Here is a 71,770-nt window from a genome sequence, read left to right on the forward strand (position 1 = left end):
GAATGGAACAACAACACCAGCGCAGATGAGCACAGAGGATCATTTATTCAAACGGGACGATAAATCATGGAGCAGCAAGACCACCATAGTAAGTACCCTCTAATGCTTGGATAGTTACATAGTTAAAGCGGAGGTCCGCCTAAAAAAAAAATATATTAAAAGCCGGCAGCTACAAATACTGCAGCTGCTGATTTTGAATATATGGACACTTAACCTGTCCTGGGTGCCCGCGATGCCGGCAGCCGAAGCCGATCTGTCGCTCGGCTCTCGCCGGCTGCCGCCGCCATCCTCGGTGAGGGAATCAGGAGTTGAAGCCCTGCGGCTTCACTTCCTGGTTCCCTACTGCGCATGCGCGAGTCGCGCTGCGCGTCCTCACTGGTCTCTGCTGTCTTCTGGGGGAGGGCAGTGTAGGTGCCGGACATGGCGTAGGTCACCTCGATCTATGCCCGGAAGTGGGAGCAAATACCTGTATTACACAGATATCTGCTCCCTCCTCCCCCTTAAAGATGCCAAATGTGACACTGGAGGGGGGGGGGTTACAAAAAGTGTAAGTTCCATTTTTGGATGGAACTCCACTTTAAAGGCAGGGATACTCACCTTTCTAATGGTCCCTCCGGCTCCGTCTTCTTAACCTGTGTGCCACTTTTCACGCCTCTTCATGTCTGGTGCAGGATGACGTTACTCATGTGCATGCGCAGGAACTAGTCATCCCGGCACAAAGAATTGCGAAGGCAGATGAAAGCCAAGCTGCGCATGCATGATCAGGCAGGTAGGTGTAGCTTATTGCAGAAGAGACGTTGCATATCTCTTCTGCAATCAAACGTATGCCTGCTCACAGTGGGGTTGATTCACTAAAGGCAAACAGACTGTGCACTTTGCAAAGTTGCAGTTGCGTCAAGAGCAGTGGCGGCTCGAGCATTGTGGGCGCACGGGCACCGACTCCCCTGACACCTCCGCCGCCCTCCCTATCCATGTGACCGACCCCTTTCAGGACGCCGGGCACATGAATTCCTATTGGCTCCCTCTGCTGTCAATCACAACCAGTGAGCCAATCGGGATACAGAGCGGGCGTGGCTTCGCGTGTAAATGGACACACAAAGCCGTGGCTTGGGGAGCGCACCTGCTTGGGTGCCCCCACAGCAAGCAGCTTGGCAGGAGGGAGGGGCCAGGAGTGCCGGTGATCTGCCGATATGGTTCCGGCTAACGTGAAAGTTCCTGCGCAGGCGCAATCTGATCTGCCGATATGGTTCCGGCTAACAAAAAAGTTCCTTTAAGGACTGCGCAGGCGCAAACTTGCCGACAGAAATCTCCGAACCTCGGCCGGCATCCAGGGCGACGCGGATTTTGAGGAAAGTGGCCAGTCGGCCTCACGTCCTCGCTTCGTTCGGACAGCTCGCTCGGCCTCCTGGCTCTTTTTTTAACATCCTCCAATCCACGGGGATGTTAAAGAATGAGCCTGGATGCTAGGCGAGGTTCGGAGATTTCCGTCGGCAAGTTTGCGCCTGCGCAGTCCTTGAAGGATCTTTCACGTTAGGGGAACTTTAAGGACAAGTCACCGGCGTGGGGCCTGAGAAGAGGAGGATCTGGGCTGCTCAGGTAAGTAGAACATGTTTGATATTTTAGAAAAAATCAAGACTTTAATATCGCTTTAATTTATCTTTAAGGTAAAAATCATGTTATGTTTTCTAATATATTTTCCTTTTCTTTTCCACAGAAGGGCAACAACAGAAACTAAATAACAGAACGGGAAACTTTATGGTGCGGAGCAGAGGGTGGTGTGGGGATCGGCATTGTCGGACGGGGGGGTGAGGACCCGGGGAACAGCAAAATCAGATGGGGGGGGGGGCAAGGGGGACCAGGGGACAGCGGGTGGAGTGGGAAGAAAGCATTGTGACCAGGGGGTGAGGTGCCGTGCCTGAGCACCTACTGCCCCCCCATGTGAATGAGCATAACACAGTGCCTCTCATCTCACTGACATGAGCTCATACCCGCTAAGGAAGCGAGCTGGATGTCAGAGAGGCACTGCGCCATACTTATTTGCTTGGGGGGGATGGGGGCAGTAGGTTCCCAGACACGGCACCTCTCCTTGGTCACAATGCCTCCTTCCTACTCCACCAACTGTCCCCGGCTCCTCTTGTCCTCCCCCCCCCCCCATCTGATGATGCTGTACCTTACCCCCCCAATCAGAAAAAAACGATCCCCACACTACACTCTACTCTGTGTTATAAAGTTTCCTGTTGTGTCATTTTGCAGCCAGCTCGCCGGACGACATCGTGCTCCAACGTCCTTTTGCCTTTTTTTTCCCCAAGTGTCCAGCTGATAATTTTTTATCTGGTCTGGCACCTACAGCTTTTTTTTAACCTCAATGGAAGTATTTAAATGAATCCCGAAGCATTAGGAGTGTTGGGTGGCCAGTGGGTGGCAGTGGCGGGTGGTGTTGGACGGGCCGCCACTGGTGGGTGGTAGTTCCTATGCTTCAGCATATACTTTCTTCACTTTTTTCTGGCCAAGATTTCTTCATCCACAGTAATTAATGTGAATTGAGGAATGTGTTCTGTGCACAGACTGCACAAACAAAGAAAAAGAACATTACATCTATGCCCAACATTAGAAGAGTGGGTGGATGTGTGGCGGAAACTTCTAATGTTGGGCATAAATTGCCAGGATAGTTATAAACAAAACAAATGACCACTTTTTGGAGAGTAGGCACCCCAACGCATTTACCAAAAAGGCATGTTAAGTCCATGGAACATTCAATTTTTTTGCCGCAAGTTTTTGGAAAATGACAATCCATAGTCCTAATTGACTGGGTGCCACTGGTGGGTAGTAGTTCCTATGCTTCAGTATATCTCGTTTCTGTTTCTCTATATGTCTCCCCTGCCATCCCTCCTTTCAAGGTGTACAGGGGAACCGCAATGGCAGACAGCGCTTGTAGTCTATTCAATCACAAAAAACTGTAAATGAATGACATGGCCATGTGGGCAGGACCTGCACAGCCACGCTGTTTTTGAATTGTGACAGCGGCTGTGGGGAGAGAAACCCTGTCAGCTGTCACAGAGAGGAGCATATACGTTCTTCACTTTTTTCTGACCAAGACTTCTTCATCCACATTCATCAATGTGGATTGAGGAATCTGTTAGGTTCTTTTTTTTTCGTGCAGCCCACAGACTGCACAAAAAAAAAAAAAAAAAAAAGAACATTACATCTATGCCCAACATTAGAAGAGTGGGTGGATGGGCGGCGGAAAACTTCTAATGTTGGGCATAAATTTCCAGGAAAGTTATAAAAAAAACAAATGACCGCTTTTTGGAAAGTAGGCACCTCAACGCATTTACCGAGAGGCATATTAAGTCCATGGAACATTCCATTTTTTTTTCACAAGTTTTTGTAAAAATTACAAAAACACATTCTTTTGACACAGCGGGGCCAGAAGAGCACACAGGGGGCAGCAGGTCTTGGATAGGTGGGGCATCGGGGGTGGGTGGGGCATCGGGGGTGACATATAAATGGAGGGGATCGGTTTCTCTATATTAGAGATACCGGATGAACACTCTGCACACTGCTATACCCTTTCTAGCAAGCTTTGGAATAAAAAGTAGGGATATTTAATTCACACATACATCTTTAGGCTGGCCAACTACGTCAGAGTAATCCCTCTTTAGCCAGTCCTACTTTGCTCGGCCACTGCAAACGCTACTGTGGACACAAAGCCAATATTGGGCAAACAGACACAAAATCGGGGGGTTAGTGTCTGTTTGCCCCATGTTGGCATTGTGTCCACAGTAGTATTTGTAGTGGCAAAGCAGAGATAGGACTGGCTGTCAGAGGGATTACTTTGACGCAGTCGGCCAGCTTAAACTTGTATTTCGATATGTGTAAATTAAAGATCCCTATTTTTTATTGCAAAGTTTGTTAGAAAGGGTATAGCAGTGTGCAGAGTGTTCATTTGGTATCTTTAGTGTTAACGTGTGCTCACGCCCCTTTAGTCCTACACCTGCCACCGGTGGGTGGTAGTACCTATGCTTCAGCATAGACTTAATTCACTTTTTTTCTGGCCAAGATTTCTTCATCCACATTGATCAATGTGGATTGAGGAATCTGTTAGGTTCTTTTTTTTTCGTGTAGCCCACAGACTGCACAAACAAAAAAAAAGAACATTCATCTATGCCCAACAATAGACGAGTGGGTGGATGTGTGGTGGAAAACTTCTAATGTTGGGCATAAATTGCCAGGAAAGTTATAAAAAAAAAAAAAATGACCACTTTTTGGAAACGCATTTACCGAGAGGCAAGTTAAGTCCATGGAACATTCAATTTTTTTGAAAATGGCAAAAACACATTCTGTTACTTCTCCTGAGTATGGGGATACCACAGATGTGAGACTTTTTGAGAGCCTAGCCACCTTCGGGGGCCCAAAATCCAATGACCACCTTCAGACAACGCTGTATCTTGGCCCAGGCGTAGGGCAGAACTTTGCAGGGGGGGCAGCATGAAAAGAGTCCCCGTCGGCTTATTAGGTGGACTGGGCCACAAGACAAATCGGCCTGGTGCCCCCATAAAGCGGCCACACTACTGCTGGTATGATGGTGCAGACACAAGGGACACTGACATGGTCACCTATATCTGGCAGGTAGGGAGTAAGACTCTCCTGCAATCCTTTGCTTGTGTCAGTTGTACATATTAAGGAATCTTCATTTTATTTTTTTCTGTGGATTACTGATGAACGTTTATTTACTGACACACACTGGACTGTCAAGCACTGACCTACACTAACAGAGGACGTCCAGATGTACATAAACTGACCGCTCCATGCTTTAGAGAGATGCACACACACACACACACAAATTAGGAGTTAGTAGATCGCACACACAGATTATAGGTCAACTACAAACATACACCCAACATTAGAAAAAGGATGACTAGCATCCAGTAGGGTAGCTTAGTGTAGTTAGTGTAGGACCTGCCCTAGAAGAGTCTACCTTGCCGTGGTGGGCAGGCTTGGAATCTCTTGGTCAAAAGTGTGTCAGCGAATGGGCGAGAGGATCACTAGATCTTCACTTCTGGCCAATTGATTTTTACTAAAGGACTCTTGGTTTATTCAGAGTATATATAGTTGGAAAAGGAAAACATTTTCACCCGATCCGATCCGCCAGACGGATGGAAAAGTAGGTTTTTCCTCCGTCACACTTTGGCGGATCGGATGTCAGCGGGCATGTCACCGCTGACATCCGCGGCTCCATAGAGGAGCACGGAGCGCCCGTTCAGGTCCACCTAAAAAACTGGCAGGGCTCCGTGTGAAAGAGCCCTTAGCCTCCATGCCTGTGAGAGATAAGAGAGCATCTTCACACAGGGCTGTAGTCATAGGGAGGGGGTGAGCACCTTCTGCTTTCCACCATGCAAAACGGCTCAGATGCTGGTGGAAAGCAAGAAGAGGAGAGACAGGAAATGGCATTTTCAAACCTGGATTACTGTATTTTGGAGGTCAAAAGTAAAAACGAGGTAAGTGATATTTAAATGCTCTAGCTTACAGCAATCAATTGATCTAATAAAAACGAACCTTTAGTGTTCCTTTGCCATTAGGTAGCTAAAGGACCTGGCCCCTTTTTGCAATTCGGCACTGCGTCAATTTAACTGACAATTGCACGGTCGTGCGACGTGACTCCCAAACAAAATTGGCGTCCTTTTTTCCCCACAAATAGAGCTTTCTTTTGGTGGTATTTGATCACCTCTGCGGTTTTAATTTTTTGCGCTATAAACAAAAATAGAGCGACAATTTTGAAAAAAAATCTGTGGGGCTGATCCACAAAGAGAGTACGCCGGCGTATCTACTGATACGCCGGCGTACTTTCAAATTTCCCGCGTCGTATCTTTGTTTTGAATCCTTAAAACAAGATAAAGACGGCATCTGGGTTAGATCCGACAGGCGTACGGCTTCGTACGCCTTCGGATCTAAGATGCAATTCTTCGGCGTCCGCTGGGTGGTGTTCCCGTCGTTTTCCGCGTCGAGTATGCAAATTACCTATTTCCGTCGATCCACGAACGTACGAGCGGCCGTCGCATTTTTTTACGTCGTCTCTAGTCGGCTTTTTTCGGCGTTTAGTTAAAGCTGCTGTTTGGTGGCGTACTTAAGTATGGCCGTCGTTCCCGCGTATAATTAAAAAAAAAAAATTTGTTTGCGTAAGTCGTCCGTGAATCGGGCTGGACGTAATTTACATCCACGTCAAAACAATGACGTCCTTGCGACGTCATTTAGCACAATGCACGGCGGAAAATTTAGGGACGGCGCATGCGCAGTTCGTTCGGCGCGGGGACGCGCTTCATTTAAATGAAACACGCCCCCCTACTCGCCGATTTGAATTAGGCGACGTTACGCCGCGAGAGATACACTACGCCGCCGTAACTTACGGCGCAAATTCTTTCAGGATTCAAACCAACAAAAGTAAGTTACGGCGGCGTAGCGTATCTCAGATACGCTGCGCCGGGGCAGATCTTTGTGGATCTGCCCTTATATTTTTTACTTTTTGCGATAATAAATATCCCCCAAAAATATATATATATAAAAAAATGTTTTTTTCTTTTAGGGTCGCTCGTGTGTATGCTTTTCCGAGGGAGAAAAAAACCTGCATGCTCAGAATCAAGTCTGAGACGGGAGCGCAAACTTGGGTTTGTAATGGAGATGGCACATTCGTCACGCTGTAACGGACTGAAAAGCACGAAGGCTGAAAAGCGCGAATCGTCTCCCACCAAACCTCTACTAACACGAGATTAGCAGAAGGAGCCCAAAGGGTGGCGCCATTCGAATGGAACGTCCTCTTTATAGTGCCGTCGTACGTGATGTACGTCACCGCGTTCGAACGTTTTTTTTTTTTTTTTCTTGAACGTGTGTATGCAAGGCAGGCTTGAGAGGAATCACGACGAATCAGGTTGATAAAAACTTCGGGCCAGATTCACAGAAGAAATACGCCGGATTATCTACTGATACTCCGGCGTATTTTCAAATTTGCCGCGTCGTATCTTAATTTGTGATTCACAAACAAGATACGACGGCATTTGGCTAAGATCCGACAGGCTTACGGCTTCGTACGCCTTCGGATCTTAGGATGCAATACTTCGGCCGCCGCTGGGTGGAGTTTGCGTCGTTTTCCAGTGTCGGGTATGCAAATTAGCTTTTACGGCGATCCACGAAGCTACTCGCGTGCGTTACGTCGTTTTTTCCCATCGCAAAGTTAAGCCATCTTTTTCATGGCTTAACTTTACACCAGCCATGTTAAAGTATGGCCGTCGTTCCCGCGTCGAATTTTACATTTTTTTTTTCGGCGTAAGTACGTTACGCACGTCGCCATTCACAAACACGTCGGGGCGCCGTAATTTCGCGCAAAGCACGTCGGGAAATTTACTAACGGAGCATGCGCAGAACGTTCCGCACGGGAGCGCGCCTAATTTAAATGGTACACGCCCCATTTGAATTAGGCGGGCTTGTGCCGGACGTCTTTACGTTACTCCGCCGCAAGTTTATATTCAAGTGCTTTGTGAATCAAGCACTTACGAGGAAAACTTGCGGCGGTGTAATGTAAAGACGATACGTTACGCCGCCGCATTTGTACCTGAATCTGGCCCTTCGTTTTTTTGCATGACAGGAAAAACGGTCGTGTGTACGCGGCATTAGACGTGTTTTTCTCTGGTAACCTTCCCCCCCACCCTTCCCCCCCTTTGGTCCCGTTGTGTTTTTGCTACCCCACTGTTTTTATTATACAAGTATTCTCTCTCCTGCTGAATGGCGTGCTTCTATGTATGTCAATTGGATTGATCCGCACGTTTAGTGCCTGATGCCGTTTTCACCCGTGTGTTTTATATGTATTTTATATGCTCAATAAACGTTGTTTTGATTCAAAATAAATAAAAAATTGTCGCTCTTTCTTTGTTTATAGCGCACAAAATTTTAAACCGCAGAGGTGATAAAATACCACCAAAAGAAAGCTCTAATTGTGGGGGAAAAAAGGTCGTCAATTTTGTTTTTGTGGGTTTTAAAATTAGGCAGCTATGTTAACCACTTCCCGCCCGGTCATTAGTATATTGACGTCCGGGAAGTGGTTCTGAAATCCTGACTGGACGTCTATTGACGTCCTGCAGGATAATAGCCGCCGCGTGCCCGTGGGGGCGCGCAACGCGGCGATCGGTGATGCGGGGTGTCAGTCTGACACCCTGCATCTCCGATCTCGGTAAAGAGCCTCCGGCGGAGGCTCTTTACCAAGTGATCAGCCGTGTCCAATCACGGCTGATCACAATGTAAACAGGAAGAGCCGTTGATCGGCTCTTCCTCACTCGCGTCTGACAGACACGAGTAGAGGAGAGCCGATCGGCGGCTCTCCTGACAGGGGGGGGTTTGCGCTGATTTTTTATCAGCGCAGTCCCCCCCTCGGATCCCCACACTGGACCACCAGGGAAGCCACCATGGCATAAAAACAAAAAAAAAAAACAATAAAAAAAAAGAGCACAATAAATGCCAATCAGTGCCTACAATTTTGTCTGAATTTTGTTTTTAAATGTCCTTATTTCTTCTGAGAAATCCTCACTTCCTGTTCTTCTGTCTGTAACTCCACACAGTAATGCGAAGGCTTTCTCCCTGGTGTGGAGTGTCGTGCTCGCCCCCCTCCCTTGGACTACAGGAGAGTCAGGACGCCTACTAACACACAGCTCCTTTCTCTATCTGCAACGTAGAGAGCGTCCTGACTCTCCTGTAGTCCAAGGGAGGGGGCGAGCACGACACTCCACACCAGGGAGAAAGCCTTGCATTACTGTGTGGAGTTACAGACAGAAGAACAGGAAGTGAGGATTTCTCAGAAGAAATAAGGACATATAAAAGCAAAATGGAAGGATGAGGTAAGTGAAGGAGGACGGCACTGAGGTAAAGGAAGCTATTTGGGGGGAGGGGGGGATTGTACCTTTTACAACCCCTTTAAAGCGCAGGACAAGGAACCTTCCCATAATTCTGCCTTCCCTGGTTCCTCCTTTCCCTTCTTTCAACACGCCAATACATTTTTACGAAACATACCTTATTCTAGGCCAGTGGTGTCCATATAGCGGCCCGGGGGGGGGGGGGGGGGGGGGGCTGGATGTAGTCCTTTGCTTGCTTTTATACTGTCCTTGGGGCAATATTCCCCCCACCATTAGCAACAGAGCGGCATAGTTCCTGCTATTGACACCAATGATAGGGGACTATCCCGCCCACTGATATCAACGATGGGGCCCTATCCCTCCCACTGATACCAATGATGGGGGCCTATCTCTCCTACTATTACCAATGATGGGGCCCTATCCCTCCCACCGATATGAATGATGGGGGCCTATCCCTCCCACTGATACCAATGATGGGGGCCTATCCCTCCCACTGATACCAATGATGGGGGCCTATCCCTCCCACTGATACCAATGATGGGGGCCTATCCCTCCCACTGATACCAATGATGGGGGCCTATCCCTCCCACTGATACCAATGATGGGGGCCTATCCCTCCCACTGATACCAATGATGGGGGCCTATCCCTCCCACTGATACCAATGATGGGGGCCTATCCCTCCCACTGATACCAATGATGGGGCACTATTCCTCCCACTGATACCAATGATGGGGTCCTATCTCTCCTACTATTACCAATGACGGGGGAATTTTCCTTCCACTATTATCAATGATGGGGCACTATTCCTCTCTCAGACACCAATGATGGGGCACTATTCATATTCCTCTCACAGACACCAATGAGGGGGCACTATTCCTCCCACTGATACCAATAATGAGGCACTATTCCTCTCACAGACACCAATGAGGGGGCACTATTCCTATTCCTCCCACTGATACCAATAACGGGGCTCTATTCTCCCCACTGACATCAATGGCGGGGCACTATTCCTATCCCTCCCACTGATACCAATGATGGGGCCCTATCCCTCCCGTGGATACCAATGATGGGGGCCTATCTCTCCTACTATTACCAATGACGGGGCAATTTTCCTCCCACTATTATCAATGATGGGGAACTATTCCTCTCACAGACACCAATGAGGGGACACTATTCCTATTCCTCCCACTGGTACCAATAATGAGGCACTATTCCTCTCACAGACACCAATGACGGGGCACTATTCCTATTCCTCCCACTGATACCAATAATGAGGCACTATTCCTCCCACTGATACCAATAACGGGGCTCTATTCCTCCCACTGACACCAATGGTGGGGCTCTATTCTCCCCACTGACACCAATGGCGGGGCACTATTCCTCCCACTGACACCAATGGCGGGGCACTATTCCTCCCACTGACACCAATGGCGGGGCTCTATTCTCCCCACTGACACCAATGGCGGGGCACTATTCCTCCCACTGACACCAATGGCGGGGCTCTATTCTCCCCACTGACACCAATGGCGGGGCACTATTCCTCCCACTAATACCAGTAACCATTTTCTTCTGCAGGCGCCCCCCCTAAAGTTTGTTTATAACGTTTGGCGACTCCCGTTCCGTCACCCAGGAAACAGAACAGGTAAGTAAGCAATCTGACCCTGCAGTACCTCCAGGCGCCGCTAAGGCCCATAGCGCTAAATCCCTCCCCCGGAAGTCGCCGGGCCCTTCATTAACCGGGCTGTCGGCTCTAGTTCTCTCTCTTCCTCGGGCCGTCTGCGAAGAAGGCGGACGTTCCGAATCGGTGAGTGAATCTGCTTCCATCCGTCGCTTCTCTCCCGGTAATCGGGCTGCTAGTCACCCCGGCCTGTGGAGGGGCTTATAGTGGACGACTGTGAGGAGGTATTTGGTGGGTGGATGAGATATAGGAACGTGTTTTGAGGTAGGCCGGGAGAAGTATGGCGGCCTGTGCGGGATTCGGGGCCCTCCTTCTCGTCTCTGTGTGTGAGACTGCAGAGTCCAGCATTGTCTATAGGGGAGCACTGTAGGGCTACAAAGCCCAGCATTTTATTATAGAGAGCATTGGTGGACTACAATACCCAGCATTTTATAATAGGAAGCATTGGTGGACTACAAGGCCCAGCATTTTATAATGTGAAGCATTGGTGGACTACAAGGCCCAGCATTTTATTATAGGAAGCATTAGTGGACTACAAGGCAGCATTTTATAATGGGAAGCATTGGTGGACTACAAGGCCCAGCATTTTATTATAGGAAGCATTGGTGGACTGCAAGGTCCAGCATTTTATAATGTGAAGCATTGGTGGACTACAAGGTCCAGCATTTTATAATGTGAAGCATTGGTGGACCACAAGGCCCAGCATTTTATTATAGGAAGCATTGGTGGACTACAAGGTCCAGCATGTTATAATGTGAAGCATTGGTGGACTACAAGGTCCAGCATGTTATAATGGGAAGCATTGGTGGACTACAAGGCCCAGCATTTTAGTATAGGAAGCATTGGTGGACTACAAGGCCCAGCATTTTAGTATAGGAAGCATTGGTGGACCACAAGGTCCAGCATTTTAGTATAGGAAGCATTGGTGGACCACAAGGTCCAGCATTTTATAATGGGAAGCATTGGTGGACCACAAGGCCCAGCATTTTATAATGGGATGCATTGGTGGACCACAAGGCCCAGCATTTTATAATGGGAAGCATTGGTGGACCACAAGGCACAGCATTTTATTATAGGAAGCATTGGTGGACTACAAGGTCCAGCATTGTATAATGTGAGTCATTGGTTCACTACAAGGCCCAGCATTTTATAATGGGAAGCATTGGTGCACTGCAAGGTCCAGCATTGGTCTGCAGCAGGGGTGTGGAACTACATTTCCCATGAGGCATTGCAAGGCTGGCAGTTCCAATCTCTCCCAGAGGCATGATGGGACTTGTAGTCCTGCGACAGCTGGAGGGACCTAGCTTGCCTACACCTAGCCTACAGAATGATGGTGTAATACAAGGGCCAGCATTGGGTCTACACGAGGGTGTAGGACTGCAAGGCCCAGCAGTGTGCTTAAAGAATGAGGGTGTAGGACTACAAGGCCCAGCATTTTATTATGGGGTGTATGGTTGGACTACAAGGCCCAGCATTGGTCTGCAGCAGGGGTAGGTGACCTAGGGCCCTGCAGCCCCTGTGGAACTAAAGTTCCATGCAGCATTGCAAGGCTGGCAGTTACAATTACTCCCAGAAGCATGATGGGACTTGTAGTTCTGCAACAGCTGGAGTGCCTTAGCTTGCCTACCCCTAGTCTACAGAATGGGGGTGTAGGACCACAAGGGCCAGCATTGGTCTACTAAGGGGGTGTAGGACCACAAGGGCCAGCATTGGTCTACACTACAGAATGGGGTTGTAGGACCACAAGGGCCAGCATTGGTCTACTATGGGGGTGTAGGACCACAAGGGCCAGCATTGGGCCTACAGAATGAGGGCGCAGGACTGCAAGGGCCAGCATTGGTCTACTAAGGGGGTGATGGAGGGCCGCAAGGGTGCACTACAGGGCCCAGCATGCTCTGGTTATGTTTTCCTCCATATTGAAGCTGTGACTGAAGACTTCCCTTCCTTGGGATTTAGGATCATTGCAGAGTAATGAGGATTGATAACCTGGCATGGTGTTGACAGGACAGGTTTTCCTGCGGTAGAACTACAACTCCCAGCATGGATGGGCTGCTCATGGCGCTCTGACCATACCCAGACTTCTCTTCCAGACTGAAGCCATGGGGGGAGATTTACTAAAATTGGAGAGTGGTTTCCATGCACAGCTGCACCTGATTTTGCAATCAGGTTTTGTCCAAGCTTCATTGAACAAGCTGAAGTTGGAAGCGTATTGGCTGCCACGCTCAGCTGCACCACTTTGCAGTGCCCTTGTTTTAGTAAATCTCCCCCAGTATCCCTTCATAGTTGTGGTAAAGCATGCCCTCCATTTGTGGTAATGCATGCGTTTCTGTAAGTCACATGGGAGTGCGTTGCCATTTATTCTGAATTTCACCCCAATGCGTCTGTGCGGCGCAAGGAAAAATGTGCTATGGTGATGACGCCATGGTTACCGCAACGGTTGGTGTGCTGCGGTGCCGTCCACTCTTTAACTTGTACCTACAGGTGAGCCTATAATAAGACTTGCCTGCAGGTACCGTGAATATCTTCTAAGCTTGCACCGTTGAGAGATATTCACCCAGGATGGAGTTGGTGATGTCACCGGCGCATGCGCTCTGGTACAGGTATGCCATCACTTCAGAGATTTGTGCAGGAGTGACGCCATCGCGGCCCCAGCCGTTCGTACCGCTGGAGACCACAAGCCTGGAGGCAAGACCGGGTGAAAATGGAAGCGGCGGGGAGCCATGACAGCGCTGCACTGGATGCCCCTGTGTTCAGGCAAGTCTGTCATAATGTGCTAGTATGTAGGGCTTACTAGCACATTATGGCATAAGGCTGAGAGGGGGGGGGGGGGGGCGGCAGTTTACTGCTTTAAGGCTTGTTTCACACCTATGCAAACTAAATGTGTGTTTCCACCCATCCAATTGGCATAGCAGGAGAATGTGACTGGCTCTCTATGGAGCGGGTTCACATATCTCTGCAGCGGGTGCGGTGTGACGGAAAGACGCACGCTTTTTTTTGGTGCGTTTCGGGTTCAATTTCAGCTCAAAATTCCGTCTGAGATCGGACCTGAATCGGTGAACCAGCACACACCGGGACCCCTGCTGTGAACCGAGCCTGAAAGCTCAACATCGGGAAAATCAAAGTCCACCAATTCTTAGATTTAACCCTCGATCGCCTCTGTTTAACTCCTTCCCAGCCCGTTTCAGTACAGTGACTGCATATTTTTTTGGCACTGATCACTGTACTGGTGTCAGTGTCTGAATGGCCACCACAATGTCATAGTCCCGCTATAAGTCACTGATCATCACCATTACTAATATAAAAATAAATCCGGTATATATCCCATATTTTGTAGATGCGGGAACATTTGAGTAAACCAATCAATATACACTTATATTTTTTAAACAAATATGTAGCAGAATACGTATCTGCCTAAATTGAAGAATTGTTTTTATTGGATGTGTTTTATAGCAGAAAGTAAATGTATATTTTTGTTTTATAGCACAAAAAATAAACGCATAGGTGACCAAATACCACCAAAAGAAATCTATTTGTGGGGGGGAAAGACATACATTTTATTTATGTAGAGCAGGGGTCTCCAAACTGCGGCCCGAGGGCCAGATATGGCCCTTTACTAGCCTTTATGCGGCCCTTGGGGCACTATTCCTCCAACTGACACCAACAAGGGGGCACTATTTCTTCTAATATCAATGATGGGATACTATTCCTCCTACTGATAGGGGCCCTACTTCCTTCCACTGACCACCAACCCTGAGGCCACATTTATTCTCACTGGGTCTGGGACATTCCTTCCCCCCCCGGCCACAATCTGGCCCTCCTAAAGTCTGAGGCTGGGTTCACACTACTACACTACTTTCATCCTACTTTGCTCTGTGTTCAATGTTTCCCTATGAGAGCGTCTTGTAGCGTCCTACACAAGTCGGTCCGACTTTGAAAATGCTCCCTGTACTACTTTTGGTCCTACATTGATCCTACTTGAAGTCGGACCAAAGTAGTATCCTGTTCATGAAAGTAGGATGGATGTAGGACCAATGTAGCAGAGCAAAGTAGGATGAAAGTAGCCACCACTGAGATACATGGTGATGGTTTTGGAGCTTTAGGTGTGAATGAGGCCCCCGAGTCTTCTTAGACCACCTCAGTTCTTGACACAGTTGCCACCTAGAGGTGCTTGCAGCCGGGAGATCCTTGCAGCCGGTAGTTTTCCCGTCCTCCAGAATCTGACCTGAGGGGCGCTTTGTGCTCTATCAGCTTGTATTATTGGAGGAAGAGTATTGCAGGGTTTTTGCTCATTCCGTGGCTGGCTTATGTTACTAGCTGCCGGAAGATACTCTGCTACAGTGTGGTCTGCTGACACTTTAGTGACAAGGAATTGCTGGTAATGGGGGGGGTTTGTGGGTTAAACAAAGTACCCGACCTTAACTGTTCTCCATGTTTAATGTACCTTTTTTTTTTTTTTTTTATAAATGGTTCACTCGGGCCAAGTTGGCTTAAACTATTTACTGCAGTGACCGTTTTTTGCTGGGTGTGCTGTATATAGCCTTGGCTGTGTTCTGGCATTGAGATGGTAGCTAACCGCCCCACTCCTGCAAAATAGGTGTAGCAGCCATTCACAAGAAGCTTTGGGTTCGTGACATCATCTGTTCACCTCTCCACTTTGGCAAATCGGATGAAGCCTTGTACTCGAATACAAAGCTTCCTGTGAATGGCTGAGCAACACTCAGCCCAACTCTATTGTTTCGGGAGTGGGAAGGTCCTATCCTACTGCCGGAACACAGTGCTGTTTACAGGTAATACAACGTGCCCAGCTAGGGCACCTGTTGGTCTAGTACAGGGATTTGCAATTAGCGGTCCTCCAGCTGTTGCAGAACTACAAGTCCCATGAGGTATAGCGAGATTGACAGGCAGAGGCACGGTGAAACTTGTAGTTTTGCTACAGCTGGAGGTCCGCTAATTGCATATCCCTGGTCTAGTACAGGGGTAGACAACCTGAGGTGCCCTCTAGCTAGTACAGGGATATGCAATTGGCGGTCCTCCAGCTGTTGCAGAACTACAAGTCCCATTGCAATGCGCCTTGAGGCGATCAAGTTCGCATTTGTTGCGCTATACAAGTTACTCACTAACTCATGAGGTATAGCAAGACTGACAGGCAGAGGGACGGTGAAACTTGTAGTTTTGCTACAGCTGGAGGTCCGCTAATTGCATATCCCTGGTCTACTAGTACAGGGGTAGACAACCTGAGGGTGCCCTCCAGCTGGCAGTTACAATTACTCCCAGAGGCATGGTGGGACTTGTAGTTCTGCAACAGGTGGAGGGCCCCAGGTTGCCTACCCCTGGTCTAGTAACTAGTTTATTTTAGCCATCTTGCCCCAAAACAACTATTTAAAGGGATGTTAAATGTGGAATCGGGCTCTAACCACTTGACCTCTGGAAGATTTTACCCCCTTTCATGACCAGGGCATTGTTTGCTGTTCAGCACTGTGCTACTTTGACAATTGCATGGTCATGCAACACAAATTAAATTTATATAATTTTTCTTTTGCACAAATAAAGCTTTCTTTTGGTGGTAGTTGGTCACCTGTTTTTATTATTTATATCAACGAAAGACCGTTTATTTTTGGAATGATTTTTTTTTTTTCTCTATAAAACGTATCCAATAAAATCACTTTCTTTAAGCTTGGGCCAAAATGTATTCATGTATTCTGCTATGTTGCCAGTGATCGGGACTGATCATGCCAACTCTTTTGTTTTTGGGGACACTAGTCTAGTTCTGACCAGGATACAGACCCAGGCACACTATAATAGTAATGGCATTGATCGGTGACTTATAGTGTGAAACATAGTATGGCAGGCCATCAGGGACTGGCGTCAACTGACACTGTTGATGGTGACACTACTACACTGTGCTGGGTGACTGGGGTGATCAAAAGGGCAATCAAAGGGTTTAACTGCCCAACAAGTGTGTGCGCTGACTTTACTCGGATCTGGCTTTCCTCCCTGATTTCAGCGATGGAACAATATGTGGAATCGGGGAGAGAGAAAAACGGCCAGATCTTTGTTTACTATCACGCACAAATCTGTGCTGTGACTGGCCACAGCAATACGCAGGTTTACAGCCAAAATCATTGGCGGTATCCTGCTGACAAAATTGTGCTGTGCCCAATCACAGCACAGAGCATTGCACCCTGAGGAACCAGTAAAATGGTACACTGCTGTGTATAAAATTCATATTAAATATTTCTGCTTGCCTATTTAGGGCAGTAATGGGATTGCCCAATGTGGACAATTGCAGGGCAGCCTACTGCCTCTTGTTTCGACCACTGCAAAAAAAAAAGTTTTGGCTGATGTCGGCTTACAGGAGGTCATTGCATGCTCCTCCATGGGCATGGGGTATTTTGCAGGGGCAGCAATGAAGAGGTATCGCTGTGAAGGTGAATGGGGGGCCTCTAACCATCAAGGGTGGTCAATGTATTCAATCTGGTTTGTTCACCATTTTTATCTTGAAGTGGATCCTCCTATCTTGGTGGAAGGGGTGAGACTTTTTGTAAATGCTTGAGTAACCCTTACAATCTGTAGGGAGAATTAGTAACTTCGTAAAATGGTTAATTTCTATTTGGGGAAACTCATTTTTTTTATTTTTTTTATTCAGGCACCATGGTGGCTCTTAGACCTCTGATAAAGCCCAGGATCGTCAAGAAGCGGACGAAGAAGTTCATTCGCCACCAGTCAGACCGTTATGTTAAGATTAAGGTTGGTACTTGGTCATTTTGCGTATTCTCTGGAGCGCCTTTGTAGAGGATTCCTTATTGGGTACCTAAGAAACATGACCACCTGTGACTGACGTTCTGCTTCCCTCCTACAGCCCAACTGGCGTAAGCCCAGAGGTATTGACAACAGAGCCCGCAGAAGGTTTAAGGGTCAGATCCTGATGCCCAACATCGGTTACGGTAGCAACAAGAAAACCAAACACATGCTGCCCACCGGCTTCAAGAAGTTCCTTGTACACAACATAAAGGAACTCGAAGTTCTAATGATGAGCAACAAGTGAGTAAACGCCAAGGTTTTCCTGATTTGCTTAGGCCCCTGTCACACTTGTACGACTTGTCCCACGATTTGTGAAGGCAAAGCGGCATGACAAGTTGTTTCCCATGATTTCCGATGGCCATCAACCAGCAGGTTGCATAAAAAGATGGCTACTCCAGAATGCACTAATTTACAGGAGAATGCAAAACAGCGGCGCTAGTTTAGGTATGCAGCTTTTGAGATGAAACTGAATATTTCCAGGTTGAGTTTAATCCCCTAATGCACAATTTGCTTCTATCCATATATTGAGATTTCCTGTTTCAGTTCCCAGTTAGCCATCTAGTAGTCCAACTCTGTTTACCTTTGGCAATAAAAGGTATTTGGATGGGCATAGTCAAAAAAACAGCTCCTTGCTTCTGAATGCACAGACCTAATACTGTGTCATGTTTGCTCAATGTTCAGCAATCTTGATATGATCCAGTCATAGGGACAGCAGGTATCCCGTTAACAAGGAACCCCCTTTGTCCCTGCCCCAAAAGGTGCCATCTCTTAGAGGAGCGGAGGAGGAGGCTTTAAAATTATTCTAAAGGTTTAGGGGTTTTCTTTGTCATTTACAATTTATTTTTATTTTTTTGTAATGGATTTGCACAGAGAAGCCTCAATTCTCCTCTCAGGTCCACCGCTGGCACTCTTGGCTCCTCAACACCCTGTGCCCCCATAGCAAGCCTCTTGTTGGCTCCCAAGCCATGCTCTATGCATCCATAAGATACAGAGCTGTGGCTCAGCCCCACCCCCTGCTCTCCCCTCATTTGGTTTCACTGGCTGTGATTGACGGCAGCAGGAGCCAGTGGTTCACGCTGCTGTCTCGGCCAATGATGGAGAGCCATGCACATTGCTGGATCAGGGGTGGGGGAAGCAGCACACAGGTTTTCTACTTGTGTGCAAATACATGAAGGGGGGAAAAAAACTACAGCCTTCACATTCACTTTAAAGCAGAACTTTCCCTTTTGGGTGAAGCTCCTCTTTTTAGATATCTACAGCTGAATAACTTGCTCAGGCAAGGATTTGGATCTGCTGAACTTGAGGACAGATCACCGGCATCCCAGTCAAAAACATCAACTTTATTAAGACATTGAGGTGTGCAGCACAGTCGATGCATTTCTGTCAAATTTGGGCTTGCATGAGTAAGCCTGGTATGGCTGAAACACGTTTACAGTTTGTGCTGCACTTGACCGGGATGCTGGCAATCGTCTTTCTTTAAAAAGATGCTGGATTTCCCTGCCAGGGCTCTGTCTGACTTGCTGCAGCTTCTAATGCACATTATGAGAAGCTCAGTCTGCAGTGAAACTGGAGTAAGCCATTTCAGTCCAGGAGAGGAGACGGTACAACTGAAGAAGGCTGTAGTTAATATTTTAATTTATTCTTGCACTGTTAATTCTTTAGTATTTATGCACCAGCACACTTCCTAATATTGAACAGGGATTTTTTTCCCTTGCATTTTAGTGTGTGTAGTCTTGTGGTTGCACGGTTCTTGTAGTTCCTTGTAGTTTTTACCTCTTTGGCTTCTGCTATAGTTTGAACTCTACGTGTCGAAGTCAGTTTCACACTTTTTTTAATTCACCCTGTTTGCCCTCCCCAGGTCATTCTGCGCTGAAATTGCTCATAACGTCTCCTCTAAGAACCGCAAGACTATTGTGGAAAGAGCAGCACAGCTCGCCATCAAAGTGACAAATCCCAACGCCAGACTGCGCAGCGAGGAAAACGAATAAACCTGTTTAACTTCAATAAAAAGAGAAATTTAACTTTCAGACTCTCTGGTGTTTGTGTGGTAGGGGGGGGGCAGGGGTTTGAATGATCTGGAAAGCTGTCTGTTGATTTTCTAAAACTGCAGAGTGCAAAAATGTGGTGCAGCTTGTGCATGGTAGCAATCTGCTTTCAAGTTTAATTGTCAAAGCTTAATTGAACAAGCTGATGTTAGAAGCTGATTGGCCACCATGTGCAACTATACCAGATTTTAGAGGTAAATATGTCTTTATTGCTTTTTAACAGAAGGATATAATACAATTAACCAATATCTACAATACAGAAAGGATCATAGCAGTATAACTTGTCAGACACTATATAACGAAAGCCCATTATGATTGTGATGAATTCGCCTCCTACATCAGGTGGCTATCAATGCATGAGTTGGAAGAACAAAGAGGGCTGATGAAACATAAATCAGTAAAACTACATCTGATTGTTAGGAAAGAGAGGAAAAGACGGATGGGGTAGGAGAAAAGGGAGAACCGAGCGGGCCACGACACTTCATCAGCGTAAAAATGTGTGGATTAAGCAGCAGGGCTATACTCGAGGCGTTGGTAACGCCTTTAAAGAGTAGAATAGTCGATCAACTATACCAGATTTTACAAGTTTTAGTAGATCAATATGTGTGAGAAACAACTGATTTCAGATCCTTGGACCACTGCAATGGCTGCATGTGCACTGACAGGTCCTCTCCAATGGAGGCAAGTATAGTGGTGGATAGGGAGGTTGTATAGCATTTCCCTTTTCACTTCGTTTTTCAGAAAAGAGAAAAAACAAATCCTTAATGTTCTGGTGTGTTTGGGTAGGTACATAATCTGGCGGTTATACCAGTTTTCAGCTGCACTGTAATTGGCATCGAGTGTCTGGAGTGAACACACTAGTGTTTCCATAATCGTGTTCTAGGACTGCATAAGAGTAGCTTGACCACAGAAAACGCAAGGCCCTATTTAAAATAAAAAAAAGCTGTATGCCTGTCAGCCATGGCGGCATGACTGGTGACAGGAAAAAAAACCTAGGAATCAATCGCTGCCTCCTTGAGATCCCTCCATTGGCTGGCCGTAAAGGGCCGAGTCATGTTTAAAACCCTCTGCCTGACGCACAAATGTGTACATGGAAGTGCCCCCCAATATTTAGTTGAGAAAATAAAATGCCAAAACCCCAATTGCGTCCTACGATCTACTAACCAAAAACTACTGCATATCCCAAAAGCCCGCTACAAGACCAAAGGAGAACAAAGATTTGCAGTCCAAGGACCTCGACTGTGGAACACGTTACCGACTAATGTCTGATTGGAAATTGATCACCAGGCCTTCAGAAAAACTTGGAGATCCACTTATTCTGAAGGTTAAACAGAATGAAAATGGATGCCAAGCGCCTTGAGGTGATACAGTTCGCAAATGTAGCGCTATACAAGTTTTTCACTCACTCAGCCACAATCCTTTGTGTCCATTCATCTGAAGAAACAAAACTTTGCAAGTAATACCTTGTATTATGATCATAGCACCAGTTTCCCCCCCCCCCCCACCTGATCAGTTATTCCAGGACTGTGAACCTGAATGCCTAAAGACAGCTTTTTTTTTTTTTTTTTTTTTTTTTTTTTTTCCCTCTTCAGAGGTGTGAGGGTGTGTTATTTATTTTTTTAAATTCTCCCCCCTATCCCCTTTGGATTTTGGGGTTGTATGGGTTTTTTTTCTTTGTTTTTGAATTAAGATTGTTCCACTGTTGCTGTTTTTTTTTTTTTTTCACTTGTATTCCCAGTGCATGCATTGGCACAGCTATTGTAAGAATTTGAGTACAGCAAAGGATTTGTAAGTAGGGAAACTGTTTGGCATTTAACAATGGCGGCTGCTCTATTAGGAGAACCCTGGACCGGAGAGGTCAGTCTAGTAGTTGGTGCACACTTGGATGGTCCCTGGGGCTCATTCGGCAGCTTGTTTTATTGTGGCTGACGAGGATGTTTCCATCCTCACAAATATGCTAGTTTTCCACATGACTGCAGTGGAAGCAGTGTGGCCTTTCAGGAGGCATTATAGTGGGCCGGCTCAGTCTGTCCCAAGCGTCACCTGGGTGTGGTCTGCACCCCCCCCCAAGCGACGCCACTGCCTGTATTACATTGGGTGTCAGTCCAGACTTGGAAGCGAGCAACTTGCACAATAACACTTTAATCTGTGGCCAAACTTCTACACTGTGGACACTAATGCAATACAGACACACCTTCTGTAAGAGAACCACTCTCCCTAGGCATGCAACATTTCTGAGTTGGTACCAAGGAGCGTGTGCCGGTCTCCACCAGCTAAGCCAGGGGTGCCCAACCTGCAGAGCCCTCTGATGTGGCCCACAACCTCTTGTTCTGGGAATGTCGGATGGGTAAGGCCAGAATGCAGGTTGCCTACCTGCCATGCAAGAGCATCAGTGTTGTGAATAAAGTCCGCAGTAGAGAAAGCAAGCGGCTGCGGAGCTTCCTGTATACCGCCAGCTCCTGTCATAGGTGGAGTGATACCAAATGCACTCTGCCTGGGACAGCATATATATTACTAAAGTCACAGTATATATGGTCATATCTGTTCTGCAGTGGTTACTGGGCTGCTTTCAAACTGATCCGCAGGTCACCTGCACTGAGCCATAGACTTCTGGTTTTACCTGGGTGGGGGGGTTGGTGCACTTTCAGAAAGGGCACCACGCCTGCAGGATATAACAGAATTCTATGGCAAAGTACAGCTAATCTGCAGGAAAGCCACAGGTGCACTGCATCCACGGTGTGGGTACACAGCAGACCATCAGTGTAAAAGTAGCCTTGGGCCCCTTTAACATGATCTGTCGGACCCTCCATTCACCTCTATGGAGCGGCAGATGGTAAACAGACTAAAAAAAATAAAAACCGTGGACCCGTCCCCTTCCGTTTGAGGGCCCGTAGAGTGGTCTGTGTCTGATTTGCATACGCAGAGTGGATGCGGACCTGTGATCTGCTCATTGTGGCCACCGGCTGGTTGCTAAGTTGCTTAAGTGGCCCTCGCTCTTCAAAAAGTTGGGCACCCCTGTCACCTACCACCCAGTGACTGATCTGCATGTTGCTATTGGATACAGAAAACACACTCGGTTGATCAGATGTTTTTAAGGGCAGAGGAGAGATCTGGGGCTCTATTAGACCCCAAAATGTCTCAGTAAAGGCCATACTATAACTGCCCATGTGTTGTCACTGCCCATGCTATCACAAGGGATGTTGTCCATTCCTCATGATAGCAAAAAAGTGTTTAAATAAATGTAGAGAGAAAATGTAAAAAAAAAAAGGTTAAGTAGAAATTAAAGCTCCACAAAAAGGCGAATGCATACATCGGTCCTGCATGCATATATAAACAGTTTCTTACCACATGTGCAGACTTCCCAACCTGCAAAAACTAATTTCAGGGAGGTGGTGCTGCACGACGTGCCGCTCCATGCAACCCCCCCCCCCCCACATCAGTATTAAGAGTTCCCCTTTACTGTAGAACCTCCTGCTTGCATGCTTTGTGTACCTATTGTAACGGTATGGCCCGTGATACCCAGAGACTTTTGAAGGATATGGGGTACTCCTGTGCCAGCTTCACCAATGACTCTTGGGTCTAGGGTCATCGGATGACAGAAATTATATCTTGGCTTACATGAGATGGGACAGTAATAATTCATGTATTGCAGGATATCTTGAAATTTTACAGGTGGTTAATTCTGACCCCAACAGGTCAATAGGAGAGTGACTCATTCATGTGGGGACACATACTGTTGAGGTGTGGAGTCTGGTTCCTAAGATATTTCATTGTGTGAAAGTCTATTGATGATAGATGTGTTGGGGGTTGGCAGTCTGAAAGGTCAGCCATTTCTTTTCAGCTGTAGTGGATTAGCATGTCAATTACGTCTACAAAGGAATGTGTATTGTGTATCAGGTGAGAATAGCTTATCGCGGAGTTAGAACGTCTGGGTAAATGACTAGTAATTAGTTCATGTAGATTATCTGAATGTCATTATCTAAACCGTGGTTCTCAACCTGGGGGTCGAATGACAATTTGCCAGGGGTCCCCGAATCCTGGGCTGTTCCTGAAACCCACACGCTCTCCCAGCCTTTTCGTGGCCACCCAGCTGGGCTGTTCCTGTAGCCCGAGGCCACCCACTTGACCTCTTTGCAGCCGCCCATTGAGTTCACGGCATGGCTGGGGGGCAGAGACTAGAGGTCAGCTGACTGGTGAGTAATGTAAAGTGGGAGGGGCTGGAGGAGACCCTATCTCCTGATTTCGGCATAGGTGTCACTGCTGAGGGACACTACAAAGTCGGAGACACAGTGAGTAACATTACCTGTGATTATAGTTGCCATTAAAAGTCCCCACTACAGTTCTCAGATCAGCAGATAACCTTGATCAAAAGCACCAAAGTTGGCCGATCGGAACCCCCCTTCACTGCCACTGATCCCACCCTACCTGCACTGTCACCCCCCCCCCCCCCACCAAGGAGTAAGAGAAGGAATAAAGAATACATGAAAAGAGGGGGAGGAACAAAGAAAAAGGGGGGAGAAAGAATAAGAGAACAAGAAAGATGGCTAGAGAGAGGGAAGGGGGTAAAAAGCAAGAAATTAGCATAGAGAGATAAAAAGGAGAACAAAGAGAGTGGTACAGTGGGGATCGAAAGTTTGGGCACCCCAGGTAAAAATTTGTATTAATGTGCATAATGAAGCCAAGGAAAAATCTCCAAAAGGCATCAAATTACAGATTAGACATTCTTATAATATGTAAAAAAAAGTTAGATTTTATTTCCATCATTTACACTTTCAAAATTACAGAAAACAAAAAAATGGTGTCTGCAAAAGTTTGGGCACCCTGCAGAGTTAATATCTTGTACTGCCCCCTTTGGCAAGTATCACGGCTTGTAAAACGCTTTTTGTAGCCAGCCAAGAGTCTTTCAATTCTTGTTTGAGGGATCTTTGCCCATTCTTCCTTACAAAAGTCTTCCAGTTCTTTGAGAATTCTGGGCTGTCTGTCACGCACTGCTCTTTTAAGGTCTATCCATAGATTTTCAATTATGTTGAGGTCAGGAGATTGTGAAGTCCATGGCAAAACCTTCAGTTTACGCCTCTTGATGTAATCCCCCGTGGATTTTGAGGTGTGTTTAGGATCATTATCCATTTGTAGAAGCCATCCTCCCCTTTAACTTCAGCTTTTTCACAGATGACATCAAGTTACCATCCAAAATTTGCTGAAATTTTATTGAATCCATTTTTCCTTCTACTCGTGAAATGTTCCCTGTGCCACTGGCTGCAATACAACCCCAAAGCATGATTGATCCACCCCCATGCTTCACAGTTGGACAGAGGTTCTTTTCATTAAATTCTGTGCCCTTTCTTCTCCAAACGTACCTTTGCTCATTCCGGCCAAAAAGTTCTATTTTAACCTCATCGGTCCACAGAACTTGTTTCCAAAATGCATCAGGCTTGTCTATATGTTCATTTGCAAAGTTCAAACGCTGATTTTTGTGGTGAGGACGTAGAAGAGGTTTTCTTCTAATGACTCTTCCATGAAGACCATATTTGTACAAGTATCTCTTTATAGTGGAATAGTGTACCACAACTCCAGTGTCTGCCAGATCTTTCTGGAGGGATCGGGCAGTCAAACGTGGGTTTTGAATTGCTTTTCTCACAATCCTGCGAGCTGTTCTGTCTGATATTTTTCTTGGTCTTCCAGATCTTGCTTTAACTTCCACTGTTCCTGATGACTGCCATTTATTAATTACATTCCGAACAGAGGATATTGACATCTGAAAACGCTTTGCTATCTTCTTATAGCTTCTCCAGCTTTGTGAGTGACAACTATTTTCACTTTCAGTTTTCTAGACAACTGCTTAGAAGAACCCATGGTGCTGATTGTTGGGGCAAGGTCAGATGAGTCTGGGCATTTAAAACCTTTGAGATGGACATCACCTGGTCTTCCCAGACGATGATTGAGAACAATCCATGACACTGGCAGGTCTCAGCTTTGCAAAGGGGGCGGGGCATGCTATAAATTCTGCAGGGTGCCCAAACGTTTTCAGACGCCATTTTTTTGTTTTCTGTAATTTTGAAAGTGTAAATGATGGAAATAAAATCTAACTTTTTTTGACATATTATAAGAATGTCTAATCTGTAATTTGATGCCTTTTGGAGATTTTTCCATCTTTCCTTGGCTTCGTTATGCACATTAATACAAATTTTTACCTGGGGTGCCCAAACTTTCGATCCCCACTGTAAGTGAACCAACAATGCACGAGCTTAAAGGAACAAATTTAGAGAATAAAAGACGAACCTTTACAACCCCTTTAAGGTACGAGGGTGTGAAGAAAAAAAAAAATGTTTATATATATATATATAAAAAAAATGGGGTGGCTTTAACTTTCTATGACTCCACTGGGGAGATTATCCCAGTCTTCCTGTCCAGGTGACACCCTGATAAGTTATGTTCCTTATCCACTCAACATGCAGGAGCGGCCTCAAAATACAGGGTGGAAATGATTATATAATTCTTCGTTCTGACCACAGAGACACTTGAAATAATGTATTCATATTTAAACAATATATTGAATTAATAATTTATTATGGGGCGTGTCCCTCACTCACTGGGAGATATGACTTTGTATCGCGTTAATGATGTATAATAAAGTTTAAACAAGAAAAAAAAAAATCTTCAGCCATGGGAGGAGCCGTCTGAGGACCGGTCACGCCCCCTCTAGCCCGCCTCGCCCTATCCGCGGCTTTACATCAGTGACGTCACCGCCGCCCGCGCGCGCCGAGCAAGAGGGAAGAGGAAACAGCGGAGGGGGGTGAAGAGGAGCGCGGGGTCACGACCTCTGACCTCTCACCGAAGAGCCGGAAAATTACCGAGAAGAGCCGACGGGAGCGGATGAGAGAGCGCGGCAGAGGAGAGCGGAGGCCGCCGGGAAGCTCAGAGGATGCGGCTGTGACTAGAACCTCCGCCGGGCAGAGGTGAGGCCGGGGGAGGGGGATCCGGGGCCTCCTCCTCATAGCCGGCGCCAGAGCCCTTCGGCGGCCCCTGCAGCATTGAGCCCGCCCGCGGTCACACACCCGCCGTCTCCCCCCTCCCACCCCCTTTCGCCGCTCTATCCCGCTTGGCAGCTCGCCAGCCGCCGCCATGTTCCTCCCTTGGAAACGAGCGGCTTTTATTTATTTATTTTGTGACGCGCCTATATAGACGTCCAATCGGCTTTTGGGGATTGGGGCAGCGGGCGGTGCAAGCTGTCAAGACTGAAGGGGCGGAGAGCCAATCGGCGCGGAGGGTGGGCGTGGCAGTCAGGAGGCGGCGCCGCTGCTTTGTCGCCAACTAGTGGCGGCGCCGTGTACTGCAGCCCAGTTCTGCTCTATGCTACTCACTAACCTCAGGTGACCTGCAGAGGGGGAGGAATGTGTGCAGCTGGGGGCGGGGCCTCCTCACTTCCAGACAAACTTGGCCAATTTAAGATTACGGTCACTAAAAAAAAAAATGCACATTTTTTTTGCAGGTAAAAAATGTGCAATTATATATTTTTAAGAGCATTGCACCCGTTATCAGCAGTTTGCAGGTGCAGCGTCTGGTTCCTGCAGACTCTCAGCATAACTGTCTGCTCCTACCTTCAACACGGGCAAGGCCGGTGCAGGGATTTTTGACACCGTAGGCGAAACCTAATTTTGCCGCCGCCTCCTTGCTCCACCCCCTTTGCCCAGCCCATGTATACCCCACCTTTTTAATGAAGTGCCCATCAATGCAGCCCTTACCAGGGCCCCCCTCCAATGGCAGCCCTCGCCAGCTCCCCCTCCAATGGCAGCCCTCGCCAGCTCCCCCCTCCAATGGCAGCCCTCACCAGCTCCCCCTCCAATGGCAGCCCTCGCCGCTCTGCAATGGCAGCCCTTACCAGTGCCCATCAATGCAGCCCTCGCCAGTTCCCCCTCCAATGGCAGCCCTCGCCAGCTCCCCCTCCAATGGCAGGCCTCGCCAGCTCCCCCTCCAATGGCAGCCTTCACTAGCTCCCCCTCCAATGGCAGCCCTCGCCCCCCTCCAATGGCAGCCCTTACCAGCGCCCATCAATGCAGCCCTCGCCAGCGCCCCCCCTCCAATGGCAGCCCTCGCCAGCGCCCCCTCCAATGCGCTCGTGGGACACACCGCTTTCTGGTGTCTGTACTACGGGGGGCAGGGGGGGTGTCTATACTGGAGGGAGAGGGGGTCTGACACCATATTTTTTTTGCACCAGTGCCACCTGCCAGTGCCAATTAGTGCCACTTGCCATCCAGTGCCAATACCAGTGCCACCATCCAGTGCCAATTATTGCCACCTTCCATCCAGTACCATCTGCCAATACCAGTGCCAATTAGTGCCACCTTCCATCCAGTGCCATCTGCCAGTGCCAATACCAGTGCCACCTTCCATCCAGTGCCACCTGCCAGTGCCAACCAAAGCCATCAGTGCCACCTGCCAATGCCAACCATTGCCATCTGCCAGTGCTAACTGTTGCCATCCAGTGCCACCTGCCAGTGCCAATTAGTGCCACCTGCCAGTCAGTGCCAACCAGTGCCAATTAGTGCCATCTGCCAGTGCCAACCAGTGCCATCTGCCAATCATTGCCACCTGCCAGTGTCAAGTGCCACCTGCCAATCAGTGCCATCTGCTAGTACCATCTTTCAGTGCCATCCAGTGCAGCCTGCCAGTGCCAATAAGTGCCACCTGTCAATCAGTGCCTTCTGCTAGTGCCATCTTCCAGTGCCAATTAGTGCCACCAAAAAAAAATCGGCCTAAAATATCGGCCGCAAAAATCGGCTTCATATATCGGCCGCCCCGATTTCTAAATATCGGCATCGGCCAGAGAAAAACCCATATCGGTCGACCTCTAATTACGCTTCTCGTGTGCCCCCCCTTGTGGTGTGCATCAGCAGTGATCAGTGTTTAAAGTTTTGAAAATATGTTGACATTTGCACTTTTTTTGTCAGCATTGATTAGCAGTTGGTTGCAGTTTTTAGATTTCCTTTGTAAATAAATCTTCGTATTGTAGTGACACATCCAGGATATAGATTGACATTAAATGGTCAGATGCAACACAGATCCGCTTTAAGCTGCTTTTGTTTTCCTCCCATTCCGTCATCAATGTACTAATGACATTGTTAAAGTGGAGTTCCACCCATAAATAAAACATTACATCAGTAGTTTTAAAAAAATGTCATTAGCCCTTTACGATTTTTTTTTTTTTTTTTAGATGCCTTCAAAGTGTTGTTGCTAGGCAGAATAGTTAATCTTCCCACTTCCTGCACCTAGGTGCTTAATGCTTCCTAACCTACACCGCACAGACTCCTGGGAATGTAGTGGGTGTAACTTTCCAGGAGTCTGTGCACTCCCCAGTCTCAAAGAATCATGTGACTTGGACAGCACAGGTGCTGAAACCTGATCTGACACTGCTTGTGCAGCACTGAGCATGTGCTAGATCTGCAAGGCTGAAATCCAGGAAGTCATACAGTCTGGCTTCATGATGCCCACACTTAAGATGGCCCCAGTCAATTTCTATTTTATAAAGTGTCTAAATGCTGTAACAACCTAACAAAACGGACCTTAGTTTACAGACTAACTTTACTAGAATACATTAAGCTTGTGTATTACAGGGGTATATATATTTAAAAAGTGAAATTGTGGCCGGAACTCCGCTTTAAATAAAACCTTTCTGTTTTCATTGCCTGTCCTATTTTTGGCCCAGTGACATCATTGCTGGGTCTCTGAGCTTCTCTACGCAATGCAGACAGATCACGGCTTGTTGGAGGGGCTGGCAGGGTGTTGTACACAGGCTCCTGAACACATCACAGAACCAGTATTCCTCCCAGGAGCCTTCAGCCCTGAAGCAAAGCAGTGGGCCGGCTCTTGGGAGGAGTTATGCAAATATTAAAATGCCTTGATGGGTGGAGTAGTGGGCGTTCCCAGGAATGATGCATTTGCATACAGGGAACACCCACATGTGCTGCTGATCCTTTATGATCAAAAGAACCTAAATCCAGTGAATCCAGGGACTGCAGAGGAAAGGACCAGATAGTTGGGGGTCAGTTGGAGGGAGTAGTACCTCATCACCGGTGTCAGCGGGAGGAGGAGTGCCCCCCCCCTTGCATCAGTGTCAGCGGGAGGAGGAGTGCCCCCCCCTGCGTCGGTGTCAGCGGGAGGAGGCGTGCCCCCCTTGCGTCTGTGTCAGCGGGAGGAGGCGTACCCCCCCTTGCGTCAGCGGGAGGAGGCGTGCCCCCCCTTGTGTCAGTGGGAGGAGGCGTGTCCCCCCCCCTTGCGTCTGTGTCAGCAGGAGAAGACGTGCCCCCCCTTGCGTCGGTGTCAGTGGGAGGAGGCGTGTCCCCCCCCCCCTTGCGTCTGTGTCAGCAGGAGAAGACGTGCCCCCCCTTGCGTCGGTGTCAGCGGGAGGAGGCGTGCCCCCCCCCCCCCCCTTGGGGTACTTTTCCTCTCACTGATCCTAGACAATATTCCTCCCGCTGGCACAGACACGAGGGGCAAACTTCCTCCCGCTGGGGCGCTCTTCCTCCCGCTGGCACCATCTGGGGGGGCACTCTTCCTCCCGCTGGCACCGCCTGGGGGGGCACTCTTCCTCCCGCTGGCACCGTCTGGGGGGGGGGGCACTCTTCCTCCCGCTGGCACCGTCTGGGGGGGGGCACTCTTCCTCCTGCTGGCACCGTCGGGGGTGACACACTTTCTCCCACTGGCACCAGTGATGAGGTACTATTCCTCTGACCCCAACAATGGAGCATAATCCAATCCAATTTACATTCGGAGATGAGATTCTAATTCCGATTTATTTTTATTTTTTTTACCCTTTGGAGTTTGAGCGTCACCCGGGTTGGGGGTTGGGGTGAGTGCGGGTGAAGAGTATGTGCAGTAATGAGGCGTCTCTTCTGGATGAGGGAGTTTGTTCCGCTCTCCTCCCTATAATTGGACTCGGTGGGAACGTCCCTCAGGTTTTATTAGGGGGACTCTGGTGGAGATTCGCGTCCCTCATTACATCGATGTTCATTTCCCCCCTAAGCGCTCCCGCTGATGACGCCCCACCTTGCCGGCCCCCCAGCCATACATTTGCATGTGCGTTGCACTCGCTTTGCATACAAAACCCTCAATGTGTTCAGCTCATTAAAGCCGAATACTGACAGCCGCAGCGTTTCATTATAACGCGAACTTCGTTAGCGGGGAGCGTCCGCCAAAAACTGAGATTTAAAGCTGGACCCCAGGCCCATAGATAAATGGAATACATACGCTATATTGTCAAAAGTATTGGGACGCCTGCCTTTACACGCACATGAACTTTAATGGCATCCCAGTCTTAAAGGGACACTAAAGGTTCCCGTTTTTTTTTTTTTTTTAACAAACATGTAATACTTACCTCCACCGTGTGGCTCGTTTTGCACAGAGTGGCCCCCGATCCACATCTTCTGGGGTCCCTCGGCGGCTGTTTAGGCATTTTCCCACAAGGTCTAACCCCCTTCAAGTTGAAAAAACATATACCTTTACAACTCCTTTTTAACCACTTAACCCCCGGACCATATTGCTGCCCAAAGACCAGAGTGTTCTAAGTAATTTTCTAGTAAAAAAAAATGCTTATTTTTACATGTAGGAGAGAAATGTCAGAATTGGGCTTGTAGTAGGGATGTCCCGATACTGGGCAGTCAGGTATCGGGTGGTGGGGGGAGTTACAAGTCTCCTCCATGCTGTCTTCTCCCCCTCCGTGCCGCTCTCCCCCCGCACTGTCTTGTCCACCCGTGATGTTTTGTCCCCCTCCGTGCCGTCTTCTCCCCCCTCCGTGCCGTCTTCTCCCCCCTCCTTGCCGTCTTCTCCCCCTCAGTGCCGTCTTCTCCCCCTCCGTGCCGCTCTCCCCCTCCGTGCCGTCTTCTCCCCCTCCGTGCCGTCTTCTCCCCCTCCGTGCCGCTCTCCCCTCCGTGCCGCTCTCCCCCCTCCGTGCCGACTTCTCCCCCCTCCGTGCCGACTTCTCCCCCCTCCGTGCCGACTTCTCCCCCCTCCGCGCCGACTTCTCCCCCCTCCGCGCTGACTTCTCCCCCCTCCGCGCCGACTTCTCCCCCCTCCGCGCCGACTTCTCCCCCTCCGCGCCGACTTCTCCCCCTCCGCGCCGACTTCTCCCCCTCCGTGCCGACTTCTCCCCCTCCGTGCAGACTTCTCCCCCTCCGTGCAGACTTCTCCCCCTCCGTGCAGACTTCTCCCCCTCCGTGCAGACTTCTCCCCCTCCGTGCAGACTTCTCCCCCTCCGTGCCGACTTCTCCCCCTCCGTGCAGACTTATCACTGACTCTGTCCATTCACATAGCTGAGCATCGTAACCTGTGTTTACGCTGCTTCAGTTTATGAATGGAGAGAAGCTTCTCTCTCCATTCATTTTAGCTGAGGCTGCAGAGAAAGGGACTGGGGAATCTGTGTCCTTAGTCCCTTTCTCTGTCTTAAAGGGGAGATGTCAGGGGCCTGTTAAGACCCCTGATATCTCACCAAAGCCCCCCCAACAGGGCTGATTAAAAAAAAAAAAAATTGCAATAAATAAATAAAAAATAAAATGTAAATAATAATAAAAAAAAACACACACTGACAATCCACTAGAAAAAAAAAACATACTAAAAAATAAAAATAATGTAAAAAAAAAAAAAATACTGCCACTGTCACATGACATTAAAAAAAAAAGTATCGGTATTCGGTATCAGCGAGTACTTGGAAAAAAAGTAACGGTACTTGTACTCGGTCTCAAAAAAGTGGTATCGGGACAACCCTACCTTGTAGGTTAGACAATAATGGGGGGGGGGGTGTCACCATTATAGGACATATAACAATGTCTAGTGTACTGGATCAGTTGCCCTTGTACCCATCACAGCACTGTGTTGGACCGCACTCCTTGGGCCACTGTATCCGATACAAATTGTGGCGTTTGCCGTGTTGAACCTTCACTGAGAGGGATATGGAGGCTGCTGGTTCTGTCCACTTCTGGCCATCGCCGGCTTCTGTTCTTTGAGTCTCGGCCCCGGAACAAGCATGCAGATCAAAGTCACAGCACCTAATTGGCGGTATACTTGGTCGGGGGCTCCTCAGGGGCAGCAATGGCCGCCTTCACACCTCTTCTATACAGTTGTCCTTTTTAATCTGCTGTTTTGCCCTCCAACGCTCATCAAAGGCCCGACCAAACCGAAGTGTGAACAGGCGCTTATTGTTCTCACTGCTGTAAAGTTCTGAAAGGGAAAATATGGTTGCTATGGTTACAGCCTCGTTAAATAACCCCGTAGGTGTAGAAAGCAATGCAATGAGGATCTGGTGATGGCCGAATGTAGCAGAAGCTTTTGTGTCTCGGCATTCAAGGCCTTCATTACTGATGTGCATAATAAACAAAAACATTTTTGTGTGTTGTAAATGAAAACACAATCACAGCAAGCATTGCAAACCCCAATACAGACCAATGCCAAAGGCACCCAAAAGACCCGTCCTTGCCCGAAACCACGGCACTTAAAGCGAAGTTCCACCCCCATTTTTCACTCTTCACCATGCAGCACTAATGTGCATCCTTAAAGCAGAGTCTCACCGAAAAAAAAAAAAAAAAAAAAAATTAAAAGTCAGCAGCTACAAATACTGCAGCTGCTGACTTTTAACCACTTAAGACCCGGACCTTTAGGCAGGTAAAGGACCTGGACAGTTTTTGCGATTCGGCACTGCGTCGCTTTAACTGACAATTGCGCGGTCGTGCGACGTGGCTCCCAAACAAAATTGGCATCCTTTTTTCCCCACAAATAGAGCTTTCTTTTGGTGGTATTTGATCACCTCTGCGGTTTTTATTTTTTGCGCTGTAAACAAAAATAGAGCGACAATTTTGAAAAAAACGCAATATTTTTAACTTTTTGCTATAATAAATATCCCCCAAAGACATATGAAAACAATTTTTTTTCCTCAGTTTAGGCCGATACGTATTCTTCTACCTATTTTTGGTAAAAAAAATCGCAATAAGCGTTTATCGATTGGTTTGCGCAAAATTTATAGCGTTTACAAAATAGGGGATAGTTTTATTGCATTTTTATTAATTATTTATTTTTTTACTACTAATGGCGGCGATCAGCGATTTTTTTTTTTTTTTTTTTTTTTTTTGACTGACATTATGGAGGACACATCGGACAATTTTGACACATTTTTGGGACCATTGTCATTTTCACAGCAAAAAATGCATTAAAAATGCATTGTTTACTGTGAAAATGACAATTGCAGTTTGGGAGTTAACCAGTAGGGGGCGCTGAAGGGGTTATGTGTGACCTCATCTGTGTTTCTAACTGTAGGGGGATGTGGCTGTAGGTGTGACGTCATTGATTGTGGTTCCCTATATTAGGGATCACATGATCGATGACAGCGCCACATTGAAGAATGGGGAAGGTGTGTTTACACACGGCTCTCCCCGTTCTTCAGCTCCGGGGACCGATCGCGGGACTCCAGCGGCGAAAGGGTCCAGCGGCCGCGGAGCTTCGGTCCGGGTCGCAGGCACTTAAAGAGGCCGTACAGGTACATGCTTGTGCCCAGCCGTGCCATTCTGCCGACGTATATGTGCAGGAGGCGGTCCTTAAGTGGTTAAAGCAGTGTCCCACCGGAAAAAAAAAAATATTAAAAGTCATCAGCTACAAATACTGCAGCGACACGAGGAGGAACCTGGGAGATTGAGACATTGTCCCTGCTGACGCTCCTCTCCTATTCATCCCATGTGATTGGCGCAGTACACATCCATGACCCACACAAGCAACAGCAGTAATAACATGCTCTGTTTCGGGGTTCTTCCTTAACCCCTGCAAAGGACATGAGTGGGGGGGCCTCATGTTTAAATGTTGCCCAAGGCCTCACAAAGCATAGAGCCGCCTCTACTTATAGACGTTGGGTCCCAATTGTGGTCATTTAGTTGTACCGGAGTTTGGGCTTTGAGGATATATCGAGTTTTGCTTTTATGTACAGCCTTCTGCTTTTTATGGCAAAACAAATGTTTTTATGACTTTTGTATTTCCTATTTTCAGGTTCAGGAATCTTCAGTGATGACCAGCTCCTCCCAGCGCATCCAGATAATCTCCACAGACTCCGCCGTGTCCACTCCTCAGCGTATCCAGGTATTTCAACACGCCAGTAATGGTCGACCGATATATCGGCCGATATTTGGCCGTTTTGGAGAAATCGGCATCGGGCGATTTTTATCCAAATTATGCCGATATTTAAACATGGCCACTAGCGGTGCCACGACTCCGGAGCTAGGCCGAAGCCACGGCCTTTTCTTGATGCTGCGACCGCGGCGGCAATCCGCGGAATGTGCGGATTACCGCCGCAGTCTCAGCATCAGGAAAGGCCGCGGCTTCGCGGTCGCACCAGATAGCCGGATATCAGAAATGTGGTCCATTGTCTTCACAGATTGTAACAGATCAGCAGACCGGACAGAAGATCCAGATTGTAACAGCTGTAGACTCCTCCGTGTCCTCCAAGCAGCAGTTCATCTTGGCCAGTCCGGATGGATCTGGAGCAGGGAAGGTGATATTGGCCACCCCAGAATCTCCCAATGCCAAGCAGCTTATCTTCACAACAGAAAACCTCGTCCCCGGGAGGATTCAGGTAGGAGGATGTCCTGTTCTGTTCTGTCCTCTTTCCCGAGTTTAACTGACCTATTTAAAGTCTAATTGAACCTTCAGTTTAAATTTGCTAAATGAATTCCAGCAAATAGCAAAAGGTGTTCACTTTCAAGGGCCCCTTTCACACGGGCGGACCTCCGTTCAGATCCACGTGTCAGTTTTTTTTCGGTATACCTGAACTGACGCTCCATACATCTCTATGGAGCGACAAATGTCAGCGGTGACATGTCCGCTGACTTCCGATCCGACCCGCTCTGCTAAATCCAGACGGATGGAAACCCTATTTTCCATCTGTTTGGCGGATCAGATGAAAACGATTCGATCGTCCGTCCCCTAGAGGAAAGCAGAGATTTGACCGGTCCGTTTCTGCACAGAGACAGACAGACCTGTCATCCGTTGGCTCAGCGGCGATCAACGGAGCGATCCGCCTATGTGAAAGGGCCCTTACGTTTTTTTTTAAGCAACCACAGCCTAAGAAGAAAAGCCTGCCCTCTGCCAGCATGCTGCAGAGTGAGACCCTTAGGCCCCATACACACTATAAGGCCCCGTACACACGAGAGGATTATCCGCTGGAAACGGTCCTCCGGACCGTTCCCGCGGATAAATCCTCTGGCGGATTTTGATCTGATGGTTGTACTAACCATCAGATCGAAATCCGCGCGGAATCCATCCGCGGTGACGTGTCGCGCCGTCGCCGTGATGATGACGCGGCGACGTGCGCGATGCTGGAAGGTAAAGACTTCCACGCATGCGTCGAATCATTACGACGCATGCGAGGGAGGGGATCGGACGGATTGATCCGGTGAGTCTGTACAGACCACCGGATCAATCCGCTGGACAGGATTCAAGCGGATAGATTTCTTAGCATGCTAAGAAATTTTTATCCGCTGGAAATCCATCGGCCCGAAAAATATCCGCGGATAAATATCCGCTGGCCCGTACACACCACAGGATCTATCCGCTGGAACTGATCTGCGGATAAATCCCAGCGGATAGATCCGGTGGTGTGTACGAGGCCTTAGATTTTCTCCAGATTTTTATCTTCAGAGTTATCAAAACCATATATTATTATTATTATTATACAGGATTTATATAGCGCCAACAGTTTACGCAGCGCTTTACAATATAAAAGGGAGACAATACAGTTACAATACAGTAAAATACAAGAGTATTAAGAGGGCCTTGCTCAGAAGAGCTAACAATCTAATAGGATGGGGCAGGTGGTACAAAGGGTTGTAACTGTGGGGAATGAGCTGATGGAAGTGGTAAAAGATTAGTTGGAGACGTGATAGGCTTCCCTAAAGAGATGAGTTTTCAGGGATCGCCTGAAGGTAGCAAGAGTAGGGGATAGCCGGACAGGTTGAGGTAGTGAGTTCCAGAGGATGGGAGAGGCTCTGGAGAAATCCTGGAGACGAGCATGGGAGGAAGAGACAAGAGAGCTTGACAGTAAGAGGTCTTGAGAAGAGCGGAGAGGACGGTTTGGGTGATATTTGGAGACAAGATTGGTGATGTAGCTCGGGGCAGAGTTGTGGATGGCTTTGTAGGTTGTGGTTAGTATTTTGAATTTAATTCGCTGGGTGATAGGAAGCCAGTGTAGGGATTGGAGGAGAGCGTTGGCAGATACTGAGCAGTTGGTAATATGAGGTCAAACCTTAAGAGCTTCAATTCAATCAGGCCGGCCCTTACACTACATGGTTTTGGTAAATCTGAAGACAGAAATATGCTGAAAATCTAATAGTGTGAATGGGGTCTAAATCTTTGTGTGAAAGCAGCAGTCTCATTGCAACACACCCTCTACGGAGTCCAAATTATAACTCTCCAATCAGCAAAGCTCATGCTTCCAATTGGAGAGCCCTGGCTCTGACTCAGCAGGAGGAAATGTCAGATCTCTGCCTAGAGACCACTGCTTCCACACAGAGAGTATTGGTTTGCAGCGAAGTGCATGCAGTTGATACTTTTCAGGCAATGTAGATGATCTGCTAATCTGTTCATTCACCGAATACAAAGTTTGCAGTAGCCGACGGAAGGATTCTTTCCCCAGTGCAGTGCTGTGATGTTGTCAGGTATTGCTGCATTGTTTCCTGGTCATGTTGCAGTTCAGTTTTGGGCACCAGTTCTCAAAAAGGATATCGGAGAACTGGAGAAAGTGCAGAGAAGAGCAACCAAACTGATAAGAGGCATGGAGGAGCTCAGCTATGAGGAAAGATTAGAGGAACTAAATCTATTCACTCTTGAGAAGAGGAGAATAAGGGGGGATATGATCAACATGTACAAATATATAAGAGGTCCATACAGTGTACTTGGTGTTGAGTTATTCACTTTACGGTCAACACTGAGGACAAGGGGGCACTCTTTACGCCGAGAGGAAAAGAGATTTCAACTCCAAATACGGAAAGGTTTTTTCACAGTAAGAGCTGTGAAAATGTGGAACAGACTCCCTCCAGAGGTGGTTCTGGCCAGCTCAGTAGATTGCTTTAAGAAGGGCCTGGATTCTTTCCTAAATGTACAGAATATAACTGAGTACTAAGATTTGTAGGTAAAGTTGATCCAGGGTAAATCCGATTGCCTCTCGGGGGATCAGGAGGGAATTTTTTCCCCTGCTGTAGCAAATTGGATCATGCTCTGCTGGGGTTTTTTGCCTTTCTCTGGATCAACTGTGGGTATGGAGTTGGGTGTATAGGATTTTACTGTGTTTTTTATTTTGTTTGTTTATTTTTTTGTGGTTGAACTGGATGGACTTGTGTCTTTTTTCAACCTGACTAACTATGTAACTATGTATGTAACACATCCCGTCTTTCCTGTAGATAGTAACGGATGCAGCGTCTGTGGAGAGACTTCTGGGAAAATCGGAAGTGCAGAGGCCTCAGATTATCGAATACTGTGTAGTTTGCGGGGACAAAGCGTCAGGTGCGTTGAAAACAATATTGTACATTGACCTTTTCTTCTAATACAGCACAACATTGGTACTAGAGTGTGTTTTCAATGGGTACAGAATTTAAAGTGGATATGAAGCCTGTAACGGTCACCACCGTTTACGATATTCCCATTCCATCAACCCAAAACAGCTTCTGACACTCCACAATCCAGCAGACACGATCCATAAGAATTCCCTCAGAGAGACGAGACATACGCTCTGTGTTCTGAGTCAAATGAATGAATACTTTTAATGGTATCTTGGCTCTCTTATATACAGTACAGGCATGTTTACAGTAATCAAAGGAACAAATAAACTCTCCACCCACACATCACACAATGGGGCTTCAATCACATTCTCTTAGACAATGACATTCCGTTGAGTTAATCATTAGTCACCCCCCAGACTTCCCGTCTCCGCAATTAGAGGAGGTAATTACTACAGCTTGACAAGTGCATTCCACACATAAAACAGTATTAGCATACATAATGAGAGATCTTAGGAGCCAGGCTGACTTAACACCTAAAAGCTAGACATCTGACCTTTACGGACTGAATTAGCATCTCACAATAGAATGTCTAGGAGCAGCCCCAATTAACATCTCAAAAGCATGTGTCCTCACATCGAATGAAAACACTCCACTGACCTGGTGGGGTCAGAATAACCACTTGTAATATCTCAAGATATCCTGCAATATGAATTATAAGTTATCAGTCACCCTATGCCCAAAAAGGGACTCCCGTTGCCATGCTTGCTCCGTCTTTGACAGGTTTCTCCACTTAGGCCCCGTACACACGACCAAACATGTATGCTGAAACTGGCCCGCGGGCCAGTTTCAGCATACATGTTTGGTCGTGTGTAGGCGCGAGCGGGCCGAATTCCAGCAAACATTTGCCCGCCGGGCCTTTTCCCAGCGGGCAAATATTCCTGGACATGTTTTAAAACCGTCCGCTGGAATCCTGCCCGCTCGGACATGTACGGTCGTCAGTACAGACCTACCGTACATGTCCGAGCGCCCGTCGTCCCTCGCATGCGTCGAATGACTTCGACGCATGCGTGGAAGCCTTTAAATGGCAGGCCCGCCCACGTCTCCGCGTCATCGTCGCGGCGACGACGCGGACACGCGCCGCGTATTGTTTACGCGTGGACTTCTGTACGATGGTTAGTACAACCATCGTACAGAAGCCCTCTGGCAGGCATGTACGGTGAAAACGGTCCGACGGACCGCTTTCACCGTACATGTTTGCTCGTGTGTACCGGGCCTTAAAGGGGTTGTAAAGGTACAATTTTTTTTTTTCCTAAATATCTTCCTTTACCTTAGTGCAGTCCTCCTTCACTTACCTCATCCTTCCATTTTACTTTTAAATGTCCTTATTTCTTCTGAGAAATCCTCACTTCCTGTTCTTCTGTCTGTAACTCCACACAGTAATGCGAGGCTTTCTCCGAGGTGTGGAGTGTCGTGCTCGCCCCCTCCCTTGGACTGCAGGAGAGTCAGGACGCTCTCTACGTTGCAGATAGAGAAAGGAGCTGTGTGTTAGTGGGCGTCCTGACTCTCCTGTGGTCCAAGGGAGGGGGCGAACACTCTACACCAGGGAGAAAGCCTTGCATTACTGTGTGGAGTTACAGACAGAAGAACAGGAAGTGAGGATTTCTCAGAAGAAATAAGGACATTTAAAAGCAAAATGGAAGGATGAGGTAAGTGAAGGAGGACTGCACTAAGGTAAAGGAAGATATTTAGGGAAAAAAAAATTGTACCTTTACAACCCCTTTAAAGTAGCGTGGTGCTGAATAGCAAAAACAATGGCCTGGTCATGAAGGGGGTAAAACTTTCCAGAGCTAAAATGGATATACGACACTGTAGGTTCAATTAAAAAAGCCAACAGAAATGCCTTTCTTTATTTTCATCCAGTGAGTCCAATGAAATTCTCAAACAAAGCATTTTTGTTAAGACTGCAGACCCTTTTTTTCACAGTGCACCGATTTGTATTTTCTTCTCAGGACGCCACTATGGGGCCGTCAGCTGCGAAGGATGCAAAGGCTTCTTTAAAAGAAGCGTCCGGAAAAGCCTGACGTACAGCTGTCGCAGCAGCCAGGACTGCGTCGTCAACAAGCACCACCGCAACCGATGCCAGTTTTGCCGCCTGAAGAAATGTCTGGAAATGGGCATGAAAATGGAATGTAAGTTTTTGAGAGTCTGAGTTCGCTTTTCTCTCATTGTCTACTCAGTAAAATATTTGCCGTGGTTTATAGTTTTCTAGTTTTATCTTTAACCACTTAACCCCCGGACCATATTGCTAGTCAAAGACCAGAGCACTTTTTGCGATTCGGGACTGTGCCGCTTTAACTGACAATTGCGCGGTCGTGCGACGTGGCTCCCAAACAAAATTGGCGTCCTTTTTTTACCACAAATAGAGCTTTCTTTTGGTGGTATTTGATCACCTCTGCGGTTTTTAGTTTTTGCGATATAAACAAAAATAGAGCGACAATTTGGAAAAAAATGAATATTTTTTACTTTTTGCTGTAATAAATATCCCCCAAAAATATATAAAAACATTTTTTTTCCTCAGTTTAGGCCGATAATTATTCTTCTACATATTTTTCGTAAAAAAAAATCGCAATAAGCGTTTGATTGGTTTGCGCAAAAGTTATAGCGTTTACAAAATAGGGGGCATTTTTATTAATATATTTTTTTTACTAGTAATGGCGGCGATCAGCGATTTTTTTCCGGTACTGCGACATTATGGCGGACACTTCGGACACTTTTGACACATTTTTGGGACCATTGGCATTTTCATAGCGATCAGTGCTATACAAATGCATTGGATTACTATAAAAATGCCACTGGCAGGGAAGGGGTTAACACTAGGGGGCGGGGAAGGGGTTAAGTATCTCACTGGGTGTGTTCTTACTGTGGGGGGGGGTGGCCTCACTAGGGGAAACACTAATCCTCTGTTCATACATTGTATGAACAGAAGATCAGCATTTCCCCCGCTGACAGGACCGAGAGCTGTGTGTTTACACACACAGCTCCCGGTCCCCGTTCTGTAACGAGCAATCGCGGGTGCCCGTCGGGCACACGCACGGGAGTCGGGGGCGCGCGCGCCCCTAGTGGCCGCTCAAAGAGCCGCCGTATAGCTACGGGCACTCGCCCAGGAGAGCCGACCTGCCGCCGTATAATGACGGTGCGCGGTCGGCAAGTAGTTAAAGACTTACCACTTATTTAAAGTAGGAACTGTCACTGATTACAATTTTCGTGTTCGATTAATCTTTTTTTTTTTTATCGATTAATCGACTAATTTCGATTAAAGCGGTAGTTCACCCTCCTTCACCCCATTATTCCATTACTTTCGGCATCGTAGCGCGAGCTACGGTATGCCGGTCTTAAATTTTTAATCCCCGTACTCACTGTGCTATTGTTGATTGAAGAATCCGACTCCCGCGGGGAATGGGCGTGCCTATGGAGAGGGAGGATGATTGACGGCCGGCTCTGGCACGTCACGCTCCCCGAAGACAGCTGGAGTAGGTCTCGGCTATTCACAGCGCCTGCGCACAGGCTATGCGCAGGCGCCGTGAATAGCCAAGCCTATTTCGGCTATTTCCGGAGAAGCGTGACGTGCCAGGGCCGGCCGTCAATCACCTTCTCTCACCATAGGAACGCCCATTCCCCGGATTCTTCAATCAACGATAGCACGGTGAGTACGGGCATAAAAAATGTAAGACCGGCATACCGTAGCTCACGCTACGATGCCGAATTTAATTGTCTAATAAAAAAAAACTTTTTTTTTTTTTTTAACAGGGCGAACCCCCGCTTTAATTATAACGCACATACAGATCCAACTACTTTTAGCTGATCTCCTTGCAGGCTGATTCCCAGTGCAGCTACCAACCACTGGAAAAATGGATAGCAGGATACAAAAAACGCACAAAGGCAGCGCTCGATGGGAATAGCATTAAAACTTTTATAGTCTTCGAGTAGGTAACCAAATAAATTGAGAACTTTGTGAATGAATGACACGGAGTGGGGGGAGAAGATCTCCCTGTCCCAATGGAGAGCGGGGTGGGGATATGGGTGGAACATTCTACAAAAGCTGAACTTATCCTTTAAAAGGGTTGTAAACCCTTGTCTTTTTTCACCTTAAAGCGGTTGTATACCCTCAGGGTATAATTGCACCTACAGGTTAGCCTACATTAAGGCTTACCTGTAGGTGCTTGCAATATCTCCTTAACCTACGTGGTTAAGGAGATATTTGCAGAAAATCGGGCGCCGAAGACAACGGCCCAGGTGTACTGAGCGCGGCGGCTCTTGAATGGGAGCCTGCCGGAAATGTGTGCATGCGCGGGGATCGTGCCGATCCACGCACATGCTCGGGAGTGACGTCATCGCCGCTCCAGCCAGTCACAGAGCCTGAGCGGCGATACCCGGAGGTCGGGTCCGAGGACCGCTGCGGGGGCTTCGATTGATAATGAGCTAGTATGCTAGTCATACTAGCTCATTATGCCTTTGCCTTGCAGTTTTTTTTCTTTTATTATTATTTTAAACGTTATACAACCGCTTTAATGCATTCTATGCATTAGGGTGAAAAAAACTTCAGACACTGACCAGCCCCCCCGTTTTACTCACCTGAGCCCGTTCCTTCCCACAGCGGAGATGCGCTCTACCCCTCTGTCAGTTGTCTCGGCTCTTGATTGGATAGATTGATGGCAGCGCAGCCATTGGCTCCCGCTGCTGTCAATCCAATCCAATGATGCTGGGACGGGGCCGAGTCCGGCATTCTGTGTCTATGGACGCAAAAGCCACACTCGGGAGCAACCCCCGCGTGGTAACCCCCAGGGAGAGCGTTTCTCCTAGGGGGTTTACCAATGCAGGGAGGAGCTGATAGCGCCACCTTGGGACCTCAGAAGAGGAGGATCGGGGCCACTCTGTGCAAAACGAACTGCACAGTGGAGGCAAGTAAGACATGTTTGTTATTTAAAAACAAAACAAGGCTATACAACCCCTTTAACTCCTTGCCGTCCGTCCACAGTAGTTGTACTGGGAGCGGGCGGCAGCTCCAGGCCGGGCAATATACCTGTAATATCGCGTTTTTTCTTCCAGGTTTGGAGCGCGGGTAAAGGATCAAGGAAAAAAAAATAAAAAATCCGAAGCCATTAGGAAGTAAAGCAAATGAATTTCTAGGCACATGGGATTCATTAATAATTTCTTGGAAGTAGACTTCTTGCAAAAGCGGAATGAGTGACGTGATTTTTTTTTTCCATGCCTGCTATGTGCGCTTTTTGCTCTGCGGTTTTCTCCTCCTGTACATTCTGAGCTCTGCGCCACTAATCTAATTAAGCTTTAAAGGGAATAACTTATTCCAGGCGGAAAATCAGAATATCGGAAACATCCGTCTTTTTAGCTAGTAAGTTGTATATCCACAATCAGAGCCAAGATTATTTCCACTGCAGTGAACTTGCATCTGGAAATGCGTAATAAATGCGCCATCTATTTGTCCTGGGGGTAGCCATACAATATTTGTGTTGCAAGTGACATAAAATAAAAAATGCTGTTATCTGGTGTGACTTGTATATTTATGATGTCAGATGTGTGGGCGATGAACAAGTTAGGGACTGTAGGATGAATTCTACGCTAGGGACCGGTTTGTAGCGCACACTTGTAGATGAGAACTGGGGCTACATGTGTGCCAGTTTCGGGTCCGGGGGACCTACGGCCGGCCGGTACCGGGTCCCCAAAGTTACCAGAGAAATGACTGTTTAACATGGGCTATGGAAGGGGTGCCCGATCTTTGAATAATCGGTGCTCCCCGGCTGTAGATCCCCCCCCAGACATCCCCCCTGGGGACTTATGGCCGGCAGGTACCGGGTCCCCAGATTTTGGGAGATCAGGCGCAAAAAGGTGACTCGAGTATAAGCCGAGGGGGGCATTTTCAGCACACAAAAATGTGCTGAAAAACTCAGCTTATACTCGAGTATATACGGTATATTATATATTTAATATATTTTTTAAATAACATACCATACTTGCCTCCACTGTGCAGCTCGTTTTGCACAGAGTGGCCCCGATCCTCATCTTCTGGGGTCCTTCGGCGGCTGTCTCGGCTCCTCCCCGCAAGAGCTAACCCCCCTCTTGGAGGAGCGCTTCCCAGGGGAGTTACTTTGCGGGCGCGCTCCCGTGTGATACATTCGGCAGCCATAGCCGCCAAATATATCAATCGGCCCCGCCCCCCAGCGCACCGCATCATTAATTTGATTGACAGCAGCGGGAGCCACAGAGATTGCAGTGACTCAGCAGCTCTGCCCTCCCAGCAGTGGCTCTAGATCAGCGCTCTCTCTGCTCCCTACTACCAGCTGTGACGCAGCAGCTCCGCTCCCACTGCTACCTCTCCCAGTGGTGAAGTTGATGAGTGCATCACTCCTGTTGCAGTTGTTTTATACAGGAAAGTGACATGTTAAGCAGAAATTGTAAACAGGAATGTTGTTCTTTTTGTAGCGGTGCAAAGTGAGCGGAAACCATTTGACATCCAGCGGGAGAAGCCATCCAACTGTGCGGCATCAACAGAAAAGATCTACATCCGGAAGGACCTGCGGAGTCCGCTTATAGCGACGCCAACATTCGTCTCCGACAAAGATGGTGGGAGGTTAGAAATAATGTGTACTGATTGTTTTATTTTATTTTTGTATGTAGTTGACAATATCTGTCAGTGAATTGTTCGGTCTTTGCTGTTTGGCTGCTTTGTTGAATGCGCACCTCCCTGTGTACCAAGACCATTAAAAAAATATATATTTTTTTGTGTTAAGACAATCAGGACTTCTCGATCCGGGTATGCTGGTCAATATTCAGCAGCCGCTTATAAGAGAAGACGGCACCGTGGTTCTGTCTGCGGACGCCAAGGTGAGTCCAGTGATGACAACTGTAACTGAGATGTAACTATTACTCTATACGTCCTAATATGTTCCTTACATTGGTGATCAGTGAGAAGAATGTTCCTTACATTGGTGATCAGTGAGAAGAATGTTCCTTACATTGGTGATCAGTGGGAAGAATGTTCTTTACATTGGTGATCAGTGGGAAGAATGTTCCTTACATTGGTGATCAGTGGGAAGAATGTTCTTTACATTGGTGATCAGTGGGAAGAATGTTCTTTACATTGGTGATCAGTGGGAAGAATGTCCCTTACATTGGTGATCAGTGTGAAGAATGTTCCTTACATTGGTGATCAGTGAGAAGAATGTTCCTTACATTGGTGATCAGTGGGAAGAATGTTCCTTACATTGGTGATCAGTGGGAAGAATGCTCCTTACATTGGTGATCAGTGAGAAGAATGTTCCTTACATTGGTGATCAGTGAGAAGAATGTCCCTTACATTGGTGATTAGTGGGAAGAATGTTCCTTACATTGGTGATCAGTGGGAAGAATGTTCCTTACATTGGTGATCAGTGAGAAGAATGTCCCTTACATTGGTGATCAGTGAGAAGAATGTCCCTTACATTGGTGATCAGTGAGAAGAATGTCCCTTACATTGGTGATCAGTGAGAAGAATGTCCCTTACATTGGTGATTAGTGGGAAGAATGTTCCTTACATTGGTGATCAGTGGGAAGAATGTTCCTTACATTGGTGATCAGTGAGAAGAATGTCCCTTACATTGGTGATCAGTGAGAAGAATGCTCCTTACATTGGTGATCAGTGGGAAGAATGTTCCTTACATTGGTGATGAGTGGAAAGAATGTTCCTTACATTGGTGATCAGTGAGAAGAATGTCCCTTACATTGGTGATCAGTGAGAAGAATGTCCCTTACATTGGTGATTAGTGGGAAGAATGTTCCTTACATTGGTGATCAGTGGGAAGAATGTTCCTTACATTGGTGATCAGTGGGAAGAATGTCCCTTACATTGGTGATCAGTGAGAAGAATGTTCCTTACATTGGTGATCAGTGAGAAGAATGCTCCTTACATTGGTGATCAGTGAGAAGAATGCTCCTTACATTGGTGATCAGTGGGAAGAATGTTCCTTACATTGGTGATCAGTGAGAAGAATGTTCCTTACATTGGTGATCAGTGAGAAGAATGCTCCTTACATTGGTGATCAGTGAGAAGAATGCTCCTTACATTGGTGATCAGTGGGAAGAATGTTCCTTACATTGGTGATTAGTGGGAAGAATGTTCCTTACATTGGTGGTCAGTGAGAAGAATGTTCCTTACATTGGTGATCAGTGAGAAGAATGTCCCTTACATTGGTGATCAGTGAGAAGAATGTTCCTTACATTGGTGATCAGTGAGAAGAATGTTCCTTACATTGGTGATCAGTGGGAAGAATGTTCCTTACATTGGTGATCAGTGGGAAGAATGTTCCTTACATTGGTGATCAGTGGGAAGAATGTTCCTTACATTGGTGATCAGTGAGAAGAATGCTCCTTACATTGGTGATCAGTGAGAAGAATGCTCCTTACATTGGTGATCAGTGAGAAGAATGTCCCTTACATTGGTGATCAGTGAGAAGAATGTTCCTTACATTGGTGATCAGTGAGAAGAATGTTCCTTACATTGGTGATCAGTGGGAAGAATGTTCCTTACATTGGTGATCAGTGGGAAGAATGTTCCTTACATTGGTGATCAGTGGGAAGAATGTTCCTTACATTGGTGATCAGTGAGAAGAATGCTCCTTACATTGGTGATCAGTGGGAAGAATGTCCCTTACATTGGTGATCAGTGGGAAGAATGTCCCTTACATTGGTGATCAGTGGGAAGAATGTTCCTTACATTGGTGATCAGTGAGAAGAATGTCCCTTACATTGGTGATCAGTGAGAAGAATGTCCCTTACATTGGTGATCAGTGGGAAGAATGTCCCTTACATTGGTGATCAGTGAGAAGAATGTTCCTTACATTGGTGATCAGTGAGAAGAATGTCCCTTACATTGGTGATCAGTGAGAAGAATGTTCCTTACATTGGTGATCAGTGGGAAGAATGTTCCTTACATTGGTGGTCAGTGAGAAGAATGTTCCTTACATTGGTGATCAGTGAGAAGAATGTTCCTTACATTGGTGATCAGTGAGAAGAATGTTCCTTACATTGGTGATCAGTGAGAAGAATGTCCCTTACATTGGTGATCAGTGGGAAGAATGTTCCTTACATTGGTGATTAGTGGGAAGAATGTTCCTTACATTGGTGGTCAGTGAGAAGAATGTTCCTTACATTGGTGATCAGTGAGAAGAATGTTCCTTACATTGGTGATCAGTGAGAAAAATGTCCCTTACATTGGTGATCAGTGAGAAGAATGTTCCTTACATTGGTGATCAGTGAGAAGAATGTTCCTTACATTGGTGATTAGTAGGAAGAATGTTCCTTACATTGGTGGTCAGTGAGAAGAATGTTCCTTACATTGGTGATCAGTGAGAAGAATGTTCCTTACATTGGTGATCAGTGAGAAGAATGTCCCTTACATTGGTGATCAGTGGGAAGAATGTTCCTTACATTGGTGATCAGTGGGAAGAATGTTCCTTACATTGGTGATCAGTGAGAAGAATGTCCCTTACATTGGTGATCAGTGGGAAGAATGTCCCTTACATTGGTGATCAGTGAGAAGAATGTTCCTTACATTGGTGATCAGTGGGAAGAATGTCCCTTACATTGGTGATCAGTGAGAAGAATGTTCCTTACATTGGTGATCAGTGGGAAGAATGTCCCTTACATTGGTGATCAGTGAGAAGAATGTCCCTTACATTGGTGATCAGTGAGAAGAATGTTCCTTACATTGGTGATCAGTGGGAAGAATGTCCCTTACATTGGTGATCAGTGGGAAGAATGTTCCTTACATTGGTGATCAGTGGGAAGAATGATCCTTACATTGGTGATCAGTGGGAAGAATGTTCCTTACATTGGTGATCAGTGGGAAGAATGTTCCTTACATTGGTGATCAGTGGGAAGAATGTTCCTTACATTATCTTCTTCCCCAGCCACAGTGACTTGGAAGTGATCGATCGGCTTGTCGGATTTACATGCATTCCCGGTGTTGGGTAAATAAAGGTAATTGCACTTTTTTTCCTTTTTTTAAATGCATGTTTTTCTAAATCCCTAGACGGAAGCCAGTCAGGGTGGACTGGGGACTCTGGCAAACGTTGTCAGTTCGCTCGCCAATCTCACAGAGTCGGAAAACAATGGGGACAGTTCAGATGCCCAACCAGAGGACCAATTCTCCAGTGAGATCACACGGTGAGTGCCCTGAAGATTGTGGCTCTGATTGGTGTGCAGAGAATGTGAATTGTGTCCTTACAGCAAAGCAGTACAGACACCAATGACCAACCGACCTTTCATAAAAGATCAGCTCCACAACAGGTTTATGTGTTTTGATCAGAGTAAGGAACGGTTCAGGCACCCTATTGGTGATCACTGCTGTCCGCAAATATGGCAAGGAGATCTTCTTCTCATGTCCCTGATGTGGCTGTGAAAAGGCTAAGCTTTGTTTTTTAGCAGTTCTGCTATTCACTTCCCGACCACGCTATAGCCAAAAGATGGCTACAGCACAGTTGTGCAGTCTAATGAGGGTATCCAATGAGGGCATCCAATGAGGGTGTCCAATGAGGGCATCCAATGAGGGCATCCAATGAGGGCGTCCAATGAGGGTGTCCAATGAGGGTGTCCAATGAGGGTGTCCACGGATGTCCTCCCAGAACCACACCACCTGCGCACCCTCTGGGGTTGTGCATCTGGCGCGCTCTGTGATCGCTGTGTCCTTCAGCTGATCACAGATCGCGGTAAAGGGCCAATCACAGCAGCCCTTTACAATCACAACTGTTCACATGTAAACAAACTTGCTAGTTATCGGCATTCCTTTTTTCTCATGCTGCCACAGCATGCTGTCACATAACTGGCAATTCTGACCGGGCACATTTACACTGATAATCAGGGCAGCCCCATCTCTGCCCATCAGTGCAGCAGCATTTTGCAAAAATTTTTTACCAAAGGAAACCCCTTTTCTCTTCCGTTCATGGAGGGACACAGCAGTATATTGACCTTAGGGTATTATCCTCCTTTCTAGGAGATTGACTAGGCAGAAAAAACAGCATGTTAAGTGTTAAACAATCCACACAGTATAGTACCTCCCAGGGGGCGGTTCCCCCGGGTACATCCCCCACTCTCTGCTCTGCAGCCTCAGTTTTTTTCTGCCTAGCAAGGAGAATGACATGGCTCCTCTGGGCCTAGGCTCTGTTTCTGCGATTTTTGCCTCCATTTTAACGCTTTTTTTGCCGCAACCTGAAGCAATGCCTGTGTATTCTTGAGGTCCTGGGCCTCAAGTCACATTAAAGTGGGACCAAAGTAGTGCAGGGACTAATTTGAAGTCGCTGTGACTTGACGTCGCACAGATATGAACGGTACTCATTGGAAATCATGGGGTACGATTTGTATGTGTGTGTGAAAGTGCCCGGTATTGCAGTGGTTAAAGGGGAACTTGCTCTAGCCCAGGGGTAGGCAACCTCGGCCCTCCAGCTGTTCTGAAACTACAAGTCCCATGAGACATTGGAAGACCCTGACAATCACAGGCAATGACTCCTAGAGGCAGAGGCATGATGGGATTTGTAGTTTAACCACAGCTGGAGGGCTGAGGTTGCCTACCCCTGCTCTATCCAGTGACAGAGGTAGCTTGGCTGCAAAGCCTAAATGGCATTCCACAGCCCTACAGGGAAGGGGGAGGGGTTCAACATAACTGAATTTTTGGGTCTATAAATTGCTGCTACAGATTTGCAAGTGTGACGTCGCCCATACTAATAAAGTACCTCTCTTATGCCTCGTTCACATGGGCGTACTGCAGCGGCCATGTTTGCCCACATGGGTATCACAGGTGTTCTATGCATCCCGTCCCATTCATGTCTGTCTGCGTTCGGAGCCATGCGCTGGCATGGCTGTCAATTCGGGGAACAGTGGTTGTGTCTGTGCTGCCTCTGCGAACGCAGAGGCTGCACAGACACAACCACTGTTCCCCGAATTGACAGCCATGCCAGCGCATGGCTCCGAACGCAGACAGACATGAATGGGACGGGATGCATAGAACAATCGTCATGAATGGGACTGGCTGCACAGGGATGCACGGAACACCTGTGTATCTCCTTGTAGACAAACGCATCCCTCGCAGGGTGTACACTGTAGTACGCCCCATGTGATTGATACCTTTATTGTGTGTGTGTGTGTGTGTGCTGATACTTTATACCTTTATTGTGTGTGTGTGTGTGTGTGTGTGTGTGTGTGTGCTGATACTTTATTTTTTTCTATATCACACATTGAGATTTGTCCACTGACTCTCGTAGGGCTTTTGATACGTTAGCAAAAGCACTTAACCCGTCAGAGTCAGCCGGCGGACAGAACCAGCCAGAAGCAGACGGGATGGACCCAGCAGCCGGAGGGAACATTCACGTCATTAGCCGGGATCAGGCCACCCCTATCCTGGAGGTGGAGGGACCCCTTTTGTCAGACACACACGTCACATTTAAGGTAGGTGGCCCCTTAAACATGCATGTTTTCTAAGACCGCGATCCCCCCTCCAGGGTTTGATGTGATCGGCATCTATTTTTACCTTTTTGTTGCAGCTAACTATGCCCAGCCCGATGCCGGAGTATCTGAATGTACATTATATTTGTGAGTCGGCTTCCCGCCTGCTTTTCCTTTCCATGCATTGGGCTCGGTCTATTCCTGCCTTCCAGGCCTTGGGGTAAGTCTGATTGTCACCTCTTCAGCTAATAAGTAAAATATGTCTGTTGCTATGTTACAGCACTTCCAAAAATACATGTATTCAGAGGTGTAACTAAGATCTTTAGGGCCCTGGTGCAAGAAACCATGAAGGGCTACATTGCTAGGTCTAAGACTTGGGCTAGAGCCCATAGCAGCAAGGTAAAGAAAGCCATAGGCTTGGGCTGGCATAGACATGTATTATACGTGTGTGTGTGTGTACATATATAATATTGTTACATATCTGAGTGTGGATCCCCCCCCCCCCCACTTACATCAGGGTCCCCGGAGAGTCCCCTACACCATGGGCGTCCGCTGAAATTTTTTCAGATGGGGGCGCTTCGGCAGCGGCGATACACAGTCGCATTTTACCCTTTCTTCGACTGCTAGCGGGGGTTAAAAGCGCAACCCCACGTTAAAATGTAAAAACACCCCACTGTGCCCCCTGCATCTTTCAATATCTCTTTGTCACTACTGTGTACCCCCTCTCCACAACTGCACCTCTGGACCCCTTTACATTACACAGCACCTCACAGCTCTGGACCCCTTTACATTACGCAGCCCCCTGCATCACTGGACCCCTTTACATTACACAGCACCCTGCATCACTGGACCCCTTTACATTACACAGCACCACTGGACCCCTTTACATTACACAGCACTCTGCACCACTGGACCCCTTTACATTACACAGCACCCTGCATCACTGGACCCCTTTACATTACACAGCACCCTGCACCACTGGACCCCTTTACATTACACAGCACCCTGCACCACTGGACCCCTTTACATTACACAGCACCCTGCATCACTGGACCCCTTTACATTACACAGCACCCTGCACCACTGGACCCCTTTACATTACACATTACACAGCACCCCTTTCCCTTGACTGAAACACTACACTATATTGACAGTATATTTATTGCAGGTCTAAAAGAGGAACCTTTTGGAATGAGGGACAAATGGATTTGATTCCAGAAGAGGGACAGGCACTCTAAATAAGGGACAACTAGAGGGGAGGGAAGCGCTGCAGTCACTGCTTAAATCGGCCTCAGGGCCAGTTCGGCCCTGCTCCTGGCGATTCCAGGGGGGGGGGGGGCAAACGACCCCCCTTGCCCTATGGAGCGGACGCCCATGCCCTACACTTTCATCAGGGTCCCCAGAGATCCCCCCCCACTTACATGAGGGTCCCCAGAGAGTCCCCTACACTTACATGAGGGTCCCCAGAGAGCCCCATTTTCCAGAGGTTCCCCTGTACCTGGCTGGTCTCTGCTGTGCACCTCCAACCCCCAGCACATCTCTGTATCCCCCCACCTGGGGGGAGGTGGAAGGGGGCGATCGACAGCTCTATGGTGCCAGCGATCTGCGGAATCTCCCTGGGGCTAGTAGTTCTCTTCTTGAGCGTATACAGTGGAGAGGGGAGGGGCCTCTGACCCAGGCATGTAGAAGCAGAGCTGACTCGCTTGTACACTGAGTGACGCTGATACATGCCCGGGTTAGAGGCCCCTCCCCTCTCCACTGTATACACTCAGGAAGAGAACTACTAGCCCCAGGGAGATCCCGTGGCTCGCAGGCACCATAGAGCTGCCGATCGCTGCCTCCCACCTCCAACTCACTGCATACAAAATTGACAGCCAAAGATGCAGGGTGTGGGGGGGCAGACCGAAAGGTCCCAATCGCAAGTGCGACTGCTGCGACCCTGAAAGTTCCGCCACTGCATGTATTTTAACCACTTGCCGACCAGCTGTCGTCATACCGTAGCAAATTGGCGCAAATTGCTGTAGGTCGGGCGCTTTAAGAGCTCTAAGGGCTCTAGCCGGTGCGCTGGCGACCCGCGATTGCTCCTCCGAGAGCCAGCATGGGAATCTGTCATTGTAAATAGACAGATCCCCGTTCTGACAGGGGAGTAGACAGAGATCGTCTGTTCCTAGTATTCAGGAACGGTGATCTCTCTCTCTCTCTCTCTCTCTCTCTCTCTCTGTACTCCCAGTCAGTCCCCCCCCACAGTTAGAAACAGCTCCCAAGGAACACTTAACCCTTGATCGCCCCCTAGTGTTAACCCCTTCCCTGCCAATGACATTTATACAGTAATCAGTGGCTATTTTTAGCTCTGATCTCATCTGGGATTTCATGTCTAATTCAAACTGTCCAAATTCTTTTCCAGGCAGGATTGTAACACCACTCTCGTACGCGCCTGCTGGAACGAACTGTTCACGCTCGGTCTTGCGCAATGTTCACAAGTGATGAGCCTTTCCACCATCCTGGCCGCCATTGTTAACCATCTACAGAACAGCATACAGGAAGGTACTGGTTTCTATAGACATCTGCTGTTCCATATTTCCACTACAGATCTACATACATATTCAGATTTGTAGAATCTTCGTTTTAGGGCAGACTTTCTCGAACTGTTCAACACACAGGAACCCTTGAAATGGCTTTCTGGTCTCAGGGACCACTGTTAAAAATGACGATATCTACAACTCGTGATACATTAGTGTGATGGTCATTGGGAAGAATGATCCTTAAACTAAGACCCCTTTCACACTGAGGCACTTTGCAGGCGCTATAGCGCTAAAAATAGCGCCTGTAAAGCACCCTGAAACAGTGGCTCCATTCACTTCAGTGTGAAAGCACGAGGGCTTTCACACTGGAGCGGTACGCTGGCAGGGCGTCAGAAAAAGTCCTGCTAGCAGCTTCTCTGGAGCGCATTAAGAGCGGTGAACTCACCACTCCTAAAGCGCCCCTGCCCATTGAAATCAATGGGCAGCGCTGCCGAACCGCCTCTGTAGCGGTGCTTTGCCAGCAGTTTTAACTTATGGGTTAAAAGCGCCCCGCTAGCGGCTGAAAAGCGCCGCAAAAACGACGGTAAAGCGCCACTAAAAATAGCTGCGTTTTACTGCTGACGCCCGGGTGCCTTTAGTGTGAAAGCAGCTTTATAGTCATTGGGAAGAATGACCCCTTTCACACTGTTTTTAGTGGCGCTTTACCATCGTTTTTGCGGTGAAATTCGGCTGCTAGCGGGCGCTTTTAACCTCCTAATGCACGGTCAGATTTTCCATTGGAAAAACCTTGGATGAACGGAATTGCGCTCAAGCTCGTCTTGCATACACACGGTCACACAAGTTCTCTGAACTTTAGACCGTCAAGAACGCGGTGACGTACAACACTACGACAAGCCGAGAAAATGAAGTTCAATGCTTCCCGAGCGTGCGGCGGAATTTTGCACGTTGGAATTGCTACAGACAATCGGAATCCCGTGGAAAAATTGAGAACCTGCTCTCAAACTTTCGCCCGCGGAAATTCCACCAACAAAAGTCTGATGGAGCCTGCATACGGTCGATATTTCTGACAAAAAGCTCACATCGGACATTTGATGGCGGAAATCCTGACTGTGTGTACACGGCATTACACTTGTGGTCATTGGGAAGAATCCCCCCCCCTTACAGATAGTGCAAAAGATCAATGGGCCAGATTCAGGTAGCTTTGCGCTTTTTTTTACGGAGGCGCAGCGTACCGTTTTGCCGCTGCGCCTCCGTAAATTACCTGCGCTACGCTTGATTCACGGAGCAGTAGCTTCGTAAATTGCGTGGGCGCTCCTGAAAAATGCCCGGCGTAAGAGCGCGCAATTTAAATGATCCCATAGGGGGTGTGGATCATTTAAATTAGGCGCGTTCCCGCGCCGAACGTAGTGCGCATGCTCCGTCGGGAAACTTTCCCGACGTGCATTGCGGTAAATGACGTCACAAGGACATCATTTGCTTCAAAGTGAACGTGAATGGCGTCCAGCGCCATTCACGAATCACTTACGCAAACTACGTAAATTTCAAATTTCGCGACGCGGGAACGACGGGTATACGTAACATTGGCTGCCCCTGCTAATAGAAGGGGCAGCCTTACGCGAAAACCGCCGTATGGAAACGACATAAACTGCGTACACAGGGCTCGCGTAACGTTGTGAATCGGCGTTAGTATGCAATTTGCATACTATACGCTGAGCACAACGGGAATGTGCTGGACGCCATTCACGATTCACTTACGCAAACGACGTAATTTTTCAAAAACGCGACGCGGGAACGACGGGTATACGTAGCATTGGCTGCCCCTGCTAATAGCAGGGGCAGCCTTACGCAAAAACCGACGCAGGGTGCGTGTACGGTTGTGAATCGGCGTTAGTATGCAATTTGCATACTCTACGCTGACCACTACGGGAACGCCACCTAGCGGCCTGCGTAAGAATGCAGCTTAAGATATGACGGCATAAGAGCCTTATGCCAGGCATATCTTAGGCTGCAGTCGGCGTATCGAGGTTCCTGAATCGGGAGCATTCGATACGCCGGCGCAAGTGAGCAATTGCGCTGCGTAACTATGGTTACGCAGACGCAATTGCTCTCTGAATCTGGGCCATTGGTGTCAGTGGGAACTTATTTGAGAGGCAAAAATTGGTCATTGCTTAAAATCAGGGGTCTCAAACTGGCTGCCCTCCAGCTGTTTTGCGAAACTACAAGTCCCATAAGGCATTGCAAGGCTGACAGTTACAAGCATGACTCCCACAGGCAAAAGGCATGATGGGACTTGTAGTTCTCCGACAGCTGGAGGGCCGCCAGTTTGAGACCCCCCTGCTTTAAAAATATAACCTTTTGTGACCCGTCACATTTTGGTAGTTGACATTCTAAAATAAAAAATCTTAATTTTTTTTCTTAACTCTTGTGGACAGCTGCAAATACTTTCATTTTCACAGACAAGCTGTCCGGTGAGAGGATAAAGCAGGTGATGGAGCACATATGGAAGCTGCAAGAGTTCTGCAACAGCATGACCAAGCTGGACATCGACGGCTACGAATACGCGTACCTGAAGGCCGTGGTCCTCTTCAGTCCAGGTTAGAGACTCTCCTCAATTCCTGGGACATTCCAGCCTCCTGGGTTCCCCTTATTGCTGAGTTAAGCCCTGTGCACGCGATCGGTCCATCCGATGAAAACGCTCTGATGTCATACTTGCCTCCACTGTGCAGTTTGTTTTGCACAGAGTGGCCCCGATCCTCCTCTTCTGGGGTCCCACGGCGACTCTCTCGACTCCTCACCTCAATATCTAACTACCTCCATAGACACAGAGGGCCGGATTCAGAAAAGAGATACGCCGTCGTATCCCCTGATACGCCGTCGTATCTATGCGCCTTATTCATACAATCAGTTACGCATAGATCTCCCTAAGATCTGCCAGGTGTAAGTGACTTACACCGTCGGATCTGAGGCTGCAATTCCAGGCCGGCCGCTAGGTGGCGCTTCCGTATCTTTTACGCGTCGAATATGCAAATGAGCATTTACGCCGATTCAGAAACGAACGAACGACCTCCCGGCGCATTTTTTTTACGTCGTTTGCGTTCGGCTTTTTCCGGCGGAAAGTTACCCCTGCTATATGAGGGGTATGTGCGGCGTATCCTATGTTAAGTATGGCCGTCATTCCCACGCCGAGTTTTGAAATTTTTACGTCGTTTGCGTAAGTCGTTCACGAATACGGCCGGACGTAATTTACGTTAACGTCGAAACCAATGATGTCCTTGCGACGTCATTTGGAGCAATGCACGCTGGGAAATTTTGCGGACGGCGCATGCGCAGTTTGTTCGGCGCGGGGACGCGCCTGATTTAAATTTTGCACGCCCCCTAGCCGCGGAATTTGAATTCCGCCGGGGGATTTACGATACGCCGCCGCAACTTTACAGGCAAGTTCTTTCTGAAGAAAGCACTTGCCTCAAAAACTTGCGGCGGCGTAACGTAAATCAGATAGGTTACGCGGATCCGCTAACCTATCTGAATCTAGTCCAGAGTGTATGACTCTGTCCTGCCCCCGATCCCCCCCCCCCCCACCGGTAAGCCGCACCATTGGATTTGATTGACAGCAGCGGGAGCCAATAGCTGCGCTGCTATCAATCTATACAATCAATGCCGAGACTCTGTAGAGAAGAGGACGCCGGAGACGCGCAGAGAAGGTGTACGGGCTCTGGTAAGTAAAACGGGGGGCTGGGGGCCCGTCATTGCCAGGTGTTTTTCTCCTCCGTTCATGGACGGACACAGCAGCATTGACCTTAGGGTTATATACCTTTAATGCATAGGATGCATTAAGGTTCGTATTTTTTCACCTTTACATCCCCTTGTATAAGTGTAAATATGATCTCTGAGATCTTTTTTTACCCCAAATCTCATATTAAAGAGGTCCTGTCATGCTTTTTTTTCTATTAAATAGTTGACTTTGACAAGACGCAGGCACGCGAAAACATGTCATTGTCATCGCTTGTCGCCGCATAGGGGCGCCCTGGAACCATTACGGTGAAAAAACACGAACCTTTCCAACCCCCTTTAAATTTGCTGGTCAGTTTTGCTAATGATATTTTAATGTCTGTTCAGATCACCCAGGACTGTCCGGGACGGAGCAGATTGAAACCTTTCAGGAAAAGGCACAGATGGAGCTGCAGGACTACGTCCAGAAAACCTACCCCGAGGATACCTACAGGTAATATTCACCGTACAGCAGTGCGTTGCCTATGGATAGTCATTTACATCATTTGTCGCTGTTGCGCGGGTGTGTGCAATGTCAGAGTGTGACATGTTTGGTATCTATTTACTCGGCGTAACATTGTATTTTATAAAAAAAAAATTGGGTTATGTATTGTTTGGGTATATTTTTTTTTGCATTAAACCCACCAATTTATACTCTAGATCCGGGGTGTCAAACTCAATTTCATCGTGGGCCGCATCAGCATTGTGATTTCCCTCAACAGCGCCGGTTGTATCTGTAAGATTAGGCCTCGTACAGACGACCGGATCTATCCGCTGGGATTGATCCGCGGATCAGTTCCAGCAGATAGATCCGCTCGTCTGTACGTCCGAGCGGACATTTCCCAGCGGATAAAAATCCAGCCGACGGATTCCCAGCAGATAAAAATTTTGTAGCATGCTACAAAATCTATCCGCTGGAATCCAGTCCAGCGGACTGATCCGGTCGTCTGTACAGACTCACCGGATCAGTCCGTCCGCTCCCCTCCCTCGCATGCGTCATAATGATTTGACGCATGCATGGAAGTATTTACCTTCCAGCGTCGCGCTTGTCGCCGCGTCATCGTCGCGGCAACGGCGCGACACGTATTCCGCGCGGATTACGATCTGATGGTGTGTACAGCCATCAGATCCAAATCCGCCAGAGGATTTATCCGCTGGAAACGGTCCAGCGGACCGTTTCCAGCGGATATCCTCTCGTGTGTACGGGGCCTTAGATTCCCAGCGCATCCTCTCCCCTTACATTAGATGTTAAGAGCCCCCCCACCATCAGAAGTTGAGTCCCCCCCACCCTCCCTTACATCACAGTGCACCCCCCTTTCCTTATGCTGCTGCTGGGAAGAAGCTGGATGCATTGCTTGACCACTTAAGGACCGCCTCCTGCACATTTACGTCGGCAGAATGGCACGGCTGGGCACAAGCATGTACAGGTACGTCCTCTTTAAGTGCCCAGCTGTGGGTCGCGACCTGGTCTAAAGCTCCGTGACCGCGGGACCCGCGGACCCGATCGCCGCTGGAGTCCCGCGATCGGTCCCCGGAGCCGAACAACGGGGAGAGCTGTGTGTAAACACAGCTTCTCCGTTCTTCACTGTGGCGCCGTCATTGATTGTGTGATCCCTTTTATAGGGAAACACAATCGATGACGTCACACCTACAGCCACACCCCCCTACAGTTAGAAACAGACATGAGGTCACACATAACCCCTTCAGCGCCCCCTTGTGGTTAACTCCCAAACTGCAATTGTAATTTTCACAGTAAACAATGCATTTTTAATGCATTTTTTGCTGTGAAAATGACAATGGTCCCAAAAACGTGTCAAAATGTGTCCGAAGTGTCTGCCATAATGTCGCAGTCACGAAAAAAATCGCTGATCGCCGCCATTAGTAGTAAAACATTTTTTTTTTATAAAAATGCAATAAAACTATCCCCTATTTTGTAAACGCTATAAATTTTGCGCAAACCAACCGATAAACGCTTATTGCGATTTTTTTTTTTATACCAAAAATAGGTAGAAGAATACGTATCGGCCTAAACTGAGGTAAAAAAAAAAATTTTTATATCTTTTTGGGGGATATTTATTATAGCAAAAAGGAAAAAATATTGAATTTTTTTCAAAATTGTCGCTCAATTTTTGTTTATAGCGCAAAAAATAAAAACCGCAGAGGTGATCAAATACCACCAAAAGAAAGCTCTATTTGTGGGGAAAAAAAGACGCCAATTTTGTTTGGGAGCCACGTCGCACGACCGCGCAATTGTCAGTTAAAGCGGCGTGGTGCCGAATCGCAAAAAGTGCTCTGGTATTTGACCAGCAATATGGTCCGGGGGTTAAGTGGTTAAGAGCCGGCCCCACCATCAGAAGTTGAGTCCCCCACTCTCCCTTACATCACAGTGCACCCCCCTTTCCTTATGCTGCCGCTGGAAAGAAGCTGGATGCATTTCTTAAAAGCAGAACGTAAGGGTCTTCAGGAGGACCAGAGGAGGACGAGGGCCACATGAAATGGCCTGGAGGGCCGGATTTGGCCCACGGGCCTTGCGTTTGACACCTGTGCTCTAGATCGTTATACGTAAACAAAAAGTGCCAGAAAAGGCAAGTGGTTAAAAAAATAAATACAAAAAAAATAAAAAATTTGATAAAAGGCTAGATGTCGCTCTTGACCTTTTTTTCTAAATGGTTGACTTGCTCATCACGGCGTCTTTTATCGCTAACGTATTCTTTCGCAGGCTGGCGCGAATCTTGGTGCGGCTCCCGGCTCTGAGACTTATGAACTCTAGCATCACAGAAGAACTCTTTTTTACTGGCCTGATCGGCAACGTCCCCATCGATAGTATAATCCCGTACATCCTGAAGATGGAGACGGCGGAGTACAATGGGCAGATCACTGGGACCAGCGTATAGCGGACACGCACTTGTGTACAGATCCAGCACTTTGCAAACGCACCCTTCCAGAGAGCAAGATAACATAGTAACGTACGGTGGGGGGTGGGGGGGGGGGCGTATCCAAACACCCCAGTTAGCGGTAATATCTGCAGCAAAGGGCCCCCCTGGCCGGACATTTCAGTAACCCATTTCATTTCCCAAACAGAACCACATCCTATACAGCTGTAAGCAGCCTATCAGGTAGGAACTTGTATATGTTACACTTTTCACATTCTTTGAAATGGCATAGCAGTCTATTCAATACAATAACGTAAGTGTATAGCGTAGGGCAGGGCCACCATCAGGGGGGTACAGCCGATACAACTGTAAGGGGCCCGAGGGACGCGCCCGGGCCAGAAGAAAGCAGGACGGGTGAAGGGGAGCCGTGTTGTGCACTATAGAAATGATCTCGCAGCTTCTGCTGCTCTCTCTGTCATTGAGCTCTTTACTGCCACCTCTGGCTACTATGTGCATGTGCACCCCTCGTGTGAACTGCCTGCACTGTGCTCCTCTGGGCCAGCAACATGTCAGCTTTGTGAAAATGAGCTGGGACTAGGTAGGAAGATTTTCCTTTGCAAGTAGGGGCTGTGAGGGGAAGGGAGGGGGGGCTGTTTGTGTACAGAGAGGATTGTTGGTGGTCAGGCTCGGGGGGGAGCCCAGGCATAAAGCTGTGTAGGGGCCCAACAATTTCTGATGGCTGCCCTGGAGTAGGGGAAGCAAATCAGTCATAACGGCACAACTGACTGCTAATTGAACAGCGTGCTAATATGATGGCAGATATCCAGGAGGTGTGGCGGTTCAGTTACTGCAGACAGAAGAAAGATTTTATTTTAAGGGCCGGTTCACACTTGTGCGATGCGGGAACCCTGCGAATCCACTGCGGGTACCTGCGTCACACCCGACTCACACGGCCTCGTACACACGATCGGATTTTTCGACGGGGGAAAAGCGTGATGGCAGGATGTTGTCGGATAATCCGACCGTTTGTACGCTCCATCGGACAATTGTTGTCGGAATTTCCGACAACACATATGGGCTAGCATGCTTTAAAAATTTCCAACAACAAATGTGTGTTGTCGGATTATCCGGTCGTGTGTAGAGAAGTCCGTAAAAAAAAAAATCCAAAGTACAAACACACATGCTCAGAAGCAATGCTCACCATAACACAGTGTTTCTCAATTCCAGTCCTCAGGCCCCCCCAACAGGTCAGGTTTTCAGGATTTCCCTCAGATGAAAAGGCTGTGGTGATTACTAAGGCAGTGAAACTGATCAAATCACTTGTGCAAAATAATGGAAATCCTGAAAACCTGACCTGTTGGGGGGGCCTGAGGACTGGAATTGAGAAACACTGCCATAACACAACAGTAGCAGAGGTTGCTCAAAGGGTGGCGCTAAAGAGCTGAAAAAAACACATAGTGTATGCAAGACAAGTTCACGGCCATCGCCCCAAAATCCTACGCTTTGTCCGATGGATGGAAATCCGATCGTGTGTATGAGGCTTAACACCGCTACACCTTCAAGTTGTGGTCTTCATTTTACAAACTCTTAATGCAAAACCTCAAAGCAGATTCAGGAACGGCCTCGAGAAAAACAGGGACAGAATCAAAAACGAACGGTCCCATGTCCCCTTGTGAAGGGAAAATTACAGATTTTGCTGCAAAAGCCCCCCTCCCCCCTCAGTGTTTGGAACCAAGTTCCTTTTTATTATTGTCACTTTTTATTTTCCTTTCTGTGAACTGTATATAATTTGTGACTGAAGCACTTTTTTTCCTTGTGAGCCTTCATGGATAACTTTGCACGTCCCCCGGCCTGGTCACACCTCGCCGCAGACAATCATGGACGCAGGATGGTGGGATTATCGGCTGCTTGCGCTCTTGTTTTTTTTTTTACTCATGCTTACCGCCATATTGTTTTTTATGAAGTGAAGCCTCTACGGTACAGATGTCGCAGCAAAAAAAAGATCAAGAACAACTGAGATACAAAAAGGAAAGCTATGAATAACCTGACTAAACAAAAACCATACAAGCATAAACCTCAGTACAATGAAGTATTGAAGACGCATTGGTGGCATTCACAAGTCTAAAGGTTCCAGATACTTACCGGGACTGAAGATTTTTCCACAGGAGGGGGAGAAGGTTGTTCACAGAGCCGACGTCCCATCCAGATATACCCACCGTTGCCTCTCTGCAGCCTCACGTGACTGAATAAATAGAACAGGTTGTATTCCGCTATGCAGAAAACGTTCATACAGCGTCAGATGTCTTACCTTACGAATATTAATGCTTCTTTGTGTTGTCTAATGCACTTTTTATTTTTGTTTTTTTAGACAGGTTCTCCAGGAAAGGGTTAATTCTTTGCACCAATGGCCCATTCAAACCAGAACATGCGCATTGACATGTACGGTGTGAATGAGCCCCCCAGGCCGGTCTTAGATGGGAGTCTTGGGCGCCATGTTGGTTCGCTATATCCCTCCATTGGAAGGTTTCAGCAGTGGGCATGGGCGTCCGCTCCATAGGGCAAGGGGGGGCAATTGACAATTGAATGGAGGGGTCTGTGCTGAAGGTGGGGTCCATCTGTGCTGAAGGGGGGTCTGTACATTCTCTAGGCTATATTTATATGGGCATGGAGTGAAGCTGAATTATCTCAAGAGCTATTTCACACTGCCAGCTGACCGCGTTATCGGTAAAGTGGCGCTTTACCATTGTTTTAGCTGCGCTATTCGGCCGCTAGCGGGGCGCTTTTAAGCCATGTCCCCCACATAATCCTGCCATGTCCCCCGCAGCCATGTCCCCCACATATTCCAGCCATGTCCCCCACATATTCCAGCCATGTCCCCCACATATTCTAGCCATGTCCCCCACATAATGCAGCCATGTCCTACATACCTTGATGATGCCGCACGTGCCGCCGTTAATCAGCGTGCGGGGAACATTACAGCTTTCGTTTGAATAGCTGTATCCCCGCCGCGTATAGACACTCCCCCTTGCGCGGGATTGGACAGATCATCCATCCAATCCCGCGCAAGGGGGAGTGTCTATACGCGGCGGAGATACAGCTATTCAAACGAAAGCTATAATGTTCCCCGCACGCTGATTAACGGCGGCGGCGGGAACAAGTATTCTATTTCCGTATCGGGGGTATTTGCGGGAGTACGAGTACTCCCGCCAATACTCGGTATCGGTCCCGATATCGGTATCGGGACAACCCTACTTTTAACCCCCGCTAGCGTTTGAAGAAAGGGTTAAATGCGACTGTGTATCGCCACTGCCGAAGCGCCCCTCTCTGAAAAAATGTCAGCGGATGCCCATGGCAGTGGGATGAGTGAGGTCCTGTACAGCCAACGAATGGCCAGTGGTTTGGATTAGGAACCTGCTAAAGTGCGCATTTGTGTGTGTATATATATATATGTATTTATATTATTTTTTTATTAGATTCAGTTGAAAAGTTTGGCAGTCATTGATTGCTTTTATTTCAGTTGTATAAATAGATGTTTTTAAAGCTCAACAAATAAAACAAAAGATCCCTTCCAGTGGGGCTGTGCCTTCACTGCAAGGGTTACCTCCCTAGGGCAGCGATGGCGAACCTTGGCACCCCAGATGTTTTGGAACTACATTTCCCATGATGCTCCACTACACTGCAGAGTGCATGAGCATCATGGGAAATGTAGTTCCAAAACATCTGGGGTGCCAAGGTTCGCCATCACTGCCCTAGGGCAGGGGTCTCCATACTTTCTAAGCAAAGGGCAAGTTTACTGTCCTTCAGGTTTTAGGGGGGCAGGACTGTGGCCATCGGGAGTAAAAAAAATTCCAGTATCAGAGTAAACAATGACCCATCTTTGGTGTCAGTGAGAAGAATTGCACCCCATCATCATTGGTCTCATTGGGCCCCATTGTCGGTGTCATTGGGAGGAATTTTGTGTGGGAGCCACGTCGCACGACCGCGCAATTGTCAGTTAAAGCGACGCAGTGCCGAATCGCAAAAAGTGCTCTGGTCTTTGACCAGCAATATGGTCAGGGGGTTAAGTGGTTAATTAAACGTGTCTTTTTCCCCCCAAAAAAGTGCGCTTGTAAGACCTCTGCGCAGATACGGTATGACATAAAGTATTGCAACGACCGCCATTTTATTCTCTAGGGTGTTAGGGAAAAAAAATGTATAATGTTTGGGGGGTTCAAAGTCATTTTCTAGCAAAAAAAAAACCTGTAAACCACAAATCTCAGAAAGAGGCTCGGTCCTTAAGTGGTTAAGCTATGACGACAAAAAAAATAAAAATACTGGAAGCTGAATGGTTTCTTTGTAGAGCTGCGCCAGATTTTGCGCTCTTCTTCAGTTCTAGTAAATCAACCCCCTTTTAACCCTTTCCTTGAGAACCAGTACAGCCAAGCCACCACTCGCGGCACTCAATGCTCATTTAAAATACAAGACTGTTTTAAATCCCTAAGCACTTAATCTTTCTTTATTCCAGTCTATATAGTGATCATGTAAATATTGTTATTTCTTTATAAACTGATATAAATACCTGACCGGCTGTAGCCCCGCCTTGTCCCCGTTTTTTTTTTTTGGTTTCCTTTAACTTCCTGTTCCAGTTTCCTGTTCCCAGTTTCCTGTTCCCAGTTTCCTGTTCCCAGTTTCCTGTTCCTGTTCCAGTTTCCAAAACGGGGACACAGACCAGAATTTAAACATAAGTGGCATTAACCCTTCCACCACTTTATCCAGAATGTTACATATTATTTTTTATTTTATTTTTTTTGGACTGGAGTTTTATGTTTTAATATTCAGCAGTGAAAATGTCGTCTTTTACTAAAAATCAGCGCAATGTGGTGCAGCTGGACAAAAGATGGGAGTGGCGAGAATTGATGTACAAAGAGACCCTGTCACCAGAGCGTTCATTTCAACAAAAATCCTCGCCAAACGATTAAATTGCGGCGGTGTAAGGTATCTAGGATACGTTTAGCCGCCGCGATTCTACGTGAATCCGGCCCTTAGTTTGCTGGGGACAACCCAAAATTTGAGATTTTTTTTCCTTTTTACTTTTGGTGATGATGGTAAAAAAGGACAAATAGAAGAGGGTGAATCTCCCTAACGGGGACACAGACTGCAATAAAAAAATGTCAGGTGTTCTAATCCCTCTCCACTCTACCTAGTGAAAAAAAACTTTCATGCATGTTATTTACCCCGTAAAAGCCTCACAAGAGCCCTGAGACTGTTGCTGGGTGACGCCATCTTGGATGTGATGTCTCACCTTAAGTGACGCTCTACATCAGGGGTCTCCATACTTTTCAAGCAAAGGGACAGTTTACTGTCTTTGAGACTTCAGGGGGGCCGGATTCTGACCAATGGGGGTAGAAAATGCCCCAGGGCCGAGCATCAGTGATAATAAACATGGCCCCAGTGTTGGTGGGCAGAATGATGAGGAATGGTGCTCCATCATTTCTGTTAGTGGAAGAAATAGAGCCCCATTGTTGGTGTCATTGGAAGGAATAGTGCCTCATATCGTTGGGAGCAATACTGACCCAAGGGCCGGATAAAGGCTAGCAAAGGGCCACATCCGGCCCTCGGGCCGCAGTTTGGAGACCCCTGCTCTACATCAAATTCCCCTTTGTCCCTCCCCCTGGCAGCTACATAAAAGGGAGGGGCGGAGGAGCTGGGCCTGCAGAGACTGTAATTACACACACTCGGAGGAGAGGGCTATGATGTGTAAGGAGGGAGGGGTGCTCTGCTATGGAATTTACTTTTTATTTTTTTTTGGAGTAGTCCACTTTTTTTTTTTTATTATTAATTAAAAAATATATATTTTTAATTTTTAAGGCACATTGCAAGCTTATAAAGTAAGCATTGAAACTCCTGGATTTTTCTGCACTTTATTTCATTAGGTGACAGGGTCTCTTTAAGACTCCGATGTTGGCTGACCTCCCCTCTAAGGTGCCCCAGCAGTATTTTTTATGCTGTTTTTATATTTTTCTTTTTAATAAATTTTTGTTTTGTTTTCAGGCCAGTCACATAATGCCCCAGGTCCCTTCCTGCCTGCCCCGGCGTCCCTGTATACAGTTCTGGGGGAGTGGCAAGGATCGGCGATCACGTGACCTCTGCCACAGAGTTGGTCACATGATCAGGGGCCAGTCTCACCGCCTACCAATCTTTAGTCCAGTCAATTTGGCTGCCCGAATGCAACAAGTTATGGGCACCGCAGGACCAGGCTGGTGTGAATAGGCCCCAAATGGGGGGTAAATGTCTCCAAAAGAGCCCCAAATAGCGGGGAAAACCCAACCAAGCTTCGTATTATTCAGAAAAAAAAATTGGTGGACTAATCCTTATGCCCCGTACACACGATCGTAATTTCCGATGGAAAAGGTCCGACTGACTTTTTCCATCGGAAAATCCGACCGTGTGTATACCCCATCGGAAATTCTGAGGAATTCCGTCGGAGTTTAGATAGAGAACATGTTCTCTTTTACTCCGATGGAATTCTTTCGGAATTCCGATGCGATTTTGGTCGGACAAAGGTCGGACCGTGTGTACGGGGCTTTAGTTGACTTTTTCAGAAGAAATGAAAAGGTGAATTGGCACCGGACGAGCCCCCACACCCCCTCGGGGGTTTCTGTACTTTCCTCGATGGGTGATGAGCTGTCGGCACTCACACAGACCGTGATATTTGAAACCCGCGCTCTTTTCCCTTTTCTTTCTACAAGGATTTTGGGATGGATCAGAGCAATGCTCTGTTCTGGCGTTGACCAATCAGAAACATTCTGATCCATCCTGGAAGCACTACATAAAGAAGGAGGGAGAAGGGTGAGATTTCAAATCCCTGGACCGCTACATGGGCTGTGTGGGCACTGACGGCTCGTCAGCCACCGAGGTAAGTACACCAGAGTTAGGGGGGGGGGGGCGGGATTCATTGGAATGGGGAGAACTAACCCTTTAGGCTCCATTCACACTAATGCTACTTTGGACACAAAAAGTCGCAGCCCATTGATTTTTTAATGGCACCCGTTCCAGTCTATGTGACTTAAAAGTCGCAGCAAGTTTGCAAGGGTTCCTGCACTACTTTGATGTGCCAGCGTGTAAAGTCGCACCGGTGTGAACCTTAACGTAATGAACACTCGATAATCCAATCGCTTAGTCCATGACTGGATCTTGCCTTAAGCCTCGTACACACGATCGGATTATCCGATGGGAATTATGGGCCAGATTCACAGCGGAGATACGCCGTCGTATCTCTCAGAGTATCTATGCGACTGATTCATAGAATCAGTTACACATAGATATCCATAAGATCCGACAGGTCTAATTGTTTTACACTGTCGGATCTTAGGATGCAGTACCGCGGCCGCCGCTGGGGGGAGTTCGCGTCGTAAACCAGCGTCGGGTATGCAAATTAGGAGTTACGGCGATCCACAACGGTTTTTGGCGTTCGCTACGTCGCTGCTAGTCTAGTTTCCCGTCGCAAAGTTAGTCGTCGTTTTGGGTGCCTTAACTTTACACAGCACACGTATGTGCTGTATAAAGTATGGACGTCGTTCCCGCGTCGAAATTTAAAAATTCACGTCGTTTGCGTAAGACATCCGGGAATACGGAAGTACGCTACGCACGTCGCCGTTTGAAAAAATGACGTCACTTTGCGCAAAGCACGGCGGGAATTTTGAAACGGAGCATGCGCAGTAGGTCCGGCGCGGGAGCGCGCCTAATTTAAATGGCACACGCCCCTTTAAATTACGCGGGCTTACGCCGGAGGCGTAATTTTTCACGCAAGTGCTTGGTGAATCAGGCACTTGCGATGAAAAATTGCGGCAGTGTAACGTATCTACGATACGTTACGGCGCAGCGATTCTACCTGAATCTGGCCCTATGTGATGACGGGGTGTTGTCGGAAAATCCGACCGTTTGTACGCTCCATCGGACAATTGTTGGATTTTCCGCCAACAAATGTTGGATAGCACGCTGTAAAATTGTTTGCCAACAAATGTTGGATAGCACGCTGTAAAATCGTCCGCCAACAAATGTGTGTCGTCGGATCATCCGATCGTGTGTGCACAAGTCCGTCACGCCAAAGTACAAACACGCATGCTCGGAAACAATGCTCACCATAACACAACATTAGCAAAAGTTGACCAAAGGGTGGCGCTAAAGAGCAGGAAAAACGCGTAGTTTTGTGTTCGTTGGCCAACAATTCTTTGCCGTTTTTTGTATTCAAGACAAGTTCACGGCCAACGCCCTTCGGACAAAAGTCCTACGCTTTGTCCGATGAAAATCCGATCGTGTGTACGAGGCTTAAAGCGGGGGTTCACCCTTAGAGGGCACTTTTCCCCCTTAGATTCCTGCTCGTTTTGTCTAGGGGAATCGGCTATTTATTTTAAAATATGTGCAGTACTTACCCGTTTACGAGACGCATCCTCTCCGTCGCTTCCGGGTATGGGCTTCGGGAATGGGCGTTCCTTCTTGATTGACAGGCTTCCGAGAGGCTTCCGACGGTCGCATCCATCGCGTCACGATTTTCCGAAAGAAGCCAAACGTCGGTGCGCAGGCGCAGTATAGAGCCGCGCCGACGTTCGGCTTCTTTCGGCTACGAGTGACGCGATGGATGCGACCGTCGGAAGCCTCTCGGAAGGCTGTCAATCAAGAAGGAACGCCCGCTCCCGAAGACCCATACCCGGAAGCGACGGAAGAAGATGCAGCTCGAAAACGGGTAAGTACGGATCATATTTTACTACAAATAGACGATTCCCCTAGACCGAACGAGCAGGAAGCTAAGGGGAGAAAATTTTTTTTTTTTTATAAATGGGTGAACTCCCGCTTTAAGTCGCCGGGTCTCTGCTTCAATCATTTTGTGGTTTACGATCTCCTACACTCCAGACTGTTTTTATTTGTTTGTTTTTTTTACATGTCAAAATTATTGTTGAACTTTGTTTTCTGCTTATAAATGCTTTCTACAAGTTTTTGTATTGACTCGTCCGAAATGGAGGCGTCCCGCTGCGTTTCCGAAGGAAAACGCTGTTTCTCTTTGGTCATTTCAACTCCTTTCCAGAATCTTCAAGCGCAGGACTGGCACTCTGCTTTTGGGCTGTGGACAGTCTCCGGTCTTTATGGAACTACAGAGCCCAGCTGGGATTGTTTCCCATCATCAAGTTTCTTTTGGAGTCATTTCCCATCCCCCCCTCCCCCTCAGCCTTTCTGTGATGTTCTACAAAATGACATGTTTTATTTTTTCTGGTTGTTTTCTGTTTTTACTTTTTTTAACATATTTTTTTTTTTTAACCTGAATTTTATATCTAATCATTTGTCTTCATTCAGGAAGAGATTTGCATTGTTGTTTTTGTATATGGAGTATTGCAGTGCATGAACTAGCTTATGCATTTTATGAAATGCTGTTTTGATGTGCCGCTGTTTTCTCGTTGCTTAATAATAATGATGATACTACCTGAATGAGGTTTATACTATTATTAAAGTGGATAACAGACTTTCACAATGACCTGCGTGATTTGGTTATTTTCATTGTTCCCTTGTATAGGGGGGAGGGGCCTATGAGTAGGGCTTCATTCACACCATGCAGGTGCGACATCCAGTGGCGGCTGGTGCTCAAAATTTTTGGGGGGGCGCCAACGAAAGAAAAAAATTGCAGCCTCACTGTGCCCATCAAATGCAGCCACTGTGCCATCAATTGTCACCACTGTGCCATGCCATCAAATGCAGTCACTGTGCCATCAATTGTCACCACTGTGCCATGCCATCAAACGCAGCCACTGTGCCATGCCATCAAACGCAGCCACTGTGCCCTTTAATTGTCACCACTGTGCCCTTTAATTGTCACCACTGTGCCATGCCATCAAACGCAGCCACTGCCATCAATTGGCACCACTGTGCCATCAAATACAGCCTCTGTGCCATGCCATCAAACGCAGCCACTGTGCCCTTTAATTGTCACCACTGTGCCCTTTAATTGCCGCCACTGTGCCCATTGATGTCACTGTGCCCTTTAATTGTCCCCACTGTGCCACATTGTCGCCACTGTGCCCATTGATGTCACTGTGCCCTTCATCGCTGCTGTGCCCTGTAAAATTAACCCCCACCCGCCACTTACCTTTACTGGAGTCGGCCATCCACGTCCCTCGATGTCTTCTCCCGCCATCGATGATGCCCGGGGAAAAGCATTCGGAAGCCGAATACAGCCTGAGGGCTGTACTCGGAAAGCCTATCAGAGCCGCTGGCTCTGATAGGCACTTCCGTACAGCCAACCAGCTGCTGTTATTCAGGTGGCCGGCGCTCTAGGTCTGGCCATCTGAATAGACCAGCGGCGACAATAACATAGATTCATGCAATGCATCTATGTTATTAGTCAGTGGCGGTGCGGAGCCAGAGGGGGCGGCGCTCCAGCGCCCTCTATGGGCGAACCGCCACTGGCGACATCGTTTTCTGCCCCCTCCCAACGCATTGCATGTGGGACAGCCCTTTAAATTTTAACTGAAGTTCGCAAAAGAAGTCCTTGACGTTTTGCAAAATCGGGGCGTGACGTGCTGTGGCACAATGCATTTTGGCACGCACTTAAAGGGTGTCCAGCCCCTCCCCTGTTTTAGGCCCCTTTCACACAGGGCAGGGGAGGTGCGGTGGCGGTATAGCGGCGCAATTTTTAGCACCGCTATACCGTTGTATTTACCGCGATATTCAGCCGCTAGCGGTGCGGTTTTGACTCCCACTAGCAGCCGAAAAAGGGTTAATACCGCCCGCACGCTTTGCCGGCAGTATTACCGCGGTTTTCCATTGATTTTCAATGGGTAGGAGCGGTAAACACACCGCTCCTATACCACTCCAAAGTCCTAGCAGGACTTTTGGAGTGGTCCTGCTAGTGCACCGCTTCAGTGTGAAAGCCTTTGGGCACGGGCACGATTTTTTCAGGCGGTATAGCAGTGCTATTTTTAGCGCTAAACCGCCTGAAAAACATGTCGGTGTGAAAGGGGCCTTGCTTACCTGAGCCCCAAAATTTCCCTGGGGGCGCGATCCCGCGTCGCTCTCTCCACGTGCTCTCGGCTCTTCATTGGATAGATTGATAGCAGCGCAGCCATTGGCTCCTGCTGCGGTCAATCAAATCCAATGACGCGGGGGGCAGAATCATACACTCTGCGTCTATGGATCCTGACTGTATGACACGGGAGCGCGCCTGCGAGGTATCCCCCTCGGGGGAGAGCTTGCCAGAGGGGGGGGGGGGTTTATCTAATGCAGGGAGGAGTTGCGAGAGCTGCCGAGGGACCCCAGAAGAAGAGGACTGGGGCCGCTCTGTGCAAAACGAACTGCACAGTGGAGGCAAGTATGACATGTTTGTTATTTAAAAAAAAATAAAAAACATGAACCTTTAATATCACTTTAAGCCTTGCACCCACAGCCACCCCAGGTTGGTCAGGTCCCCTGCACCTAGTGCCATCTTAATAGCATCATGGGCCCCTGGGCAAAGAAAAGCATTGGGGCCCAAACAATGAAGACGGTGTACTTCGAAGTTCTACACTGTCTAAAGACGGCAGAGGTGGGTGGAGCCGATTTATTTTTTCAGCCGCGGAGGCGGCACGCCATGAATGCTGGGGCGGCCGCGGTGCGCACTGAATGCTGAGGCGGCCGCGGCCTCTGACGTCACTGGTTGCTAGGCGCCGGGCAGCCAGAGATTCTAGAAACCAGTGCAGTCAAGTGGTATGCCACAGCTTTGGAGGCTTGGCGCCCCTTTTCTGCAGCAGCTTACAGTGACGGGGCACTGTGCACCCACCTGGGATCGGCCCTGCCCGTCCTGTTTGGGCCCCTGGGCTATGCCCAGGTGTGCCCACTGGATAAGATGGCCCTGCCTGCACCAACCCCATCTAGGTCACTTCCTCCGGGCGGAGGCTTCCCCTGCGTCTCCTCCTCTGCATCATGGCAGCTTCTGCCATGCATCTCCTCCCCCCTCCTCCTAGGCAGCCAATAGGATTATTTCTCCTCTCGGGCCAATCGGGTGATAGGTCTCAGGATCCGCTTCCTGATTGGCCAGGAGGAGAATCGGGAAGACAATAGCGAATATTAATTCGCTATTGTGACACAACTGGGTGGACTCGGTGCTCTGCGTCTTGAGCCCACCCTTTTTTCGAAGCCTATTAGAGCCTCACCTGTAACTCTAAGTCCCCGTTCA

At 47.8% G+C, this 71,770-nt stretch overlaps 2 protein-coding genes across 3 annotated transcripts; both read left to right on the forward strand.

Annotated features, from left to right (window-relative positions):
- The first annotated feature begins 10,591 nt into the window (after window positions 1–10,591).
- Window positions 10,592–19,401, forward strand: RPL32 (ribosomal protein L32). Its single transcript, XM_040358849.1, has 4 exons — window positions 10,592–10,699; window positions 17,220–17,320; window positions 17,433–17,614; window positions 19,233–19,401. The coding sequence occupies exons 2-4, from the start codon at window positions 17,225–17,227 to the stop codon at window positions 19,360–19,362; spliced, it is 408 nt and encodes a 135-aa protein (XP_040214783.1). The 5' UTR covers window positions 10,592–10,699; window positions 17,220–17,224; the 3' UTR covers window positions 19,363–19,401.
- Window positions 19,402–26,152: 6,751 nt separating this feature from the next.
- NR2C2 (nuclear receptor subfamily 2 group C member 2) lies at window positions 26,153–60,613 on the forward strand. 2 transcript variants are annotated; one of them, XM_040358850.1, is made up of 14 exons: window positions 26,153–26,375; window positions 34,438–34,527; window positions 34,823–35,020; window positions 37,842–37,944; window positions 39,950–40,129; window positions 44,439–44,586; window positions 44,747–44,840; window positions 48,025–48,158; window positions 50,249–50,432; window positions 50,528–50,649; window positions 52,834–52,973; window positions 55,384–55,545; window positions 57,068–57,173; window positions 59,439–60,613. In XM_040358850.1, the coding sequence occupies exons 2-14, from the start codon at window positions 34,456–34,458 to the stop codon at window positions 59,611–59,613; spliced, it is 1,818 nt and encodes a 605-aa protein (XP_040214784.1). In that variant the 5' UTR covers window positions 26,153–26,375; window positions 34,438–34,455; the 3' UTR covers window positions 59,614–60,613. The 2 variants fall into 2 exon arrangements, with proteins under 2 accessions (XP_040214784.1, XP_040214785.1); XM_040358851.1 differs by having other exon boundaries at window positions 55,408–55,545.
- Window positions 60,614–71,770: the final 11,157 nt, after the last annotated feature.

This window comes from Rana temporaria, chromosome 7 (assembly GCF_905171775.1).
Source record: "Rana temporaria chromosome 7, aRanTem1.1, whole genome shotgun sequence".
Lineage (NCBI taxonomy): Eukaryota > Metazoa > Chordata > Amphibia > Anura > Ranidae > Rana > Rana temporaria.

Coding starts and splice junctions, on each gene's coding strand:
- NR2C2 (XM_040358850.1), top strand. CDS start 34,456: ATGACCAGCTCCTCCCAGCGCATCCAGATAATCTCCACAGACTCCGCC. Junction 34,528..34,822: donor CCACTCCTCAGCGTATCCAG/GTATTTCAACAC, acceptor TTGTCTTCACAG/ATTGTAACAGATCAGCAGAC. Junction 48,159..50,248: donor TTCTCCAGTGAGATCACACG/GTGAGTGCCCTG, acceptor TGACTCTCGTAG/GGCTTTTGATACGTTAGCAA.
- RPL32 (XM_040358849.1), top strand. CDS start 17,225: ATGGTGGCTCTTAGACCTCTGATAAAGCCCAGGATCGTCAAGAAGCGG. Junction 17,321..17,432: donor ACCGTTATGTTAAGATTAAG/GTTGGTACTTGG, acceptor TCCCTCCTACAG/CCCAACTGGCGTAAGCCCAG. Junction 17,615..19,232: donor GTTCTAATGATGAGCAACAA/GTGAGTAAACGC, acceptor TGCCCTCCCCAG/GTCATTCTGCGCTGAAATTG.